The sequence below is a fragment of the Labrus bergylta genome, chromosome 6 (genome assembly GCF_963930695.1).
Source record: "Labrus bergylta chromosome 6, fLabBer1.1, whole genome shotgun sequence".
In the NCBI taxonomy this organism is placed as follows: domain Eukaryota; kingdom Metazoa; phylum Chordata; class Actinopteri; order Labriformes; family Labridae; genus Labrus; species Labrus bergylta.
In genome coordinates, this window is record NC_089200.1 from 13906323 (window position 1) to 13977540 (window position 71218).

Sequence of the window (71218 nt, forward strand, 5' to 3'; positions counted from 1 at the left end):
GCTTCACTCCTCCCTACTGTAAAAGCTTGGCTAAGGCATCAGGCATGGCTGTAACACAGACAGCCCACTGCCACTCCCTGGCAAAATATTGTACCTCCAACATGATGCTAAAACTGTGGAAAATACTCTGCGTCCAACCATCAATCACCACCAATTTTAATCAGTTTTTATTACTAAACCCTAGTGCATCTTAGAGCAATGCCTTTTCCTTGAATGTACTTCTATTTGTTCTTGTCTTCAAAAATCAAAGTTCTCTGTCTATAATTAGTCAGGGAATGTTGCAAAAATCTGGGAATAAATTCCTTACTGAGACATTTCTTCACCAATGTGTTCATAACACTGTCTTATAACGTATATAAAAAGATTTCAATCCAACTCCTGGAGGAAAATTCGGGAGAGCGGGAGAAATTCGGGAGAAAGTAGGGGTGCCTAGAACCTTACTGGGCAATGATTGAAAGTGTTTACCTCTACCTTAGGTAGCTTGTGAGGGGTCAAAAACCACTCCCTGGTGGAAAAACGACCACGCCCACTTACATGTAAATTTAGAAATAGCTTTGTTGATTTCAATATCTGGAATACTAGTTAAAAAGATTGCTAATATATAAACAGGAAAGTGGCTGAATGCTAAAATTAGCAGTAACTAACTGATAATTAAATGTGTTTTTTTTAACTCATAATCCAGCCCAATGTATCTCAGATTTACAATGTGCATTATCTGTGTACTTTCCTATAAGTCGGGAAGCTTTAAAATGAAAACAGTTGCTCAGATTTGCAACATTAAAATGACTTAAACCTTGAGCAAAATAGTTATACAAGCTCAAAACAATTGGGGTTTCCACCCTGAACGTGACGCCACAGCAACATTGGCCGCCATGGGGATATGGTCTGTTGTGGCTAGTGGTGTTGAAATTAATTGTTTAATCGATTTTATTAGGACATAAAAATGCTGATGAAAGTGAGAAAAAAGCAGTGCCAAATGTGGGTGTTTTGTGAGAGTTTGTACAACCTACACGATACGGTGGTGAGTAAACAAGTTGGCTACAGAGGGATTTGTGACAGAAAACTTTGTAAATTGAATCTCGGTCCTGCGCTTGCTGACTTGGAGTGGCTTGGCTCTCCATATCTTTCACCGACTGCAGAATGGATTAGCATCATAATGTAGCATGTCCTGGACATGCAAAAATGGGTGAATAACTTTACTATAGCTAACGGAAGCTCACCACACATTAGTTAACTAGACTACTCTTTCCTAGAACTAAATGAGAGCTCACTCCCTACCAACCTGCTAGTCTACTCTTTCCTAGTGGAAGGAGCTATGTAAAATTACTCCTCTAACACCCTTTGGAGGACAGATGAACAAGTTATAATCACAGCCCCAGGATTATCTGCCTAACATTCATTTCTAGAATAATTAGATTCAAGGATAACCCCTGGTATAGGACTCTAGATTACCCCCCAGAGAGGGAATAACTGAACTCCCCTCACTAGGATGTTAGGTGTGTATGAAGTGTGTAATATAAATCAGTAAAACAAGTGTGCCGTGGTGTGACTGCTCAAAACCTACCTTCCGAGGTACACGGGGTCCTTAAGGGGAACTTTCAGTCTTTGTGGTATGAATGAGTTCAGTCAGAAAATGATTTCAAAAAGTTTCCGAAAATGTATTAAAAAATTTCAAATGATATTCCAAATGCAAATACCAAAGAGTAAAAGGAAAAATATAAAAAAAATGGAAAAGGAAAACAGAACTCAAAGACCAAAATCTAAACCTGTGAGTGTAGACACCTGAGGTTTTAAAAGATCTTGGCTCAGAGACTATGTCCCAAAATGGGATTTCAAAAGTCGGAGTGGCGTGGATTCGTTTTGCAAGGCAAAAAGGAACCTTGATCAGATTTTCTACAGGGTTTTTATAGCAAAAAAGTCTCTCTTTTTTTTTCAAGATCCTGTAACACCTCAACAATGCACGTTTGCAGAAATGTGATGCATCCACAGGTCATGCCAAGTTCAGGACATACAGTAGGTAATACCAAGTTCATATGTGGTTTCAGCTCGAAGACCGTGAACCGAGCAGATACTCAGAAGCGTTATACGCCTACGAGCTCCTATGTGGTTTTGCTTCAATATATGGCACACTCATCTTGACCTCACAGGAGCATAGACACTATGAGTGTGTGTAAGTTTAACAGAAAATGTTGAAAGCAGAAAAAGGTTATGACTTTATGACCTATGTATTAAATGATGAAAGAATTAAATGATACTAAAAGGAAAAAAACAAAAACAAATTCAACAATTGCATAACTCTTTCTGATCTTTCAACAATAATTACAGAGGGTCTTCCTGCTGAAGGTGTTTTTAAACTGATATCTCGCTTTCTTAAGTCCAAGATGACTAAAACAAGGGGACTGTGGCGGTGATTCATAGTTAAAGTAGCGGCTGTTGACAGTTGACAACAGACAACAGTTGAATCACTACAGCACCATAAAAAATCAGGGCTATGTGTAGCTCCGCTAAAGCTGCGTTCATTAAATTATAAACGCATTCTATTTCCGGCAAGTTCTTCACAGTAAAAGTTCCAGGTCTTTCTGTAGTTCTAGTGCTTTTAATGTGAAACATTCATGTCAGAAAACAAGGTGTTTTTAGCAGTAGCAACTTAACACAACTCGTCTGAAATACAAAGACAGACTGCTTGTCTTTGTTTATGAAAAAGTAGCCATGTGAAGTAATATAGAAGAATTGAGGATGCATCGTGATGCATCGTGATATTGAAACAAATCATTGACTGGATAGATGTAATCAAATCAAATTGAAGTATGAGACTAGTGAAGATGCACAGCACTAATTGTGGCCATGATCCCTTAACCCTTATCCTGGATGACTTCACTTCCTGTGTCATGGCGTGTTCATCGCTATCAGTCGATAAAATGGTAACATTTATATATGGTGGGAAAATGTGTGATTCAGTACTCATACATTTAATTCTGACCAGTCTGTCTATAACTGTCTTTGACCTCTGAGTTACAGTTCAGAAAAACAGGTCACCCAGAGGTTATGGTGCAATTAATTCAAAGCCAGTGTAGGCCTATAGTTCTGCATGTGACACAAGTTTATGTGAACTGCGCTTAATGCTGCTTGACAGCGGCCTGAGTTTGCCTTTAATGTGGCAACTCAGGCGCTCTTTCATAGTGCTTGAGTTACTTTCTTCAATCGTCTCTCATTTTAGGCTCTGCTGTAGAGGCATACTGGGTGTAAAAAGATCTTTATTGAATTAGCTCCTGACTGTAAAGTTAACTGCCATCAAGCTTTTTCTCAGGTCCTAGGCCAACAGGCTTCCCTTGATGCGTAAGGATCCCAGAACGCTGCCCTGTCCGCTGTGCAGTGCCTTTGTGTGCAGTCATACAAATATAAATGAGGCATTCTTTCTGGTTAATCATAAAATTAAACATAATAAACTAGATTAAACAATGTTGTATCTGCAAGGTCCTGCAAGATGAAATCAGTGCATGCCAAATGAAACCTGAGGCAAAATGAGTTTATGAGCCAAATGCAGACTTCAAAACAATTGGAATATGATGTATTCACCAATGCAAACACTTACTCTGCTAAAGAACGCAAATATTATGAAATATGCAAATCACACACATACTGTAGAGTCTGTATTTTGCTCTGCACTGACTTGCTCATTATAGACCTGTGTGGCCTTTGCGCAGGTCTACCTAGCTTGACGTCAGAAATCGGCCACTAATAGGAGGCATATGGAAGTTGGGAGCGAAGGTTATTTTGATAACCCCATTGCCACACTGGCTTGGTTTTTCTGATTTGGGTTGGACCTCACGTGGTTGCCATGCCACTTGTCAAATGTTTCATCTGGTTTGAAATTGCCCTGGTGTGCAAGTGACTATCACAGCTCCAAGTGGCAGCTACACTCCTAAATGCAGGTTTCAGAGAAAGGCAAAGCCATAATGGCACCTCATTTCCAGTCACCCAGAACATTCTGGTACTTTTCCAACAGCGACTCTGGCACTAGTATAGGTTATGGTGACATTCAGAAAAATATCTCGCCATTGATATCATCAACAAATTGACTGATAACTTTTAAGAGAACACACTCTTAAAAACTGAAGATAGAAGGGGGATTATTTAAAGCATAGTGAAATCATGCCACCATTTTTTATAAAGCTACCATTTTCTGCTGATGTCATGCTCAAGTTGGGGGATTCAAATGCTGTTTCAGTTGAAATTCAAAGGGATATTGATCCAGTTTGTTAACGTTAAATAGCAGATTCTGTAGTGTTATCCATCAATTGCTAACATTTTGTTAGCTTGGAAGAGAATTCCTAGCTAACATTATGATCACTCACTCTACGTTTGCTTGTTAGAAATTTACTGTGAAACACTACCAAATAGTAAAATATCTGAATATAATTGGTCACTTCTTATCCATCAGTAATATTATCTAGAAAGTGGATAAATGATGTTAGATGATGTCCAATTGTAGCTAGGCTATTGAGTTATTAAATGTGTTGTTTTAACTGTTTTTAATAGAGTTCCTTATTATGCTGGAAGAAAATGTAAATGTTCCTAATATCTAACAATTCTTTTACTCAAGGCAGCGCAGGAAACACAGCTGCTTTTAGAGATAGACAGATTTAGCTCATGACACAATTATCACAATTATCTTCCAGCATCAAAGAGGGAAAAAAATTGGACAATGTTTTACTTTCTATAAATGAAACATCCCCAAGGTAACACTTTACCAATGCAGGTAGAAGTAAAAAGTAGTTACAACACAACAGGAAATCTGGAATAACTGATTTGATATTATCCACATTTTAGTTTCAGTCTAGCTAAAATAGCACTTTAAACCCAATAAAGACACAATAAATCAAATATTGAGGTAGTTAATCTACAGAAAAATTGCTTTAGATATTAATCCCTGGAGAATCTCAGTCTTCATTAAGTCATCACGTGTGACAATTTCGAGTTTATTTTATCATGTAGACAAGAAAATCTAAACTAGGGACTATTTTACTATAGTAACTTACGTTACTATAGCTGTAATGAAATGTTGTTCGTATCTTTACTGGAAGGTACAATTTGAATGACAATAAAGAAAGTCTAAGTCTAATTTTGATTGAAGGATTAAGAGTAAGATTACTAAACTAGAATAAACATTTGAGGGGTTATTATTGGTTCAGATATTGTAGGTCAGTTTAACTGCATAAACACACTACTTATTTTGAACAGAACCAGCCAAAACAGATCTTATTCATATCCCATCACATTGGCTTCTACGCCTTCTGCTTGGTTTTCATTTAACCTATTAACACACTGGTAATTTTATGGTTACGACTCTTGGAGACTCATTATAAGTAACTCTTGGGTAGAAACGTCAGTTAGATGCCCTCAAACACTTCGTTGTTTTCAACGGGAGTAAAACAGTGACCTCACGTGACGCGTCTGTGGCTCTGGATTTGTAGTTCAGCTAAGGTTGGATTACATCACTTCTTTCGAAACACATTTGTCCTCAGACATTACGACAAAAGTGACTGAATGTATATTTGGTCTCGCATTTGAAAAAGTGGTTTCAGTACAAGGTCAAGTATCACACCTCTTTGTCTTGGCTGGTTCCATTTTGCTTTTAATGGCATTGCTTTGTTTGTTATGTTTGTATCAATGGTGCCTTTAGAAGTCATTACACTTAATTGTGCACCACAAATTTAGTCCTCCAGCAATAGGTGTGGCAACACCAAACAGCTTGTGTCTTCCCTTTAGACACCTCTACCAGTCCTCACAATGGTTCAGATGATCACCAATAATAAAATGCTGTGTGCGACTTGCTCAGTGGCACAGATACCACAAAGGGGGTGTGCGGCAGCAGAACATGACATTTCGTAATGCGCAGATGAAAAGGCTGTTACCACTTGCAAAACCATGAATGAAGTATTTTACATCCTTGTGAGTCACAGTAAGTTATAAAAGCAATTACTCATAAATTAGATATTGTGGGAATACAGTTCTCAAATAAAAAATAATAGGGGAAACAGTGTGCCGCAGTGTTTTTGAGCAGTGGCATTTGTCTAGCACTTCATTTGAAGCCAAGCAATTTGTTTGGATCTAAGATCATATATCTGCAATGAAATATCCATGTTTCCATGTGGTTTTGTCACAGCATGTGTCGCCCAAACCCCAAACACGCGTCTTTCCACATGGTTTGAAAAACACAAGAGACACACCAGTGTTAGAGTGGCTTAAAGAAACATTTCTGCCTCAAACTATGCCCGGTAATGCTGTGAACACTGGAATAAATAATTCAAACCAGTCTGGATTTGATTCACTTTTATATCTTGTACAAGTAATGGCAATATTGGTTGTGACATTAATTACAAAAGGAAGGTTTTAAATTGTAAATTCTAATTATCATGATTCTTACTTTGTTTTTATTATGCAATGAAGAGAAACATTCTGTCATACTGATATCGTTGGCCCAGTGTTTGATAATGTTAGCAATTTGTGCACAAACCCAGTCAAATAAAAGCCAGACTGCCATTGCTTGCGGTCCAGAAAACAAAATATCAAGACAAAAATAGCTTTTGACTTAAGAGCATCTTTCATATGTTCCTTTCTTTGTGCATTCACATTGGAATATTTTGCGACTGAGTTAAAATGACGTGTCCCAAACAATTATTGGAGTATTTTTGAAACTGAAGTTAAGAAGATAAATGTACTAGACGCTAAAATTTGGCAGTGTCATGCCATTAAAAGTAAGAAACATTTCAAAATGTATGGTCAATGAAGTTGACTCCTTAAGATGTCTTCATGCATGCTTGGAATTTACCCATGGTTATGCACACAATGCTTTGGAGTCATGGACGTGATTATGTCTCCATGAGAAGTTAAATGTTTTTTTTTTGTTTTTTTTTAATTGAATCATCTAAACATCTGCTCAAAAATCCTGGATATATTTTGGTTATGGAATTACAATAAAATGTAAGAACAGTAGTGCATGTTTTGGAACAGGCAATAAAACTCTATTGTTCATATGAATATATTCCACTTGTGGCTTCTTCTTCTTTTGTATTTGACTTCATGCATGAACACCACGGAACAGTACTTCTGAGGAAAATGTATTTGTCAAGCTTTTACACCTGCAATATTGGTTTTATGACACATGGTATCCTTAAGAACATTCATTCCATGTGGTATTCATGTTAGGTAACAGGGATTCGTCGAAAATTGGGTACCAAGATGTCCAGGCAGCCTTGGGTTTTTGTTGCTAATGTCATCACATTTGTGCTGCGAGGAGCCACTTTTAAACAGCCTTTTCAAAGTGGGACTGTTACACCTCACCTCACACCTGTTGAAAAGGTAAGGAGACGGAATGGTGGGAAAACTTTGCAACTCAATAACATGATTTTAACATGTGCGAATAAGTATATTAAAGTAACCTGAATGTTGGCACCACACAGCAACATGTTTTTAAGTATTACCCCAGTCAAACCAACCAAACTGAGTAGGGTAATATTTAGTATTCAGAGAGAACAATAACCAGACTGTATCGCCTGCTTTCCACACAAATATGGGTGGGGATGGATGGCTACATTGTATATGAAATCTGCGAGTTGGTTCCTCTCACACTGCCACAACAACACTTGAACATGTGTACATTAATATGACTATTTTAGCAACAACAACAAAAAATAGCGCCACAAATGGTGCCACTTTGTCCAGAGGGGAGCCAACATCAACACACACTGAAAGTTACTCACAGGACCTATACTTTACATTTTGTAAATGATAACGGGGCTATATGACAAATACAAATGATTACATGACCAATACATTGTCCAAGTCTATCTCAAATAACTTGACAATTAATTTGATTGATATGTGTTCTGCTCGGTGGGTAAAATATCATAATGTCTTTGAGTTGTAATTTTATGTCACTGCTCTCCGATTTGGATAAGATGTGTGAAGTGACCAATATGGATGTTTATCTCACAGAAACATTGAATTTTACATTCTGTAGAAAACAATGAAAAACCATCGATTGGTTGGGTGTGAATCTACAGGATGACTGTTCAATGTCACAATCATACTTAAGAGAACCCTCAAGTTTTTTTCCCGCTTCAAAGTCCAATTATATTAACAAATCTTGTGTCTTTATGAAACAAAATACAATATTGTATGCATTTCTTGACACATCAATTCCACTATACAAAAACCCCTCAAAATGTTTAATAAAATATTGACCCTGTCATGTGCGTATACATGGTTCTTAAGTGTCTATTCCTCATCATTGAAGGGGGCTTGTTATAGGCTCATATGAAAGCATTCAGAACACTTGTGTAAAAAGCATTAAAATTCCCCATGCAATAAAACGTTTATTTATAGGACCGAAACAGCCTTGTAGTTTGTCTTACACAAACCCCAGAGAAGGAACAGAGACACTCAATCCTCACACAGACACTCACTACCACAGCTACTGCAGCACACGGCTGCTGCACTGGTTTGTAAGGTTTCTTGATGCAAACCAGTCAAAATGCCCATTTTTATTCCCCAGCCACATGAAAGCGAAAAGATTTATTGAAAATGAAGCCGATAAGAATTTGCGTCAAAGTCCGGGGGCGAGAACGCGGGTTACAAAAGGACACAGCAAAAAATGGTGCCCTCCATAACCCGTATGATGTCATTGGGAAAAGCGTGTAACGTTGTAAAATTGTACCGAAAAAAAAACTTGTGACAGAACACATGCTGCATTAAGGAAGAATGTGTCACTCACTTGTTAAAATTCAAAATAAAGGACTTAGCAATGAGAGAAAAATGTTGTGACAAAAGCAGAGAGGGCGTCATAGACAAAAGGTCAGCGGAGTTCAGCAGCTTCACAGAATTAATGAAGACATAAAGTATAGTTCTGGTCTCCTTACAATTACAGGTATCAGGCTCAAAGAGGCAACTCAGAAGGACTCTATTTCCCTTCTGGTTGTGTTAAGTATGGGACACAAAAGCATCGCCCCTGATTACTGGCATTGCATCACCCCATCACCTCAAAAAGCTTCACAAGAGCACACAGTCCTTTTTTCACACAATCTTGAAGACAGCATTAGGATCGGCTACTTGTACTTTAAAGTATCAAACATTTTGCTAGCGTTTGCGTCCAACATTCCCAGCTTGCAGCTAACATACAGTACAAGCTTAAGTTGTTTCCTGTGTAAGGGACAAGGATACAATGTTGTGGCTTATAAACTGTGTCTCAATTTGGAGGTAGCATCCTTCGAAGGACCCAGCCATCATAGCCTGCTTAGACTGCTCAGGCCGACTGGAATGAGACATTCTGGTCTTAAGAGGACATTTGCAGACATACCTTACCTTGTCGTTTATAAGCACCTAACAACATCAATAGCTGCACAGGAATTAACTGATGTAATATACTGAGATCATAATCGCCAAACACTTCATTGTTAAATTTGTAATGCCAGTTAAATCCAATTTGAAAGCTGCAGGTGACCATACTGTAGCCGTTTACTGTCCATTTTCACAGAATGGAGGCTTTGGGGTTAAGAAAATGTTACAAGTACAGTACTCAAAAATTGTGATTGCTTGAATTGTTTTTGAAAACCTAAATCCATGTGTGAATGTGAACGTCCGCACATTGGACAACAACACAGACAACATGACAGCTAATTTACTGACTATGTGGCTTGTTTTGAGTCATTTTAATCAGATACAGCCTGAACACTCCAGAATTTCTCCATAATGAAGGCTGTCCACATTGTGTACCCATGCTTGTGCCAGTGCATGAACTGTACGGTGCTGAAGCACGATTCTTCCAAGCCAGCCAGGGCCAAGGAAGTGTACCGTGCTTGAGCATGGCTCAAAGCATGCAGTCAAACAAACGAGACTTTAGGGGTGAAGTGTGCTTAAGCAAGGTTACGGATTGCCTAGTGTAAGTGTGCACTTAGTGAAGGACTAGAGAAAATAAGAATTACTTATTTGCTTATTTGGATGAGAAACAGCAGTTTGTTTTCGTTTAATGATGGTGCTCAAGGGCGACATCTACTGGATCAAAAAGTCACACCTTCTTCCTTTATGATCTCCTAGATAAATAAATAGCAAAAAAAAAATAACCAGTGTAGTTTTAAAGCTCTGGAAAAAGTTCATCACTGACTGTCAAAGTGATCACATTACTCTGAAGCTTCTCCTGTGTTTAAAGACAGAGGACTGCTTACACTCTGCAGGCAAACGTGTAAAAAAAAACGCACTATTGTGTTAAATAGGGCAACATGTGGGGGGAGTGGGGGATTCATCATGCTCAGTAAACCTCTCTATGAATTAATCAAATCAGCTCTAATCTTCCCTTTGAGGTAAAGTGTTTTATCACAGACCTACATTGTGGGTAATCACATAAACACACTTTTGGAAAATTTCATTTTTATTACACAATCATTCATAATAAAAGTCATATCAATGCAATATTTTCACATCAGTAAATGTGTGGTTTGCTTCATACTGTTGCTGGCTGACACAACACATACATGGTTCAGGTGTTTGGTACCTGTGGCTGTAGTGTTTTGCTTCTCATGTCTGGGAGAAATTCTGCCCAGTAGTTCTTTTATTTCATGTCGGGCATAAAACTGAACAGAGGAAGAGCTGGGTAGTCGGTATGAGCAGTGATAATCACTAAAGCTTCGCAGAAGAAGGTGGAAAAACCTGCAAACCCAATTAAAGAATTACAAGAGAGCGGGCGGTTTTATTCAGGGATTATTTCTTTTAAGCGCTGTGCTGAGACAACAAGTGCAAAAAACAACACTATTGAAGGATAACACGTGAGTACTCAAAGGTGAGAGAGAGACATTAAAACATGTTGCGGATTGATTAGAGAGTGAATAATGCTTCTGGATATAACTGGGAACACCTCTTACAATACAGGTGCTAATGGACGGGATTCATTGTTTGTTTTGAAAGTTGTGTATGTGTATGTGTGTGTGTTTGAGATGAAAGGCTGCTGAGTGATGCTGTCTTGTTATTACAATCAAAATCAGGTATTGCCAACTCATGTTGTTGGGGTTTCATTCCTCAACATTCTTGCGGAAAATACGACTAAATTGTTGTTGCACACTTCATGCACCGATTCATTGTTTTATGATGAACATAAAATATATGAAGGCATTTGCTTTATGTGGCAATCGTTTAAATATAGTAAATAACTTTGAATATCAGCCCGGCCATGATGTGCAACCAAAGACGGAGAGAGAAGTGAGTGCACTGTTTGTTAAGTCTGACATGCATCAATGTGACGTCCAGACTAGAAGCCTATATGTCTGACTTCTACTGCTGCTGCTGCTATCATCATCTCTGCAAAACCATTCGGTATAGGCCACACACTTTCTGGATTCGACCTTTAAGTCAGAAGAAATCTAACAGTAAGATCAAAAATCTATTCGTTAGTGATTTCCTTTATTCATAATGCATAAGCCTGTCTTTTCTCCCCAACCTTATTGGGACTTCAACAAACTCCTGATGTGATGAATGACCTATTCTTTTAAGGTATAGAGTATTGATCAAGTAAACATGTGATGATAAGGGGTATTCTCTTTTTCGGCACAGCAAATACTGCCACTCTGTGTTCCAAAACAGACGGTGCTGCCTGTGAGATTGTATCTCCGTCCTGCACGGCCCACACTGCTGCAGAGTTTTTCCACACTGCAAAAAACGTCAGACTTTTCTGACTCTTTAACTTATCTTCTTGTGAACTGGTTGACAGCAACTTCTCTGCTTCATTATTTCAGTTCAATTCATTTTGTGTGTAAACTGTGATTTACTTTGATTTGCCAATCCTAGAACCAATCCTATAGTCTCAAGTCAAAGCTTAACCACCACAAATAATCATACCTGTAGTCACATTGCACTGGAATTATAATTCATTTTAATTCAATATGAATGTTAGTTTTCAATTTAATATTCAATCCTGCTTGTGTCACCATAAGAGAGCAGTAATTTCAGGTTTAACATTGCAATAGAGGATTTCATCATCTTGGATTTTTTTTTTGTGGTGAAGGGATTTTTTTTTCATTTTTTTTCTCTTTATTCTTTTTTATGGGAAGATTTCTTATACCTCTTTAGGAAAGGGCTTGGTCTTACACTTTCTGCTGCTATAAAACAGCTGTTCATTGTCTTTAAAGGGGGTCTTTAGGCTTTTGCAATTTAGCATCTTGATTTCTTTTCAGATTTCCTGCAGCACTAAAATAAAGATTTTGAACAGAAACATGTTTTCTGGATTGACATTTAAGTAACTTAATAAAGGGATCAACTGTTTATTTGAGTAGAGCTTGGACACTATACACTAAAGTACCTCCATATTGTGTGGGCAGGTGGCACGCACACATCCATGCAGACCTCAGTGTAGCACTCACCATGAGAGGCTCCCTCAGAGTGTACTCAGCATATGTCTGGTTTCTTCGTGTGCCTCGTGTGGTGCGACAGGCTGAATAACCCACGCTATCCAGTATTTTCAACATTCACTAAACACCACCACAAATTACAAGTGACATTGCGATGTATGGGATTCTAGTGCACATAAATACTTAGTTTGTCTTGAGGCTCCCTTTTTGTTGTTTGAACTTCTACAGTGCGATGATGCCAGATCTCATCGCTGCGCATGACGTTTTCCAATAACCTCTATGCGCACAAATGCGTAAATCTGAGACACAGATGTGTGTACCCATACAAGACATCGTCTCATAGTCCAGTGAATCACTCTAATGTTGAGGGATTCACTTGTCTTTAAAATAAATGGGCGATTTTGCTGCTATGTGCTGAAGACATCTGTTATTTTGGTGCGTATTTCTTGTGCAGTCTTGTTTGAAATGTGATGTTGAGCATCCCACGCTTCGATATTTTGGCAACTGAAATCCTTCATTTATTTACTTTTTCCTCTTCTGTATAGAAAAATATGTCATCCCCACTCTACCAGTAGCACATGACTTGTTAAGATGTTCCGCAGGGCAGGCGGCTGGCATCTTTGAGGTCAATACTCTGCCAAAGTCGCTCTTCAGCTTCTGACGCGCAGCCTTTGAAACCACCTTCGATTTCAGCTGATGCACTTCAGCCCAAGTTCTGAAAGTTAAGAAACGGAGCATTTTGATAGCTCATACCCTATCTCATTTCCTCCGAAGCCCCAATGACCGGTGCGTGTATCATTTAATTAATCCCTGGCGTGACGTGCTCAGGGGCAGGTAGAGAAAACAGGGAGTTGGCGAGGAAGGAAGGACCATTACGCAGGTTTTCATGACATCACCATGGGCTGGCTATAAAGCGGTGAGGAGTAATCCACAGAGTTAGAGAAGCACTTGAGAAGCTTTGGAGTAAAGGACGGACGGGAGCCTCTTGTGTTTAACAGCTGATTGGCTGCTGCTTCTGTCTCTCTTTCTGAACTTCAGCGCGGAGGAATCCCTTAGAGAATACGAGACTTGTCAAAATGAACTTGTCATACTTGGTAGCCTGTGGACTTTTGGTCACCCTGCTTTCAGTGAGGATGGGGGCAAAACCTTTAACACAGACGCAGCAGAAGGTAGGAATGACATACTTATCACCTAACTTATGGCAGCTTATTTTCTTCATAATACTAACAGTTGGGAGCTAAATACTGCAGAAAAAGTGAACAGCTGTTCTATGGTGTAGACGATCAGGATTGTTGTTTTACGCATCATATTTCATAATTTCAGTCCTGCTGAGTAGTTAAGCGACGGCATTTTCCACGCAGTTTGGATCCTGAACACTGAAATTTTTGTTTTTATTATATACTTTTAGACTTAAAAAAAGGACAGCATGTTTAATATTCAATCATGTGTTACCCTTATAAATATTACAACTATATAATTTTTGCTCCACATCGTTCAGTTTCAGCATTGATCTCAGTCGAAGGCATTTCAAAGAAACCAAAATCTAATGTTTGAACCATTCAAATAATCAGGAAACGACTTTAAAACTGGTGATCGTTAAGTTTTATTTAGAATCAGTATTTTTTTTTCTTTTCATGGTATTAATCTGCAAGAAACCAAAAGGCTCTGTGCGTAAAATGACAATTACGCACTTAGTTCGCCTGCAGAATAAACGGGATGAAATTGTTTCTTCGATTATAATGATGTATAAAGAGTTTAGGTTATGAGGGTAGAAGTCTTGAATGTCTTTGGCTGTAAGTTGATGTCACAGTTGGCGTTCAGACTTCAGGAGCTGGCTCCAGACACCTGCTTTAATGATTGTTGCCTGAAGACAACAAAGGAGGTCGTCAAGTACGAGGTTTCTTTTTATCGAATAACTGCAACGACTTCAACTGGATTTATTAAGGGATATTCAACAAAAAGGAGATGATTTTGAATTTCTTCCTCAGCAAACGGTGTTTGTGAAAGGTTAAAAAAGCGGCAGGTTTCCCCCAGCTTAAAATCGATAGGCTACTTATGGAAATCATGTTCTGCTCATCGAGTCAGTATAATCATCTACTTTTGATTTATAGAAAACATATCTCTATGCTTTAGGTTATTGTATTCAAAGAGTACAACGTTTATTTATTTTCCCTATCTGTGTTCCAGTCTCTTAAAAGTTTGCTGGGCGAGGAGCTGGCGGAGTTTCTGGAGTCGGAGGAGAGGGAGAGGCGACTAGACGCGGTGCGTTCTCGGATACGGTTACTGGGAGATTTACGCATGGACACCCGGGCCAGAGGGATGTGGGCTCGTCTCCTTAACGACCAACCCGCACCAAGGAGACACAAATCTGGAAACAAGAAAGGTGGCTCCACGTCGCGGAGCGGCTGCTTCGGACACAAGATGGACAGGATAGGGACCATCAGCGGCATGGGATGCTAGGGCTGGAGAAGCGCTGTGACGGTGAGTTTCCGTCAGTCACAGTCTCACTCTATAGCCTACTTAGACATATTGACTTTAACCTGCTAACAGACACACACACAAAACAGAAACAGAAGGACAGAAGAATAAGAATGGCTGTGTGGGGACTGAATAACTGCTGGTAGGGGGAGGGGGAGAAAATAAAGAAGCAAGAGAGCAAAGAGAGGGTCTGGTTTCTGAAAAGAAATGAAAAGAGAGTAGAAAGAAAGAATGGATATTATAGGAAAGAGGAACACATTTTATTTACAAGCCTTATTTTGTCAATGGACATGATAACAAAGAAGAAGAGAGAGGATGAAGGCAGGCAAGTGAAGAAGAAAGTGAATACTGGAGACGTTTTCAATTTTGACAAGGTCCCTAATGAGTCTTGTGTGATGTTGGCATAATGACAAAGGAGGGGGGCAATAAGACAGCAGGACAGGACAAACTGAAAAAAAAAAAATCCAAGTCACATTTGTATTGATGTTAAAACAAAACTGTCGTAGGAAGTGTTCGTTTTGGATCAAGAGTAAGGCCAGTTTACCATATTTGTTTGAAAGTGTCTGTGGCAGCTAATATACAATATAACAAGTGGAGAGAAATGAAAGTGCATGTCTGCATCCTGGTGGAGGATCAATTCACAGTGTGGTTCAAAGATCAACTTAACTCACTGAACTCGATCAACCCGAGTGACTCTTAATTCTGAGAAAAGTTGATATTTAGGATGATTTTAATGACAATGAAAGACATAATGTCCTCCACTTGTGATATCATCAAAGCTCGACCTGTAGTCCAGCAGTGTTCCCTCCTCAGACAGGAACCCCTGTAAGACAGCAGGAAAGCCCACTTACTCTGATGTTTTGGAAACTATCCAGCGGGTATTTAGGAAGTCTCCTCTCGTACTCATGCACATAATCATGAATGATTCCATCTGCTTCATCTAGACACAAGTAGCATAAGTCAGTTTTGAGCCAAAAAAAGAAAAAGAGGGAGCGATGTTGAGGGAGGAGGGGATGCAGACAGGCAAAAACACGCACATTATAAACACACAGCACCCTGCGGTGGCCAGGATCTTTCTGGGAAAGCCATTCTCTCTAACCGAGTGATTTCAACAAAAACAACAAAGGGGCTGCGGTGGTGAATGAAGTAATGAGGAAGCAAGGTGACGCACAATTAGTCCTGAGGCTTGAGGCCTTTTTGTGGTTGTGGCAAACTGTGAAGTCCTGATGGGTGAGTGTGAGTGGATGTGTTTTTCATCAGCTTACACCCGTCTTTCCTCCCATGGGCCGGCAGTGTATAATAAATGTGGAGGATGTGTTAGACGTGTGTAGTTTGAGGTGAAATGGTTAAGTGAGGAGTCAGAGCAACACTTTAGCTTAGCATTAAACCAAAGATGACACATACGGCGATTCACGGACTGATGAAGTACTTGAGGGCTACACTAAAGAAAAACAGTCAACAATGCTAAATTGATAAAGAAATCTAATCCTATGTCTTTTCTTTCTCTAGATCTCTGGACGACGGTTTTGGAAAACCAAGTTTCCGTTTGTTCTCACCCGAGCAAAAAAAAAAAGAAAAAGAAGAAAAACTCACCAAGAGACAGATTTTTGGTACGAGTCACCATGACCAGCATAAACAAAGACTCACATGACAATGCTACAGAACCTTCATATCAATATATATAATAATATGCAGGCATATATGCATATAGACATATGTGTATAACATGCGAGTGGTCAACAGACACACATCACAGATGCATTTGACAAGATGGCGGACAAAGGTGTAAAAACTACAAACCGCAAAGCTGTATATTGTTGCTGCTGCTGTACATTCATGTACTTCATCTTGCCCTGCATAAATGTATTTATGTTTAAAAAAAAAACTATTTATATGTTTATAAAAAGAGATATTTATAAATATGAGTTTTATTTATGTAACATTTGGAAAATGGATGCAAACTGCAGGTCAATTCTGTTTGTAACTTTTTTTCTTTTGTCTTAAATAGTTGTAAATGTTTTCAAAAATGATAAAGAAAAAAAAAAAGAACATTCCATGTGCACTTACAAACCTCTCAGAGTTTTATGTTTCCTCACTTATGTGACATTTTCTGCATAGCGTGCAGATGAAAAACACATCTCTCTGCTCTTGGCTTTGTCATGTTGTCAGGCTGCTGGAAATTTAAGGCTGCTGTTTGTGATTTAACCAGCAGTTAAGGTTTTGAAAAGGTTTGGTTAACAGCGAGTATGGCCACATCACCTATACCAAGAAATGACATCATCAAGGAAGTGTTCCTATATTTTACATCCAGACTTTGTTGTTTTCAGATTACAGCTAAATTGGATAGTTCAGATAATATTTCTGCACTCGACCTGCATCTGGCAGCGCTGGGAAAATGTAAATAACATCAAATCCTTCTTTGTTGCCCTTGAAGTGTACAGTTCAAATATTTAATCTTCTCTAAGCAACATGAGATAATATGGACAAAGTTAAATGTAAAATCTAATAATAGCGCTCCCTCAGACAAATACCAAGACATTTTAAAAGAAAACGACGGCCTAATATGATGATCTAGAGAGTAACTAAAAAGAAACTGTAAGAGAAGGTTTGATTTTGTAATCACCAGCTCCTGTTTAAAAATAAGGAAGTCAGTTGATGGTGATATAAAAACACATCTTCATTGATATGGCACGCTTATAGAAACAGAGCATTCAAAGCAAAAGTCATGAAAAGAGACCTGAAAAGTGTACAAACAAGGACACACAAAAATAAATTAGGGTGGAGCTTTTAAAGCTTTTAGAAGAAACTAGAAACCCTGTGATACAAATGAAAAAAATACAGAAGCAGGTCTTCAAATGTGTGCTTATGATGAAAACATCAGGTTGTCGTAACAGTCTCAGGGTCAATCAATTAGAAGGAGGTTTAGAGTCAGAAATGTTGTGGAGTAAGATGTGAAAGCTCTGGAAAAAGGGTCAAACTTTTATGAATGTGTTACATAGAGATGTATAAATGAATACAACAGGTCAGGGTAACAAGGCCTGCATGCTCTTGTAAATCGTCTGTGGTAGATGCTGTGTCGACCAACAACAAAGATGAATTGCACTATTAAACTTCCACACTAGAGGGCAGCAAAGAGGCGTAAAAACACCTGTTACATACATAACGGACCCCATCATTTACAAATCTAGAAGAATATCACATCTGGATATGTTTAGTGACTTAATGGAATATCAATAGTACAATATTATTCCAGGGGTAAGATTGTATATTCAATGGTTTACTCGTAAAGATGTAATTTATCATGAATAACAGATCTCACTCCCATTGAGGGTGTCAGTGATAAGTTTGCAAACTACTACGTAATACAATGAGATACACTAATAAATGTATAAAATCAGACTCATGAGAAAGTATCAACTGAGATGGACCAGACTACTGATTTAGTTCAAAACAGGCTGATCACACATTGTGGTGCTACAGAGCAAGTGCTGCATTTACACTGAAAAACACACAAAGGCAAAATAGACCTCACATAGTTGGTGTGAAAATGAAAGTAACACTGGGAATAAAAGCCTGGGAGGCGTAAAAAAAACAAAAAAAAACATGATGAAATCTGTCAGACATAAAGAAAAAGCTTTTCACATGCTGAAGAAGAGTACTGAACAGGATGAGTGCTAAAAGCACCAGACAGAACCTCATCACCAGCACCTGTGTGCAGAGCTCACACCTCCATGCTGTCAGCTTTTTGCAACTGATATACAGTATGTGGTAGGACAGACAATTATTAAAGCTGCATCATAGGCCGGAGTGAGAAGATAAAGAAGGTATCTGTTCTTTTTTAACATGTAGGACAACCTGTCACGGGATACATATACAAGCAATGGTTTGAAGAAATGTACCTGTGATGTTCCCGTATCAGAACTGACTGCCTTTGTGATTGAACCCACAGCCGTGCTGAGGTTTTTAATCATAGATCTTGAGTACTTTCTTGCTATATCCTTGAACATTTTAGCTTCATTTAATAATTTTTTATAACATATTTAACAATGAGCAAGGTCTTTCACCTGCTCTTTTGTAAAGTGTCTTGATCTAACACTTGTTATGAATTGGCGCAATACAAATAATGATTGATTATTTGATTGACATGTAACTCTGGTTATCTTGCTGTTATTGCCTCTTTTTCATGCTGTAATTTATCTATCTATCTTTTTAGTTTTGTCATTTAGAGTGTTGATGTCAAAGAACTACATGCATTCCCATATAAAACATAAACTGGGGGGGCGCAGTGATTATTGTGTGCACCCCATGTATGGAGGCTGTAGCCCAAGCCGGCAGCCCAGGTTCAAATCCGACTTGTGGCTCCTTTCCCGCATGTCATTCCCGATTTCCTAATCTATCCACTGTCAAATCTCTCCAATAAAGGCACAAAAACCCCCAAAATAAATCTTTAAAACATAAAGTAAATGGTAGCTCTACTCTTGATGTTGTATTTGTAATTATTTAGTTTTATTAAAACCCTGTGCCACCTAGCTTCCTGATGACATGTTGGCCTGTTGGAGAGTTTGTAGAATCACTGTAGTCCATAAGTCCTTACAGCAGACGTGAGTTCTTGGTATTTATCTCCATTAGGAATGACGCAAACACTGCTGGCACATTGACGTTTTGTATGAAACATTACCCAAGATTTACCACAGTATGCTTTTACCAATACTCAACAGCACAGACTAAATCTTATTCTGCTTCATTTTGGGAGGTTGCCCAGAAAGAAATTTCCCTGTGATGTAGGGAATCTCTTGTGACCTTAAATCCATGGATGCATATATCCCTCTCCCTGTGCTCTCTAAATGTTTGATTCAATCGATTTAAACCATCCTGTTGAAACAGCACTAATGACAGGCGGACAAATGACAGAGGCAAAGAGCTTTGTTCATTCTGTGCATTCAGTATATTTTGTTTGACAGACAGTAACGGTGAGAAAAGTTAATAGAAGTATGAAATGATTCAGTAGAGACTCTTAAAGCAGGGATTGAGTTTTAGATCGATAAAAAAAACGCACAAAACTGATGTTGACTCCCTTATCACACTCACTATAAATCCTGAATTTTACCCTCAGAATCACCTTTCACTCTACTGAAACCTGCAAAAATCTTTTTAGAGGATTTAAAATAAATGTTTTGAGCATTTTAAGCAGGACTCCACATCAAATTGACCATGTGAATGTGTGTTTATTGTCTCGAGTACATAATACCAAAGAATTAACAAAAGATGATATAGCAAATACAGGGAGACATGGGGACTGATGTGCAAAAGTACATTTCTGGTCAAATAACTGTGTGTTTAGCAACTAGCTAATTGGAGGTTTAGCATTTTCTTTTGTTATAGCTTAACTAAAAATATGCAGAAGGTGATTCATATTAACAGAGAAACCTACCCAAACATACGTATATAAAAAAGGATGCCTGTGGTCAATCCTTCCCTAAAAGGGACATGACTCAAATGACTCAAATAAAAAGGGGTCAGACAACAGATCTATAAATAAGCAGAGTTAGCTGAGGCATTCAACTAATCCAACTACTGGATCTTGCTTTCATCTGAAAATCTAAATAAGGCAAGGCAAGTTCATTTATAAAGCACAATTCATACATAGAGAAATTCAAGGTTCTTCACAAAGTTAAAAACATACATCCTGTTAAAAATGACTCAAGTGTAACATTTATTCTTCTTAAAGGTTTCTGAGTAAAAGAATGAAAAGAAAAAAAAGGACTATGCTGTCCATATGTTGCAACAAGACCGAAACAAACCCTCTGCCTTAGAATAAATGACTTTATAACATACATGGACACACAGATGCGCTGTTTTTTAGTAGGCAAGGCAGGCAGGCAACTGTTTGGAGCCCCAGGCCAGTAGGGGGCCCCTAAGGGCTGACAAACTTTACACCACAGCAGTGACTCAAAATGTGCACATTTCGCAATGACAGTAGAGTATCTCCTTAAAGGGGGCCCCATTTAACAACACTCCCTCTCCTTTGACAAACCAACATTTGTCAGTGAAAGTCACTGAAGGAAAATGAAGAGGAGTTATCCGTCTGTGAGTGAAAAAAAGAAAGAGGAAGAGGAGGAAGGTCAGGTCACTGGCAGATATAATGCCGATGAACACAGGTTTGATGGGCCCCAATGAATTTTTGCCTATAGGGCCCCAACAGACTATAGAATCGCCACTGAGGACACAGAGGGAAGAACTGGTTAAAAGGCATGTTATGAGATGAGATGAGATGAGATGAGATTCAACTTTATTGTCATTACACATATACAAGTATAGAGTAACGAAATGAGGTTTGGCATCTCACCAGAAGTGCAAATAAGCAGAAAGTGCAAGAGTCTGTGCTATGTACAGTAATTACAAAGTTATGAACCTGCAATACCATGTAAAGGCATTCTCCTGAGATGGAATGTTTTTTCATTCATTGTAAACCTTTTTATTCCCCCCGCGAGTTCGCTTCATTCATTCTGGCCGGTGTTTACATTTCACCGCAAGCCAACGTGCAGGAGGCACAGATACTGTGTGCGTGGAGCGGACATACCCGGACTCCTTAATTATTGTCCTCAGCGACTTGTCCTCACGCCGTCCCCCGCGCTGCACCGGGCCACTCTGGCCACGTCATGGTCCATTTGATTCCTTCATACAAGCAGAAATTAAAGCTCTGTAAACCTGTGGTGAGGACATCAAAGCAGTGGAGCAGTGAAGCTGTGGGAGAACTAAAGGCGAGCGTAGACGGTACTGACTGGGATGTTTTCAGGTCTGCCACAAACAGTCTGGATGCGTACACAAGAGGCTGTGACGTCATACATTGGCTTCTGCCAGGACTTGTGTGTAACATCACGCACTACGGTGAGTTACGACAACGACAAGCCCTGGTTCACAGCTAAAGTCAGACGGTTAAAGCAGAAAAAGGAGGAGGCATTCAGGAGCGTGGACAGGGAGAGTTTTAAAAAGGCTAAATACACCTTCAACAGGGCGCCGAGAGATGCCAAGCGTCTTTACTCTGAGAAACTACAACAACAGTTCTCAGATAGAGATGTTGGCTCAGTCTGGAAAGGACTCCGTCAGCTCACCAGCTACAAGCCTTAAAACTCCCCACTCTGCAAGTGACCTGCGTCTGGCCAACAACCTGAACGAGTTCTACTGTCGCTTTGAAAGACAATGGGACAGCCCGGAAACCAATGACTCCACAGCTCACCTCCCCCACCACAGCAGGGATTCAGGACACCTCAACGACTGTCCGCCCAAACAGCCCTCTCTCCCCACTCCCCAGCGACACCTCTTTCAGTCACTGAAAGAGATGTTAATAAGATCTTTAAGAGACAGAACCCCCCCGCAAAGCAGCTGGACCAGACTCTGTCTCTCTCTCCACCCTGAAGCACTGTGCTGATCAGCTGTCTCCAGCCTTTACAGACATTTTTAACAGCTCATTGAAGACATGCCATGTGCCAGCCTGCTTCAAGTCCTCCACCATCATCCCTGTCCCCGAAAAGCCAAGGACCATAGGACTTAATGACTTCAGACCCTTTGCCCTGACCTCTGTGGTGATGAAGTCTTTTGAGCGCCTTGTGCTCTCCCACCTCAAAGACATCACAGACCCTCTCCTGGACCCCCTGCAGTTCGCCTACAGAGCCAACAGGTCTGTGGATGATGCTGTCAACCTGGCCCTTCGCCTCATCCTCAAGCATCTGGACTCAGCTGGTACCTACGCCAGGATCCTGTTTGTGGATTTCAGCTCTGCTTTCAATACAGTAATCCCAGCTCTGCTCCAGGACAAGCTCTCCCAGCTGAACGTGCCTGAGTCCACCTGCAGGTGGATCACAGACTTCCTGTCTGACAGGAGACAGCAGGTGAAGGTGGGGAAGAATGTCTCGGACAGCAGCACTGGCTCCCCTCAAGGCTGCATTCTTTCTCCTCTGCTCTTCTCCCTGTACGCCAACAGCTGTGCAGTCATCAGTCTGTCAAGAGACGACACCACCCTCATTGGACTCATCTCTGGTGGGGATGAGTCTGCCTACAGGTGGGAGGCTGACCATCTGGTGACCTGTTGCGGCGAAAACAATCTAGAGCTTAACGCTGTGAAGACAGTGGTGATGGTTGAGGACTTTAGGAAAAAATGCAGCCGCCTCCAGCCCCATCACCATCGATGACTCCACGGTGTCTACTGTGGAGTCTTTCCGCTTCCTGGGGACCATCATCACCCAGGACCTCAAGTGGGAGCTGAACATCACCTCCCTCATCAAGAAAGGACATGCAGAGGATGTACTTCCTGCGGCAGCTGAAGAAGTTCAACCTGCCAAAGACCATGATGGTTCACTTCTACGCTGCCATCATTGAGTCCATCCTCTCCTCCTTCATCACAGTCTGGTACGCTGCAGCCACAGCAAAGGACAAGTGCAGGCTGCAGCGCATCATCCGCTCTGCTGAGAAGGTTATTGGCTGCTACCTGCCATCTCTCCACGACCTGTACACCTCCAGGACTCTGAGGCGTGCAGGTAAGATTGTGGCTGACCCCTCTCACCCCACACATGGACTGTTTGAGACTCTCCCCTCTGGCAAGAGGCTGCGGTCCATCATGACCAAAACCTCTCGCCACAAGAACAGTTTCTTACCCTCTGCTGTCAGCCTGATAAACAATGTCCCTGCCCTCCCCCCTTCTCCCACATAACCCAGACTCTCATCAGCCCCACAGTCAGTAAAACATCAAAGTAATGTGAATGCTGAACTGTTCTTTATGCGTTACATGAACGCCCACTGGACTTAAAAAGATTTTCTTCCTTACATGCACTCTGTGAGTAGTTACACACACTAAGATGTTTTCTCATAGTCCACTGCACAGCTCCTATACATTGCACCTTTTGTGTTTTTTATTTTTTATATTTTAATTGTTTTATTATATTTTATATATTGTAATAGCTTCTTATACTGTATTATTTAAGTTGTTGCTAGTTCTGCTTTATTTCCTTGTTAATTGTTTAGCACCAATACACCAAGTCAAATTCCTTGTGTGTAAATGTTCTTTGCAATAAACCCCCGATTCTGATTCTGAATGCAACTGTGCTCTGGAGAAGTGGCTCTACATGTGAAATGACCAGGTAAGCATAGGCCTGTGCTTACTGCTCTAAATGGTTCATAATATTCATGACACAGTAGGTCTGGTAACAAAAGCTGTGTTTTGAGTAATTGGTAGTAAATGATCTAATAAGGGGAATATTGGTGAAAGTCAGGTCAGCAGCACTATTTGTAGTGATAGATGTTGAAGTCGCAGTGTGAGTGGCACGTCTTCAGTACTTAGCACTGGAGCTCTCAAGCACTGGAGCACATGTAACTGAAGGTGCAGCTGTTGGTGTACGTGGAGAAGAGCAGGGTGGCAGGACGTAGTCTTGAGGGGGGCCAGTGCTGATGGCCGTGCAGTCAGAAACATGTCTATGCAGCTTCACATGTTGCCTCGTGTCAGTCAAGAAGTCTAAGCTCCACCTGCCGACAGAGTCAGACATGTTTTGTTTTTCTTGCTTTTCAAGAAGGCCCAGCAGAGACTGGATTTCCTGAGAATACTCAGAAAAAACATCTTGGCTGTAAATGTGTTGGTGTCCTTCTATCGTTGCTCCACAGAGTCTGTGCTGAGCTACGGCATATCGCTGTGGTTCGCTAGTTGCTCTGTAACAGACAGGAAAGTGCTCCAAAGGGTCATTAACAGCTGCCAAAAAAGCACTGGATGCCCTCTTCTCTCCCTTGAGGACATTTACAGATCGCACTGCTTCAGGAGAGCCCACAACATTCTCAGGGATTTGTCCCACCCAGGGCACCATCTTTTTGAACTGTTGCCCTCCGGGAGACGTTTTACAGCTATCAAATCAAAAACAAACAGACTTGAAAACAGTTTCTACCCAGCGTCGTTATGGCACTGGATGCTGCTCCAATGTGACTGCTTTTTGAGTGACTCTCTCACCTGTGCAATATCTCCCGAATGTGTAATACAAAAAGCAGTCACATTAGCTGGGAGGGCCAAAGCATTGATGATTGTATTGAAGGCACACGTTTATTGTGTTGTACTTGTTCGCTCAGTCGGTGAAATACAGGGGGATGCAGGAGAGGGTCCTTGATGCGTGCAGCACAAGGACCGGCTTTTAAAAATGTTTAGCAACAAAAGAGGTACTGCAAAGCTGAGGGGTCTGAAGTCATTAGGGTCCTGTGGTCCATGTACTTTTGGGGACAGGAATGGTCATGAAGCAGGCTGGCACATGACATGTCTCCAGTGAGCTGTGACAAGGAGGAGGAAGAAGAACGGGAACAAGAAAAACAATCAACATTATGTTGCATGCTCCATTATCTCTGAGCGATCTAAGATAATGGAACTCAAAGGTGCAGAACAAAGATAAAGCCTATATACATGTAAGATAACAGCCCATTTTTGTGTTTTTTCTCCATAGAAGCTTGCTATTTTGTAAAAAAAAAAAAAAAAAAAAGTTTAAATGACTGAGCACTTCAAAGATGTTTAACCCTTTAACAGTAAACTGATAAGAACAGCCTTGTGTTTCAAAATCAGCCCTCCATTATTTAAATGACATTGGGTGATTGATGCTTCACTTGCACTATGAAATACATAAAATGCAATGCTGCCTCTGTGTGGTGTTGTGCTTTCATTACTCAACATTGGCTGTTGGGTCCCCTGAGCATCGACTGTAAAGAGTCTTTACTGATGAGGACTGTATGCAAGGATGTTTGGTAATCCAAAGCATCACATCAGCATGCAATAGATCTGGTGGTGAGACGTGTTTGAATTTGAACATCTTTAAATTGTATTACAAGCAAATGGTGTAACACAATCTATCAAGTGCTGCAACAAATTCGAAAACTTCACATTTTCTAGGCTACTAAATTATCCTACAGGAAACGCTTTAGCTAAGGTTATTTTCATCAATACAGGAGATCAAAAGCCATTGAAAATAGTAAAAATCCTTATTTTTGTTGGCTAGCCTACATATTCTTATTATTTTTTTAACCTACCTTATTTCGTTTGGAACACCATTTATGAAACAAAATTTCGTCTTTCTCTGCGGTTTGTAATAAAGTGCAAAAGTAATTGGTAACTTCAAAGATGGATTCAGCGGCACAAGGCGGAAGCAGTCAAGTAAAGCCCAAGACAGTAAACACACTGAGCTGCGAGCTCAGCCTTCATGTTGTAGATGGGTGACGGCAAATGGTCCACACCACGTGGTTGTTATAAACAGCTGCATGGGACATAAAGACGCTTTGTACCGAGTGGAAATACAACACATCAAATAAATTAAATTAAATTAAATGTGTCATAGCTTTTAACGTGCTACCATGTGGAAATACATTTTAATAAATATATTATAGTTATGTATCAGCAAGTTAAAAAAAATATTCCACAGGCCTTTTGAATATTGTGTGTATTTATTAAAATATATTTATATGTAACACATATATTTAAAAGCTGACATAAACACATTTGTCTTGCACAGTGATATATATATCTATACATATATAAACAGTATTTTTCATCATTTGTCTATGTAGGCGAGGCGTGGGCACGGGGGTAAATGTCCCTACCTGTAATTGGTGGAAAGGGTCATGTGGGCGAGGAGACGTGAACGCGCAGAGCAGAAGAGTAACGAGCGCGGCTTCGACTTCTCTGTCTTTCTTTTCCAATGTCCCACCGAGCAGGCTGAGCCACGTGTATCCACCAGCAAATTGAATCACTTGTCTTCAAACGTCCAGTTCGTCGTGTTTCATTGAAACACAGAAAGCAGCACCATGGTGAAGTTAGCAAAGGTAGGATTAAATTACGTGTGTTTTTATTTTATTTTATTATTATTATAAGGTGTGCGCGCGAAAGGTGCGTTTTTTTTTTAAGCACGAGGCCTTTTGCTGAAGAAGTTGCTGCGTTTGTTTCGTGAAAACGGAACCGACGCTGCTGCTTAATGTCTTGCACAGGTTACGCAGCTCACTTTTTACAAGTACAACCTGCAATTTAACAGCGTAGTTTCACGATATAGCGTGGATGAAACGGAGCTCTTACGAGAGATTTAAATTTAAAGGGGGTTTCTTGTTGAAATGCGGTCGGCCATGTTTGTAGGTTGATTTTGGTTTTTTTTCGGCCTGCTAACTCTGATCGACTGCTCAAGATGGCATTCATGCGCGTCCTCGATTATATCATGGATTTTAGAGCTACAGGGATGAGTGGATTAAATGGCATGTGACATAAGCGTACCTACCATCGCCTGCATTTTAAGATTAAATGTTGAGGAAACCTGAAATGCGTTTTGAATGCACCCGAAAGTGTAGTTAGTAAATAGTTAGCATATACGCGGTGATTATTTCCCCATAGGTTACCCTTCGTACTTAGTCTTTTTTACACATTAATAGTTTAGTGTGTCCGTAATTTAACCTTTTTTTTAAAATCTGATAATAATTATCTTTTTCACGCCTCTATTTTTGGCTGCCCCGCATGTGTTTTAATCGTCGTGTGCAAACGACTTAGCCAACATGCTAGCAGCCCTGCCTCCTGAGCTCCACGTGGGTTGCGCGCCTGCTATGAGTGACACACGAGGTGGACACGCAGAACCTCAGAACTTACTATCAAACACACATGCATCTATAACTAGTTAGGAGTCGTGAATAACCCCTTAATGGATTGGATTTATGATTAAATGATCAGTTCTGGTGTTTTTTTTAAATCAAATACCTCATGGAGCAGACCCCCCACCTCTTAACAACAAACACGATTAAGAAGTATGTCTTGAGAATTGTACCTCTGGGTTTTAATTTGCAGATAAACCTTTTTGTGTAATGAAATTGATTTTCTGGCCCTTTTATTTGTTCTACAGGCAGCAAAATCGCCAGCAACTCAGAAGAAAAAAGCCCCTCCACCCCCGAAAGAAGTGGAGGAGGAATCAAGTGAAGAGGAAAGCAGTGAGGAAGAAGAGGTACAGTTTATTTGAGTGTTTCATAATCATGAAATATAGTTTTAACCAAGAAAAGTGTGTTTATTCATGTATGTAATTTTTTTTTTTTTTTTTTTTTACAGACCCCTCCCCCTAAAGTGGTGAAGAAAGGCAAAGCTGCCCCAGTCGTCAAAAATGGTGCTGCTGCCAAAAAAGCAGAAAGTGAGGATGATGACGATTCTGGTGAGAAATTATTTCTGCGTCCCTAATTTGTAGTTGTTAACGTTAATAAATGGAAAACATTTTAAGAATTGACACATGGTTACTGGAAACATAGATCCCTGACAGCAAAAAAAAAAGTATCAAAGCTTTATTTTCGTTAAGTCCCTTTTCTCCATTTAATTAAACACGATATACTGAACAGTAAGATGTAACCATTTCAACATTTTTGCATCTGCAGTGAAAATGTTTGTTCAGGTCCATGTTAATATTTAATTGTCCAGTTAGGTGTCCACATGTATGCATTTCTGTCTGTCTTGTACCAATCACATTACTTATCATGTGGTCAACGTTACCTCCTCATGCTACGTTACACATGGTATAATTATTAAGAATGATGGTCTTGGAAAAGGGCATAAGTGCATCTTTTGCGGGAAGCTGTCTTTGCCAAGTTACCTAAGTCCACAGTTTGGATGGAAATACATGTTGACACATTTCGATTAATCCTTATTGTGGAGCAATATGTTGTCTTATGTTTTTTTTTTAATTGTTTGTTTTGTCAATCTACAGAGGAGGAGTCTGAGGAAGAGGCCCCCCCACCAAAAAAGACCCCCGCTAAAGCTAAACCCGCAGCCAAGGCTGAGGAGTCAGATGATGATGATGGTAAGATCACTTCACTAACAACAGAAAATGGGGATAATTGTGAAAGTAATGTTTTAATACCTGTCATTTGAAACACCCTCCATTTCTTGGCATACACGAGGTTGTTTAGTACTCATGTGTGTAATGTACGGAGGAAGACTAAATGCAGTGCTATGTCTTCGGTGCCGGTGTGTTTATCGTCTGCCGGTTCTATCCTCAATCGCTGTAACATTTAGGCTTTCAGTGACTGTTGTCTATTGCAGATTGATCCTTTAATTGATTAACATTTGCTCTTTGTTTATGAATCTGTTGTGCTTGGTCTAGATGAGTCTGAAGAAGAGGCCCCACCCCCCAAGAAAGGAGCCAAGCCTGCAGCAAAGGCCCCAGTGAAGGCTGCACCTGCAGAGGAGTCCTCTGAAGATGAGGAATCTGAAGAAGAGGCTCCACCTCCTAAAAAGGGTGCTCCAGCTAAACCAGCTGCAAAGGCAGCTAAAGAGGAATCTGATGATGAGGATGATGATGGTGAGACTAACCCTTCAATTACTATCATTAGAAAATGTTGTTAAACATTTTGGTGCTACCACTGGTTCGAAATGGTCAATAAAGAGATGCTGAGCAGTTAGCTACTTTTGTATATGATGATCAACAAGGGACTTAATACTGATTTTGTGTGATGTCACCTTTCAAATGATCTGATATAGATGAGTGGCAGCTCTCTGGTTTGAATGGGGTCACAACTCTTCATAACTATTTTCAATATGGTTTTTCTAAACAGAATCAGAGGAGGAGATGGACACAACACCTGCTCCAGCAAAGGCAAAGAAAGCAGGCATGGTGAAGGCCAAGGAGGAGTCTGAAGAGGAGGAGGATGATGATGATGACGACGATGATGAGGAGGAGGATGAAGACGGTGAGTTAAAAGAACTTTGATATGCAAATCAATCTTGAATTTAGTTATTTTCCAATAAATCATGCACTACAGTGTCAAAGTCTATTACATGTTGTTTTGGTAAAGGCACACTAAAGTGAGTTTGCTGTTTTTAAAAGAATAGGAGACTATAATTGAGAATTAAATTATGTAAATTTGAGAATTGCTTGAGGTGGGAAACAATGCTATATTGATGAGGATCAGATGAAGGCTAATGGAAACCGGTGTGTGTATAATAGTCAATTATTGATGTTAATGCTTCACCTGTATTGTTGCATACCTGCCCTCACACTGCTGCATGACTGGTTCCATCATTAGACTCCCTAAACAATGCTCCTGTTTTTATAGAAGCCCCAGTGACTGCTACAAAAAGGAAGGCAGAGAGCAAGAAGGACACACCTCCTGCAAAGAAGGCAAAGTCAGAGGGTGAAGGTAAGAATTGATACACAGAATCCCCCTATTTATATTTTAATCTTTATGATGACAAACAAGGGACTTAATACTGATGTGTGATGTCACCTTTATATTTCTCTGAATGTGTCTGAAAAAACTTGACCCAATGTTCCTGCCATGAATGCCTCTCAATGGAAATGTTTTGTCCCATTTACCAGGATTCTGTCTATTCATTGGAAACTTGAACTCCAACAAAGACTTTGATGAAATCAAAGAAGCCCTGAGGAAGTTCTTCACCAAGAACGACCTCGACGTTGCCGATGTCCGGTTAGGTGGATCCAAGTAAGTATTTCAATAGAAAATACTAAGCCCTCCTTCTTGCACTCCTTTGTTTAGTAAGGGGCAGTATTAAATCGGTTATCTTTAAATGCTATTGGCTTATTGTCAGTAAGTTTCAATTAACACATTATCTAGTAAATTGAGCACGTGTGATAGTGGACTTGATTGTATTTACAATGAATTGCTTCAAAAAACAAAATAGATCTGTAAATGCAACCTTAGATATTGGCTTTAAGCATGTTGGGGCTTTTCTGTCTAAAAGCAGGGATTTTTAATTGTTCTTACTTGCCCTGCCTCAACAGGAAGTTTGGCTATGTGGACTTTGCAACTGAGGAGGACATGCAGAAGGCTCTGGAGCTGAATGGCAAGAAGATCATGGGTCAGGAGGTCAAGTTAGACAGGGCCCGAAGCAAAGAAAACTCACAGGAGGGCAAGAAAGGTAAACATTGCTTCCATTAGGCTGCCTTGGTATGTTTCAATGATTCTTGTCAGTAAGGTTCAACTACTGAAAACAGACCCTCCATTTCTTGGCATACACGAGGTTGTTAAGTACTCATGTGTGTAATGTACGGAGGAAGAGAAAATGCAGTGCTATGTCTTCGGTGCCGGTGTGTTTATTGTCTGCCGGTTCTATCCTCAATCGCTGTAACAATCTCATGTACGTGTTAAGGACAGAAAACTATCAATGGAACTTTGATTCTCTATTGATAGAACATAGCCCTGATACCTTTTACTAAAATTGCTTCTTTTTTCCCCCCCCGACAGAGAGGGATGCACGCACACTGTTTGTAAAAAACCTTCCCTTCTCCGCCACTGTTGATGACCTGAAGGAAGTCTTTGAAGATGCAGTTGATGTCAGACTACCTCCAGGCCAGAATGGTTCAAACAGAGGGTAAGAAGTCAACATGACAATGTTTGGGAGGTTTTACAAGGAACAAAAAAGGTTCCTGTCCTGGATAGTCTTGGATGGTGCAAGAAACTGACCTAACCAGTAGATTCTTTAGAGCATCCTTTGCTTTTAGTTCATTATACTATTATGTAGGTTGTACATGCAGCAGTTGTGGTTGTCTGTTATATAATTGTAGTATGTTTTTTTTTCCTTTGACAGCATTGCCTACATTGAATTCAAAAGTGAGGCTGAAGCAGAGAAGATGCTGGAGGAGGCTCAGGGAGCCGAAGTACAAGGGAGGTCCATCATGGTTGACTATGTTGGAGATAAGAGCCAGAAAGGCGCCAAGGTTGGAGGTAAGCTCTATGAACATGATGCAAAGCAACTGAATGAGACACCACCAGTGGAGGATGCTGTGAAATACTATTACTGTTGGATGGTCATTATGGCATAACTTCGGTATTGATTTATTTTTGTAAGGATGACTGAAGTGGCCCTGTAGAAATAATTTTGAGAAGGGCAGTGATTGAGATGAGAGTGTATTATCCAGAACTAAACACTTAGAAGTGTTGTCTTTGCTGCTTGATCGCTGACATGAATTTGTTATTCATTGATGCATTTGGGTGTAGTCAACACTGATACTTGAAAGATGATGTTATTCAGATTTACATTTCTTGTGAAAGTCATCAAGATGCTTAAGTACATATGTGACTACTTCTCCATCTTTGTATTCTCCTCTCATGTCTCCTTTAATTCCTCTCTGTGCAGCGTCTGCAGCAGCGTGTAAAACTCTGGTAGTGAATAATCTGGCCTTCAGTGCCACAGAGGAAGTCCTTCAATCCACATTTGAAAAGGCTGTCTCTATAAGGATCCCACAGAGAGATGGCAGACCTAAAGGGTAAATATCTGTTTGAAATGTATTGCTGGAGTTTGAAGGATGTAAAACTATCAATAGAATGGCTTAAAAAAAAAAAGCTTCACCTTCTCATGAGCTCCTCTTAATCTTACCCATGATTCTGCATGGATTCGCACGAGAAGCAGAGCAAGTTCACAGTTAGAACGGGCTATCCCTGCACGCATATGGGGCCTGCCTATGTCTGCTGTGCAACAAGTATACAACCTGTAATTCAGAAATGACAAAATAGTTGGGAAGGACATTTTTTGGTGGGGAAGGTATATTTGGTTTTGTATTTGAGTTAAAAGTTTTACCACTAAATGCTGGTTGAACTGTACTCCCCAGATGTCTTCCCAGTCAATATTGTTTTCTTCTTCTCTAATTGTGATATTTTTTTCTTTTTAGTTTTGCTTTTGTAGAGTTTGAGAGCACAGATGATGCTAAAGACGCCCTGGAAAATCTCAACAACACAGACATCGAAGGCCGATCGATCCGACTGGAGTACAGTCAGAACAGTGGCGGCAGAGATGGAGGCAGAGGAAACTCAGGTCAGTAAAAACAGTATTGCACTTCAGTTTGTTAATATTGACAGAAAAGATGAAAGCATGACCTGAAACTCTGATGAAAATATCATCCTGATCTGGCCTCTGTCAACATTCAGCTTGATGTAGTGATTATGTTGCCCAGATAAAAGCGAAGTTGGGGGATGAAATAAACATGCACAGTTGTGTTTATTAGTGCTTCTCTTTGCTACCAGGTCCAACAAAAACCCTCTTCGTCAAGGGTCTCTCTGAGGAAACGACCGACCAGACCCTTAGAGATGCATTTGAAGGTGCTGCAGCAGCCAGGATAGTCACAGACAGAGACACAGGCTCATCTAAAGGGTAAGTTTGAGTGGATGTTCTCTGTGACTGTGTTCTTCTCGTGAGCACCGCTCTGTCCAGCAGTGACAGTGTACGGATTCGCATGAGAAGTAGAGGAAACTCACAGTTAAACCGGCAGCTACCTTAGTGGTACTTGCCCATGTCTGATGTGAAACAGATTAAGAAATGATCCAAAATTGACAGTATGTATAGCAACAGCTTGTGTAATCTTTTGATTTAAACAAAACTGTAAGGCTTATTATAGTCATCTTAACCTATTTCCTGCCATCCCTACAGCTTTGGCTTTGTTGACTTTGACAACGAGGATGACTGCAAGGCAGCCAAGGAGGCCATGGACGACGGTGAGATCGATGGCTACAAGGTCACCCTGGACTACGCCAAGCCCAAGGGTGAAGGCGGCTTCCGGGGAGGCCGTGGTGGCGGAGGATTTGGTGGTGGATTTGGAGGACGTGGTGGCGGCGGCAGAGGAGGTCGCGGAGGTTTTGGCGGCGGCTTTGGAGGTGGTCGTGGTGGAGGCGGAAGAGGAAGGGGAGGTCCTCGTGGAGGAGGACGTGGACGTGGTGGCTTTGGAGGTAAAGGAAACACATTTTCTTAAAGGCATATAAAGTGTTCTCTCTCCAACTTATAAACAGTAACTTGTCTCAATGACATTGGCAGCAGAAATATAGCATGTTGTTGCCCTTTCATAGAAAGCAAAGTGTTGTTGTTTTTTGTCATCCTTTGATTGATCTCGATGTAGACTGACTTTTGACTCTGCTAATTTCAGGTGGAAGAGGTGGTGGCGGCGGAGGATTTGGCAAACCCCAGGGAAAGAAGATCAAGTTTGATGACTAAATACTTAGTCTGTTTTACTTTTTGAATGGACTCTGGTTTCATCACTTTTCAGAGCTTTTGGACATTCCAGAAAGCGTCATTGATATATATTTAACTGTAAACGGGCATTTTAGCCCTTTATGTAGACCCTTCAAACCTCCCTCACCCTCCTGTGCCAGACTGGTACTTCTGATCTTCTCAAGCTCAAGTGCTATATGTTAGCACTGAATGTCCCTGTTGCAAACCTGCACCTCTCGCCCTCTTTAGCTTACTTGCTTTTCCGAAGGAGTTAAATGGAATGGGTCTGGCAAACAAGTTTGCTGTGAAAAACCGGCTCGTCTTTGTCAGATGCATTGTGTAAATTTAAACAGTTTGTATGATTTTTCCATTTTACCTTTTGTAAAGAAAATACACTTGTATCCATATGTTTTTGTTTTTATTTTGTTTGTCGCTTAGTTTGCTTTAGGTGCCAAGTTTTACTGTAATGTGCAAAGCATATTTTGATAGAAGATTTGAGTCAGTGCTCTGGAGTTGGGTGTTTAAAAAAAATGGCAAAGATGTTCTGTCATGTTTGTTTGATGGGGCACAGTCAGTGTCTGAGTCACAGAGGATGAATTACCTCTTGTCTATGTAACATAAAATATTTGTAGTGCATTGACTAATTTTTTCCCATCTGAGAATCCCAAGATTTTCAAGTGAACAAATAAAATCTTGTAGGTGATGATTTTTAAATGTCTGTCCTCATTGCACATGACAGTATGAATGATTGATATCAGCAGGTTGCCCTATCATGAAATATTCCTGAATACGCACCAGTGTAACTTTTGAACACTTTACAAATACCTTAGTTTGCCGAGATGCTTCATTATGTAATGCATCTGATGCAATATGTATATCCATGTTCTACTAAGTTTAAGGAAGTGTTGCATGTTTTTGCCCGTAAGGAGACTGGTTGCTTGTTCAATTGTATTGCAATGTTTAAACAATGTCTTTGAATGTTCAACCTGCAGAAAATGAATACAAACCATTTTGTTCATACACATTAATAATGTGAGTAGGTTTGAGCATGGTTATTTGTAAACTAACTGATTGAAATGTACCAGGCCTTTTTGAGGTTGGTGAGGACAAACTGCCCTTATCCACCAGGTGGCAGTGTTAGTCAGGTAGCCTCTTGGGCTTTCTAGTGAGTGCTGTCTGTATCTTAAACTGCAGTCAGAGGTTTTGTACATTGCTCTGAAAATTGTCTCCAAAGCTGTCAAGGACCTGAATCAGTTGAGAAAAGAATGCTTTTCTGTAATTCCAAGGCAAAAGCACACATCTGAATAGTCTGCTGTCAGCTCTTACAACTGGTTAAAAAAAAAGGCTTTACATTTGATGCAATTGCAGTTCAGCTTGCATCCATAAGAACATGCGCTAAACTGTTGCACTACCCCTGATCCTCCTGTATGCTGTCTGTCACTGGCGAGGGGACTTGTTGAACAGTGATCCTGAGTGACTGTGTGTGCAGGTCTGTTGTCAGTGACACCACCAGACAGGACACAGCAGTCTGCTGTCATCCTGAACAGGGAGCTTTGTTCCTGGAGGTGCCAGGGTGGGAGGCACTGATGATGGCACGACTGAATACCTCCATTTAGAGATTTGTTGCCCCCTGCCTTGAATGGTGACAGAGGTCATGCTAGCTTTTCTCTGAGGCGTTATGTCAGCCATCTAGAATGACCTGTGGGCTTCTCTGTATAACTCGAATCACCTTGGAGTGCTTATTTGCATTTCTTCATGACAATGTAGATGCTAGATGACGTTAATACAGTTTTGCATTTTACCACAAACAATGAAAATCCAAGTTTAGATTTCTTCACCAAGCTCACAACAGACTCAATACAGCATTGTGAGAAGAGAGGACAGACTGATTCTTTATCTCTGTTTAGTGGCTGCACTAAATAGGGCCCTCTTTAAATGTGAGTATACTGCTCAGAGTCCTCTTCACAATGGATCTTTGTCAAGTCCACGGTGTCCTATGGCACAGATGTACTGTGAAGTCGCATTGCCTTCTCCTTTGCCTGTTTTCCAGAGCGACAGCCGGAGTCAGGGATTACACCCTCCACACATCTCTCATCTATCTGTGTAGGAATAGAAAACGGGAATGCATTGTTTTCACTTGCCTGGATGTTTGTGTTTGGGAGATCACTGCTTGGATGCCTCAGTGCTGGAGAACAATGCATGTGTAAATCTTTACAGCCTTATTTGCAATGCTTTGAACCCTTCAAGTGTCATAAATCAAATGCAACTGATATCAAGAGATATTTAAGACTTCTATACTACTACTACAAAGTCAAAAGACATAACTTCAACTTTTTTTAAAAAAAATGAGGTGTCATTTTTGGAACATTACAGATGTTCTTTATCAAAGGGACAAAGATTTTGAGTCATCTTTTTTTTTTTTTTTGTCTGAGAAAGTAGTAGGTTGTCTTTGCCTTAACTTCCAAAAGCCCTTGATTAACTCAAGGCAGAGTCCTGTGACTTCACTTAAGGCTTAACTTCCAAATAAGAGTCAAAGGTTGACTGAGCTCAAGATTTTGATGTAGATAAATGACCTGATTAAAAAGACAAAGAATTGCCACATTTCCAATATTCTGCCTGCAACTCAATTGGCTGGACAACAAAAAGACTGAAAAGTCATTGTTCTCAGTTCTAAACTCTGGCAACTTAAGGTCTTTTGACGTTGTAGTATAGAGCTGTACTTTCAGCTATTACTCCATCTCTAGTAGCAATATCTCTGGACATTGTTTGCAATATATGTGGTGGAATAAAGTGGTGTTTACAGTGATTTACATGAGTTACATTTACACATGGCAAACAATATATGGACATTAAGGAAGTGTTAGATTTGCGGGTAGTATCAGGGATTTTGTAACCTTTGACAAGTTTCTGGTGAACCATTTTCTCAAAAAAAAACACATTAAAGAATGAACACAAAGTATTTGTTTTATCCTCTAGGGAGCCTTATCTGGACATCTTAGAAACATTTGTTGAGACAGTATGCATGATGTTTAATCTTTATCGGGCACTGCATGCCGATAGAGTAGACTTATCAGCAGCCTCTAAGTGGAGGGATGTTCTTTTTTTTAATTTTAAACCCAAACAACAACATTCCCACCATCAGCCTGTTATGGTCCTCCAGAGGTCTTTGAAGAAAAATAGAGGGCTGGTGTGAAAGGTAGTAGCCCCTTTCAAGCCAACCCATTGGCTGTGCTGACATCAAAAGATTCCTCCAATTACAGTCAACAAATATATGCAACTCCTTGTCTGAAGGCAGGTTGAGAAAATGAGACTGTGCTCACGTTTAGTCAGAAATCAGCACCTGAGTGAGAGATCTACAGTTGTAGACTTCACGGCCAATTTCAACTGGTGGTGTCTCAGTCATTCAGCAACAACCTTTAATCTCTGTTTAAGGTACTTCTTTATTGGGGGGGGGGGGGGGGGGGTGGTCAGTTGTCAACTTTTTTGTCGGTTTTTAAGCTTCCGTTCTACTTGCAAGTGTTCCAGTCACAGCTTTGAGGAAGTAGGTGCAACGTGTTATCTTTTATTTTAAGTGAGTCTCAAACACTGACCACCAAAACTTAGTGCATCATCATGTACTTTTTAAGAAATTGCTGAGAGTACCCTTAGCTCTCAATAATGTACACACAAGGAGTTCATGCTTCATTTAATGCTAGGACACTTCAAAATTATTATTTGAATCCGAGCCATGTTTCTAATGTAACATATCTTGTGTTTATTTATTTAATTGAATTATTATTCATGGGTTAATTTCATTGTTGCCTCACTTTTTTAATCATTCAGTTGTAAGGATGTTAGAGATAAACTTGAAGCATTGCGTCTGTGTTGGCAAGTGTGCCCCTTTTAAAACACGGTGCAGAGAGATAAGGTTTCTTTACAGCTCTTCACAAGAGATTTTGAAGAATAACAGGAAGAAAAATAAAGTTTTGTCCCTTAATGGTCTCTTTGTCTTTGTGGGCTAATGTTAAGCTCTGAACAATATCTTCACTGTCAACTGGCAGTATCATCTCAGCAGTTCTCCTGGTTGAAAAGACACAGTATTTTGACAGTGACACTTTAACATAAACAGTGTGGAACAGTTGCTCTTTGAATACAGAATAGCCTGTTAAAATATGGATGGCACTAAATAACAAAATATGATTGAAGAAAGTTTTGTCATTTTGCATGTAACATGAAAAACATTCTGTAAACATTTTATACAGCAGTCCTTTATATGTGGAATGTATGAATTACGACAGCGACAGTTCTTTGACATGTTATCTTAGCGATGTAGAGAAAACAGAACAACCGGCTCTTGGGTTCAATCGCTTGGCATTGGGAAAAAACTCATCCTTAATATTTTCTACGAGTGCACCGTTATCACTGTCTTTGCTGTTTGAGCACATGTTTTCTTTACTATTTGGTTGTGTAACTGATACACACATGTCAACACTGGATACTATTGTTGGCTGACTTAAGTGGATTTTCACATATAGATGTTCAACGTTGATAAGGACAAACACAAAAACAGCCATTGTAGGGCAGATTTTCAAGGACAAATGCATTGTCAAGATGTTTATTTACATTTTTTACACATATACACATCATTTTACACATATACACATCATACAGACATAACCATCACCCACAACATTCAGCTTTATAATAATCATTTATATCCTTATCTGAAGCTTTAACTTAAATATAAGAAGCCCCCATTTTATTTGGGGTCACTTAAATTAACATGCCAGATACTCGTACCAGCAATAGTTTTAGTTCACAGTGTCATTGTAAACTCTCTACCTCATTCATGTCAAGTATATCAGCACATTTAAATCGACACACAGCATAAAAGTATCAGTTTTCTTTTAAAGTAGTAAAGGAGTAGCAGATGCTGTCAGTCACATTCGCAAAAAAAAAAAAAAAAATGAGTGCAAGGACTTTTCAGATTTACAAAGTGATTAAACTTTCATTGTGGGAACATGTACTGGATATGAAGATACGGGTATCATGTAAAATACAAAAAAAAGTTATAAATGACAGTTTGAAACAGAATCATTGAGGTAGAGACAGCGGTTTCTTTCTCGAAGTCATTCGAAGCAACTGCAGCATGACATACTTGTCCATGTGAGGGCAATATGTAACACTTTGTACAAAAGCCATTATGCTATTTTCACAACACATTGTTCAGCATGTGCAGTGGCCGTAGAGGACCCATTAAAAGAAACTGCCCTTATATTTTCTTGATCAAACTAAACATGATTTCCCAATTAGCACATTTATAGTAAATTAGACAGTACAGATTTTCTTGCCCCTTCGCCTAGAAACATTTTTTTTTCTGTTCAATGTAAAACTTCCACCAAATCAAACCAAATTGGAAGAACAATTTATCAATGTTGGCCATGGAGGTTGAAAGTATTGGAGCTTGCATTTAAAAAGAGTGAAAACCAAATGGGACTTTTGACCCAGGGCCAAAAATGGAAAAGTATGCAAAGTATCTGCATGTTGAAAGAGTGAGTCCTTCAAATGCCAATATAAATACCCGTTTCTAAGACAACCATGACAAACTTTTTATAATTTTACTTTTGTGAAAATTCATCACTACTGCACAGAAACAGTAAATACACATTGTCCATGGTTCCTCTCCACATAAAGAAGAGTTTTTCCCATCAAGCTATAGGATCTCCACTTTCTGCGAGCAGACCAGGTCACTGTTGACCAGATTCCACATGTGCATGAGGTCCGATGGGAGCAGCTTGTGCACCACAATCATGCTCTTAAAGAAACAAGGTTCTCGATTCAATTTGCTTTGCTTATTTTTCACCAAGCCAAACGTCTTAAAAGCGTTATGTTTTACTGGAGTGACTTGAAGCACCTCTAAACACATGCCCAGGAAAACATCATCAATGGGATAGAGCTCCAGGGTATCTGCCACCCAGTGAAGCCTCCTCGCCAACTTCCCGTCCATCAGAAAACCCCCTCCCCCTGCATACGGAGGGTAGTATTGCTTACTATAAAGAGCCTGGGGGATGTAGTATTTGTTTTCTCTTCTACGTATTGGCACAGCCCTGAAGATCACATCCCCAACAAACAGGTCCTTTGAAGGGCTGCTCTCCAGAAACTCCAAGATGTTCTCTACGCTGACAAAGACGTCGTCGTCACCCTTGAAAATATAGCGTACACCGGGGCAGTAGGTGTTGAACCATTTTAGAAAGTGAGTCTCCTTGAGTGTGAGGTTGAAGAAGCTATCAAGGAAGTCCCATTGGAGGATATCCCCATAGATGTAGTCCTCGAACTCAACTAACTTCTGATGGTTTGCTCTCTCCACCTCATTGGAGGATTTACCAATGAGGAAGAGTATCTTTATTCTCTTCCCATCAACCGTCTGCTCTTTGCCCCAGGTTTTTCGGATCACCTCTCTGCGATCATGCTGGGTCGCCACAGACTTTATCACCATAAGCAAATATATGTCCCCTTTGCACTTCTCTGGGTGGTTGAGGAGCATAGGAAAGTAGCGGCAGTGTCGATAAAGCAGGAATTGCTTGAAATTTGGCTCCAGGCTTTTGAACCAGTTGTGACTTGAGATGTTGAGGTTGGCGCTACAGTTGGTGCTGGTTACATCCCAAGAGTTGAGGCGTGTGTCCTCAGTGATGTTGGGCTCTTGTGTGGTGACCCTAGATTTGGTCCCTGACTTTTCTTTGCTAACCTTCCAGAAGGAATGCTCCGCTTCATTGGACGTATCCATGCGAACCTGCCTCGCAAGTTCAAAGGGAGCTCCCATGTTGATGTTTCCTCTCTGGACAACAGTCAGCGCCAATGCGGCCAGGAAAAACATGACGCTCACCCTCTTGTACACCCTCCAGCGATCTCTGTTGTTCATTCTGGGTGAAGACAAAGATCACAATTGCCAGCCAGGGTTAATAAGGCCAAAATCATCAAACTTAAATACAGTTTGTCCAGCATAAAACTACATTGTTTTGTATCAATATTATGTTCAAATGGTATTTGCATTCATAAAGTTATACTGGAAAGCCCTATGAGTTGTTGAGGGTCTCAAGTCAAGGAGCTTAAAAATGACCAGCTGGAGATTAAACATGGGATTCAAACATTAGTAGTGGTGAAAAGTTGGACCACCCAAAAAAGTTCAAAGGAAAGAACCAAGTGAATCCCTTGAGTGCAAGTCTCTATATATGGATTAGGTTTGTTATAGGCTTGTAACTGCAGACAGTTTTTCAAAGGTAGATATTAAAAACTAACAAATATATGAACTATTCCATAGAGGTTCAAGCACATTTGGCAGTAAATGAAAGGACACCTTGTCACCACCAAAGCTTCCCACATGCTTGCATAGTCTCCTTTGGTATCTTTACTGTTTTATGTAAAGATTATTTGTGCAAAAAATAATTCCATGCAAAAAAAGTTTTTGCATAGATGCTGCAAAGTGTGTTAGACCTAAAGGCTCCATTAAAAACAAAAACAAATGAATATCTAAAATGCAGATGTTTGCTCAATGTGTTGTGGGGGCTTTCGTAACTATTTCTCTTTATATTCCGTCCGTTGTTTTTACCTGATCACAGTAAGAACAAGAAGGACTTGTCTCTTTTTATTGCAGGTATTTAATGTGGAATGCTCTTGACATTGAACGGTGATTATTCCCCATAAAAAAATTCTGTGAGCACACTTACCCAACACTGTGTTTACACATTTTCATTTTAAGAAATTTACTTTCCAAATCAGCCAGTTCTTCTGATAATTAAACATACTTGAGTTTTCTGATCATGCTCTGAAACAAGGGCATAGTGGATCGCTCCAATGACAACGTATTGCAACCTAAATCATCATTTTTTAATTTATTTGTTTTACCTCACTGAGCTTACTTTCACAAGATTCACAACACCGCGTTGAGTTATTCCTAAATGAAGTCTCTCGCGTCCTTTGATATTTAATTTAGCCTTCTCTTTAAACTTTTTGTCAGACAAGCTTTAAGTGGGGTAATAACCTGTATGTTTCACTTAACATCAGGAAGCATTAAACTAATTTCCTTCAGTTGAAATGTTGATGAAATGGGCGTTAAGGTACACGTTTCTGACTTGTGCGCCCTTAACGCTACGATGCCCGTGAAAGAAACCACACCAAGAGAACCAATTTAAACATCCGTTAAGAATTGAGTCTACAAAGATAAAATGGTAGGCTATAAAAAAAAAGAGATGCATCTTACATTTTCTCTTAAGCTCGAAACTCCTCGTGTTGCTTGGAGACAGTAAAACCAATAATAATAAAAAATATTTTTAAAAAAAGTCGATTTCCAGCCCAGAAAATGGTGACGATGGGTTTGTGTTTTCTGTTGTTGTGCAAAAATAATTAATTAATCCTTTCCATCGAAGACGCCTTGTTTCAGTTTGGCCACTGTTGTGAAAAAGACGAGACTTTGAACGTTTCTTGTCCTTAACGGTGCAGCTTTGTGATGTGAAGTCTGCGCTGCTGGTTACTCCCTCTCTCTCCCGCTGAGCTCCGCTTTTAAGCTCGGCTGCTGTTACGTCGAGCACGTACACGCACGAGGCGAACATGAATGAACAGTGTGGGAGCGAGCCCGCCCAGGGTAGAAGTTACTCCACAGGTGTAACATCTATTCACAGGTTAAGACAAAGTCAATATTGGATTTCTTTTTTTTTCTTTCCTTCAACATCTCATAAGTCTGTGGGATGAAACAGACTCAGAACTATCCTAACTCATACATCCGTATAGTAGTCTGTAGGCTATTACACAACAAGAAGCTTTAAGCATTAAGTCAGGTCTAAATGTCTCTGGTGACATTTTAAAAGATTGTGAATATTTAACTCAGCTAGGTGAGGCAGAAGGCTCTCCGGAAGAGTTTATTTGTAATTTTCTCATAGCCTATATCTGCACCACTGCATTTATTTCTCCTTCAGCTGTTTGGGGCCAGTTAAGGAATTAGAAGAGCGAATACTGTTTGAAAAGCGGCCACATCATTATAGGCTACTGGTTTGGCAACTTAAATGTACCTACTTCTTACTATGTTCCAGAGATAGTTACTTTCCATCACTGTGGCTCCAAAGTTGTTCACATGGGCAGAACAAAAGCAGTCAAACAACATCTCACAAAACTGATTACATAAGAGAGAGAAAAACAATCCACTCTTGGTGCGATGTCCCGGAGCTGAAGGGGGACTTTTTGAAAAGAAAGTGAGAAACATAAATGTTCAGTCTTATGTTACATAACTGTTAAGGTCAAGACATAACACAAAGAATCACAACATAAAGAGAATAAGACCCTCCAGGTAGAAGTCTAACTTGTGCGAACACAATTAACACAATGTTGCACTACCCCTCTATATACTCACACACATTAACTATTTTCTTTATGACTTAATGACTACATAACAATGAAAGCTGACTTTATTTTCTTCATAAAATTCAAAGTTGCTGATGTAACTTTACAAAGTCTTCGGCCAAAGAACAAAGCATTGTGTTGATCCCGTCCGTTATTAAGAACGATACATTGCATTACAGTTAATGTTTATCTTTGATTTTCACAGAAATAAATGTACTGCCACTTCTGCTACCTAATGTGTTATCATTTTTTTTTATGATTTTGGCCTGTTTTAGCTCTTTTTTTTTTTAAATAAAAAATAAAACCCAAAACTAATACCCTGAACACAGAAGGCACACACATGGAGGAGACCAAAACGGAGCAAAACAGAAGTAAATGACAACATTCATCTGATAGATTGGATTCTGCAGACTAGAATCAGTATTCAATGAGATGACAATACATTTACCATAAAAGCTTTATCATCAAGACAAGACGATGTTTGCCAGGAAAATGTTCTGCACTTATACAACTTACGAAATGCAGCCCTCATTAAATATATATTAAATAGCAAATCACTGAACATCAAAAGTTCTAGTGCGAAAAGAAACAAGATGTAAAAAAATAGTTTGTTGTCTATAAGATACAATGGGAAATCAACGAGGTGGAAACAAACATCTTTTGGGTTACAGTAATATAAACCTTTGTCTTGTAGTGCTGGCCTCTGGAAACAGAGCAGCCTGAATGATCTGATTAACCATTAGAAATATTATTAGGACATACAGTGGATTTCCTGGTACGCTGCTTCTTCTTCGTCACGTTTGATATCCTGGTGTTAATGATCCATCCCAGAGCAAACTTCATGGATTTACATCAGCTCTAAATCATTTCCCTGTCAATGTTTGATTTAGGATTTGAAACAACCTGCCAATAATAGTGCTGCTTATCATGCCATTGATTGTTTGGATTTGTGATCCAGGAAGTTTAATGTCTTTAATAATTAAAAAAGTCTTTATGACAGGGAAAACTCATTCAAAAATCATGTGTACAGTTATTGGAAATCAAAAGAAAGTCAGAGTTTTGTGTTCTCTCAACTTAAACTATCTGAGAAATCAACAAGATTCTCAAAAGGTAACGACCAAAAAATGGCACATGGACATACAGGTAATTGTACTGCTTACCTTGTCTGTGATCTTCTGGTTCTTTATGGTCTGGGGAAAGAACAACAAAACGTCTCTCGATGCTTCAAAACAGGATTTATTTAATCTGAAACACAGCTGTGATCCAAAAATGCCACCTTCCTCTCCTTCTCTCCCCATTTCCTGGATACAACCAGTCATCCTTGTCAGGGCCATGTGCATCCTGTTGCCTGCTGGCCGTGTTTTTTCCCGTTTCGAATTTTTTTTTTCCTCTCTGTGGATTCAGGCTCTCCAATCGCTTGATATGAGTGAAGTGGTGACAGACACCACAGTCGCTCAGATTTCCCTTGGCTGGGAATTTGTCACTGATGGCTACAAACTCAACTGAGAGCAATGACTCATTAGTGGTTGGAGTCAGAATATGATCTTACTATTTGATCATTTTTTAATGAACCATTATAGATACTCCTTAAGCTCCCGAAAGTAAAACACACCATGCTGTCAAACTGAAATGTCCATAAAACACTTTATAAAAAAGGCATTTTTTTCTCAAAACTAAAGTCCAAACATCAACACAAAGATATTAAAGTGTTAATCATAACAAAAGCCCACAGAATTGTTTCCCTATCAGTGGAAACCTTTCAGTCTTATGATAAATCAGCACCGGTTTGTTAAGATAAGGTATCTGACTTGCGTAACATTTGTCGCTAAAAAGTAAATGTACATCATTTGGGACACTTGTGCCTCCCAACATCGCTCCATCAGTGTTTCTTTTCTACCCTTGTTTTGTTTCTACACTTTCTGTTTAAGTTAATTGAAGAATGTGGGAGTCAAGGTGAGCCAAAGGAAGTCTGTGCTTATCCCTCGCTGGGTTTAACACACCTGAGAGACTTGGGAGAGGATTACCTTTGGTTTGTGCGACTCTTGACATCTGTCTGACTTGAATGAACGTGCCCTTCCTCTGAAGAAGAAGAAGAAGAAGAAGTGAGAGGCCCTGGCTGCTAACTCCTCTGTCACCATGAAAGAATTTACTGCTCCGGGAGAAAAAAAGATGCTTGAGGGCATTTTTAACTTCCCCCTCCATCTTTCCCACTTAACCGTCAACTGAGGATGTTTCTTTATGATAGAACAAAGTCGAAGTGATCAGGCTGTGTTATGAATGCCCCTGTCAGCTGTGGCTATAAGTAAACACCTGTCCCCTCTCTTACCATTCAAAGGCCTCATGTGAGTTTAGTAAACACAAACCTACACCCAGCTACAAAGGACGACCTTAAACACTCCCCACGGCTCAAAAATGTTGTTTCTTCATGCTTTGCTACGTTTTCCTACTTCAGTTTCTAATAGGGATTAGGTAGTGTTGACACACCTTCCTGTTTTGCTTCAAATACATGACTGATGTAGACCTTATGTGTGCCACAGGCAAGGTCACAAAAATGATATTAATGATTAACACAAAGTTATTTTTGGAAACCTGTTGAATAATTGGAAATTTTGAACAATTGGTGTAAACCTATGGATTCCAAGGTCAAGGATGAACTATTAAGCCTCGCCCCAAAAGAGTACATCACACGAGTAGCTTGAACCACGCATAAGCAATTGGTTTGATGACTTAAGTTTTGGAAATCCAGTTAGGCATTTTTCGCCATCTTGTTGTTTTGGGCGGCGCGTGGCTCACCTGATTGATGAACAGTCTCGATGTTTCAGTGTCAAGAGGCTTAAGGCCCGCCTAAGATCCAGCTCGTAGCGTCGTTAGGTTGACTAAAAGTTAGGTTGAGACAGCTTTTGTAAGCATGGTGACTTTCATTGACAGGGTTCCAAAGCCCCCTGCAGTAACCAATGGGTGACATCACTCAGGCCTGGTCCATTATTATTTACAGTCTATGGCTCATCCATAACTTCTCATATATATAGTGGGAAAAATTATATAAAAAAAAAATTATATAATAAAAATTATATATATATATATATATATATATATATATATATATATATATATATATATATAATTTTTTTGTTACCTTATTGTGATCCTCTAGGCTTTAATTTCCTGGGCTGGAGACAACAGGAAGTGGAGAAGGAACACACAGCATAGGGAAACATACAGCCGTAACAATAGAGAGGAAGATGATGAACCTTTGGAACTTCACTGTTGGTGAGAACCACTTTTATTGTGTTTTTTTTCACAAGTATTTTAAAGTGCCAAGAACAATATACAGTTTTACCATCTTTTCTTTTTTTAAATTTTATGTCTGAGCAAATATAATCAGCTAATTAAGACTCGACAATGCTGTCAATAGCTACAGAACACACATAAAGAGCCTGGTGAAATGTGATAATTAGCTTTCGGTTTCAGGGCAAGCATAAAGCTGTTTATCACAATTCCAGAGAAATAGGATAGGTTTTATTTTGAGTGTGCAGTAAAGCCACAAGGAATGCAGCTATTACAACTAGATATTAAAATGACGCAGATGATTCATCTTTTAATCTCTTCCTGTTCAAGATTCAGCAGCCTTTAGAGCAACATTTACTGTGTCCAACAAAACAGGCCATGGTTGGATTCGTTCAAGTGCACACAGAAAAAGTCAAGGTGCATTCACGCTAAAGGTTAATAGATCGTTTTTAAAGGACATTCCTGAAAGGTCAAAAATGTAAAAGGTGAATTCCAAATAAGCTTTAGACTTCAGTCTGTTTGATTAGTTGCCTCTTTAACCTTATGAAAATATCCAAAGCTTCACCAAGAATGCCCTCTGTCAATATGTAATATCTTTTTTTAATGAGTGCTTTCTTTTATTTTCTTTAGCTTGGTGCACTTTAAAAGAAGAGAAACTTCCAAACATGGCCTGAATGGAAAGACACACAGCTTCAAGTGTTTACAGCTGAAGTGTAGTCGTTGGGGTCAAATTTATCTGTCCGTTCTTAAGGACTGGTCAAGAGGAAACAGGAGGTTCAGGAGACAGAGCCACTGAAATGCTGTCTCTTCTTGGTTGGCGTCACCTTTTATCAGAGGAGCACATGGCTGTCTGCTGATAAAAGCATCTGAAAGGGGGTGCAAGCTATTCCGATGACAGTAGAGGATGCTCCTGTTGTTGGAGGTTTGAGCGTCTACAGGAAAATCGAATCCCTTAGTATATTTGATATAATAGCAATTTCTCACTAGATTAAATGTAGATCGAGAGAGAGAGAGGGGAATGTGGGGTTCTCAACATGGGTCCAAAGTGAGGTCAAACAAATCGCCAGGTTAACTTTATTAACTAACTCAATTTTTTATTACAGTACAGAGAAGGTGAAGGTTCATACATGAACCTGATGTGAGGGTTGAAGAGCAGCCTTTTGGTTGAGCTTCGTTCCAATGATAATAGCTGCATGCAAATACGAACCTACCTCTGTTTACACTTTCAAATGTAACATCATTAACTTTGGGAATGCTCTGGAAGAATGACAGTCATTCAAAGGAACTCGGCCATAGAGCTGTGTTTTGAAGAGTCGCTTCTGCAGATCTCAGTTGAGAAATAGTGAGTTATTTTACGTTACCATGACAAAAGTGGGTGAGGAAAAAATGTAAGCTATTCAGGTTGGGGGGAAAAAAAGGAGTTATTTTTAAAAACAATGAAAAGTTATGCAGGTTTACATTGTGCTGCTGGATAATCATGGCTGGTGTTATCTGCTGCAGAGCCTTGTTCCTATAGTTCATCTATGCTACAATGAATCTGCATTCATCTAAGACTTTCATATTTTTCACAGAGGTAATGAAACAGTCTGAAATTACTATTGACACATATATATGACCTTAAAAAAAGCAAAGAAGACCATTAGCGACAAGATTGTCTTATTCTAATTTGAGGAGATCAACAGCACTTTGCCTTTGGAAATAAATAAATGAACATGCTAAAGAGTCATTGTAAGTTGCACGTTAAACATTCTTAACAAAGATAGCTTCAGTAAGCGCTTATAGTCCCAGTTTGTGCACAAGGGTCGCTAAAATGAACCAAGTGCAGAATTTCCTGACATTAGCTTTAATCTAGGAATATGCAAACTTTTGGCAAATACAATGCTTTTGTGACAGCGATCCTCTTTATGACAGGGCTTCAGGAAGAGAAAACAAGCAGAATTCAATCAATGGCCTTCATGTCAACTTTCAATAAAATTAAAATTCTGTTTTGGAGCTTGTAGGGCTCTCGGGGTCCCTTTGTCTGCTTAATAGTCACACCTCTTAGACCAATGGTTCTCAACGGGTCTAGCCTCAGGACCCACCACCAACTCCCTCGTGAGAAATCCCAACCCGAATTTCAGCCTTTTTTTTAACCAATCAGAATTGTTCAATGAAAAATTGTGCGTCAGACTGTATAAAAGGTGACAGAACAAAGACACAAAACGAAAACAAACATGTTTCGAAGCGCTTAATAGACTTTTTGACATAATATTTGCACACATTCACGACCCGCTGAAAATGGCTCCGCGACCCACTTTTGGGTCCAGACCCACCAGTTGAGAAACGCCGTCTTAGGCAAAACAATATATTCACAACTTGTCTTGATATTGTTTTAAAAAAGGTAAAATGGTGCCGCAAGGTCCCATACAATAATGAAACAAGTGGCAGTCCCCTCAGTGTGATGAAGGCACAGTAACTGTTTGATATTTTCCTCATCCCCTCGCCTGTATCTACATTTTTTGTTTTGATAGCAAGCAGCAGCTTCCTCTGTGTTGCCGTTACAGCTGGACAGAGCAAGCATGGCTCGAGCTCAGGGTTACGCGGCCACCTGGCTGCAAGTGCGTCAGTGTGTCATGTGGGGGGTGTTTCCTCACATTGTGCTGCTCTCTGGCAGACTGAAATGCTCAATGTGTCACCTCACAAAATTAGAAGAATTATTAGAGCGTTAGAAAGACATACTCAGCTTAAACTAGCGGTTTCATTTCTGAAGCATATTTATATCAGAGGGGAGTTGACTTGATCATCTGACCTGAGGGTTGTTAAAGAAATCTTTCACTGTGCGTGAAGACATGTTGACTTGTCATTGAAGGGCGGGCTCAGGTTTTATTCAACAATTTAGGGTGACCGTGTTCTCTTTAGAATAGAATTCAGTACCCTTTATTTATTGTCTACACCCGCACTAGCTCACCAGCACAAACCTTCTGTGTACTGCTCACAAAGAAAAGGGAAAGGTGCATGTGGATTGATGCCAACTAAACTAATTTGAATTTAAACAAACAAAAAAAACATTGGCAGCTTCCAAAGAAGCATTCTTATCTTGTTGAACAGTGTGAAACATTTCCATTCAGGCCATGAAAACCTGATTATGATGACGCACAAATAAGTTCAAAGGCATGCAGCACTGTCACTGTAACATTTTTGATATAGAGTTTTCATTTACACCAAACATTCATCTATTCCTGATGAATCAAAACAGCCATCAAGGTAAAAGACACACTGCTGGAGTAAACAGACTTTTGGTGTGCAGCTTTAATGAACCTGAATTTTCATTAGGAAAAATAAGGACTTCAGCATGTAAGAGTGGAGGACTTGTAGCCTTGTCAGCTGTCAGGTGAGTTGGCAGTAGCTTTCACTTTACATGAGACCAGACATTTTCCTGCCGTGTGACATCCCGATGAGGCGAACACAAAGAATGTTTTCTTTGCACTGTGCAGCAGAAAGGCGAGCCCACAACATTGTGTGAGCAAAGTGTGACGACCAATGGCTTACAGTAATTACAGAGGAGGTGATTTGTGATCAAGACTAAGCTGAGGACTTCAGCAGCCAATATGCTCAGCACGTCATCATATGAAGAAATCCAATGACGAGGTCTGTACCAAACACAGGTGACATGTCACAAGTTTATTCAAAACCACTTCAAAGTATCAAAATCAATTACAACAAAAACACATTACAGCCTAACTGTAGCATGTTGACATAAATATAGTGAACACCACCACACCTAGAAAACAGTGCAAATGTACAATGCAATCATGCTGGATTTAAGACACACAAATTCAAGTTATCTGGATGGTAAATGTATAGAAACAACAATAAGCAGTTCTGAATATCTTTCAAAAACATGCAGCAGCCTGACAACTCAAGCCAAGGCCTGAGTCTTTTTCTAAACAATTCTGGAGTTAGAACAAGAGCAGCTACTCTAATATGACATCACGTTTTATTTTGAAAGTGACGCTTATACAATTATTTATTCATGTGGATGGATATTTTCCACCCAGGTCAAAAATCTATCTGCAGTGCGTATTGAAATTCATACCATTATAGATTTGTGATATCAAGAAGAGAATCAGAAAAATATCTGTACAATCAATTCAAAGAAAAAGACAGACCTAGCTAAGCGTTGTATTACTTACGTTAATTGTTCAAATTAAAGAAAGATTATTAAACCTTAGTGGGCTTAGGTCTGGACTTTAAGGATTCATCACGTCTGTGAGTCTCCATTTCACCCCAGTGATGCTGAGGTAATGTAGAGGAATGTGCTTATGCCAGAAAACCACAAAGTAAGATGGAGAATTGAGAAGTATCTTGTTTTCACTTTGAAATTAGAATATACACATCTTGTAAAACATAAACTTTGCCTTGTCTGGAGGATGCTGCACATATGAAGGTGTGCCAGCCATCACCTGGGGGTTGTGATTATTGTCTGACTTTAGATCATGTTGCAGAAGAAGTCTGTGCTGAAGCAGAAAGGGAGGAGGGGGAGGAAAAAAAATGCAGGACGACAATCCTTCACATTGTTCAGTCCCCTCCTCCACCTCCTTCTCCTCCCTCTCCTCGACCATCTCTGTTGCTCTGACCCTGTTTGCAACCTGGGGGGATGATGTTACAGGAAGCCTGATGCTCCGGGGGAGATAGTGCTGTACCATGGTGACAGCTCCCTCTTCACCGCCTCTTCAACTGGCTGCCTAAAGGCGGGGAGACAAGAGGGAGGGAGGCCGGGGCGATAAAGGAGGTTTAAAAAAAGCAGATTTTAAAGTTTTTAAAGCAATTATGAGATTTTTCTGATGTGTTTTAATGCAAAACAAATATATGTGATAATTTTATTATTGATAATAAAAGAGATAATTGGAATCAGATGAAATTATTTTTAAATTGAATATTTTCAGATGTTGTTTTGCCTGTTGAAAGATTTGAATTTTTTGAGATATGCAAAAACTGTTGACCTGTACATTACTTCTCTGAGAAGACAGCTATCACACATCATCAAGTTTCAACATCAAAACTCGGATAATGACATGCTTTCCAAGTCATTGTGATGCCACAGTAATGCTCGTGCATTCCTGTGTTCAAGTGAGATTGAAGGTGAGAACCGAGAAACTTTCTCCCCTTCAGCAGAGGAATGTAAAAACAAGAGTTCCAGAGTTTTAATAATGCGCATGAATCATTTTTTATCTCGAAGGTGAAGTCATAATAAGCAAAACCCATTCTATTAGTGTTAAGTCACTTTAGATTCAGCATTTCTTTCACAGTAAATTGAAACTTCTCAGGTAGTTTTGTGTGGCAGGGCCCCCCAACAACGGAATATTCCTCACATTTTATAAACTACTACATTTGAGCATGTCTAATCTTGTTTTCATATTTTTGGGGTTATTCTTTCCTTCCTGGTTTGTGAAAAAGAAAAATAATCTGATTTCCTCATCACACTTATCATTCAGGGCCACAGTGTGACAGTCCTAACAACTCCAACTCCTCCGCTTCCTCAGGCAGCACAGCAACCTAACAGGCATCTCTCATCGCTTCCATTCCACCTTGTCAACATGACTTGAGCAGGATAACGCAGATTTTTTTTCCCATCCCCTCAACATGGAGAGGCAGCATCAGCAGCAGCTCCTTTTCCATGTTTGTATTGTCAGACACAAAAAGGGCTGCTCTATCTCCCCACAGCCAAAGAAGCGTCTCTCTCAAGAGGATCCTGTCTCAGCACGCGGTTTGTAGTCTCTCTCTGCAGCAAGCACTCAGGCGTCAAATACAAGAAATAAAACAGCTTGATGGTCAGCAGAAGATGCCTTCCAGAGAAATAAATTAAGGGACAGCGGATCGATTGAGTTAGCGAGACAAAAAAAAAAAAATTATAATAAAAACTTAAAATTCTCACAGTAAAAGAAAATGAATACTTTTATTTATTTTGCATGCAAATCACTCTTTAAGCAAATCTACAATAACTTGATGTCCTTACGAGACAATAGATTTTAAGATAAGATAGGTAAGACACTGGCCAGACCTCGATTCATAACAAACAGAAACACAGGAGGAAGTGGTAGCTTGGACTGACCATTAGCTTCTGTTATACGATTTATGGTAAAGGAAGCTGGTGTAAGAGCCGGAGGTAATCAACCATCAAATGCAATTTAGATGAATGAGAGCATGAAGAGATTTTATCTTCCAACTAAGAGCACTGGAGACGCTGATCCGGCCATCTTCTCTGCACAGACTCAAATTAAATACTTAGATGTGAAAGAGACAGCAGATAAATAAGTGGTCAGGGTTTGGGATGGGCTGATTGATATTGTGTCTTTTAGGAAACAATAAGTAACAATTTGTATTACAGTATATGTTTCTTTGGATCTGGTGTAGCCTTAAACGGTCGAGCTTTGATATCACACGGTCCAAAATCTAATCTTTAAACGCTATGGATAACTGTGTGTGAATGAATGTAAGATTTAATGTGAGGTAGAAGTTTTAACATGGTTATGTAAGAGCCTTCAAACAAAGAAATGGCAGATTTTGTTACAGAATTCTTGTTAAAACTCAATCATCCGTGTGTAACTCAAGATGTGAGCTCCAGGGAAACTGGAGGGGGATTTGTCTTCTTACAGCAAACACCAGCTTTGTTATTGTAAGACAGCCTTTTCTCACAACTGCGTTTAAAAGTTCGGGTAAAACCAATTTGTAAGGAGCAGGTACTGATGGAAACTTGGCAACATTTGGGGGAAACAGTAGAGGGCTGGATGATGATCAGAGTGGGGATGGGCTTATAAGATCAGGGTTTCAGGGCATAAGGCCAAACACAAAGAAAACCATGAAAGAGTTATGATAAGTTACGCTGCCAATTAAATTACCAACTCTGCCTTTAATGTCCGTGATGAGCTACATATGGGCGATTTCATTGTTTTGAGATAAAAAAAATGTCACAATGTAAGCATTATCCTGTCAATGCAAGATTTGTTACATATAATCCATACCTTTAAAAACAATTGAGTGTTTCTAAGCCCATTTCTTTTTCTGACAAGAACTGGACCCCAAATCCCTGCTGGTTGGTTTGAAAAAGCGCTGTAGAAACAAACAAAGTAACCAGGCAGAGCAAATATTTGCCCTCATTGGCTGTCGCTGATGACCGTATACTAACTTCCACTCTGTCGTCCCCCTCCTCCTCCTCCTCCTCCTCCTCCTCCTCCTCCTCCTACAGAGCTGGCAGACCCAGGCCGGCTGCTCTGCTGTGGCTCCGCCTGGGAGAACTGGGGTGCCAGAGTCAGACTCCGAGCCCGGTTAGCACTGTTCTGGCTGGCTGCTGAGTCAGGTGTTAGGGGACTCTTGGGCTGGCTTTCAAATGCAAGGCTAAAGTCCCCACTGATAAATGAAAAGAATAAAAAATTAGTCTTTGATCCATATAAATCACAAATAATACATTGGTGCCAGCCTTTTGAGAGAAGGCAATAACTGTCCGTTATTGACTACTATTATGACTCACCTGCCTGAAGGATAATTCAGAACAGATCTCATTTCACTGAAGGCTTTTATAGCACAAGAATCATTGATGCTATGTAATAGATCAACCTTGTATGAGCCCCTTGCACTGGACACAACATTTATGTCATTTGTCTCAGTCGATCGCCTCCATTTCTGACGGAAGCGTGCGAAAAAAATCGATTTGATGAATACTTTAAAGATACCAGGTAGGGAGAGCTGTCAATCATGCCATCGATACTCTCAAAGTTCTTCTGATTTTCAGTTACTCTTTAACTCTTTTAAGGTTTAGATACTCTGACAAATCTAAAAACAAAGCTAAGATGTTTGAAATGACAGCCCCTGTCCTCTACTTTAAGGGTCAGTGGTTTAGTCTCCATCAGCTTATCCTTATCACCCCTGCAGTTTTGAATTTCAGCTAACAAATCATTGTCACATTATTAAAAGGCTTAAAAAAAGACACTGAGGTAAAACTTTGTCCCAAGAATGTTTTCATGATAACTGCATTATGCACATTCATGTAATACTAGCACATTTTCACACATCTCTGGTGCATCTTTTGATACACATCAGATACTATTTTGCAACTTGTTTACGCGGACAGTAAGCCGTGGAGACATGCCTCACTGTGGAGCTGAGAGGGAAATCTGTATTCACGTCCCTGCGAGTCTGAGAAACAGGATCACAATGAATAAATGAGTCCTCAACCTCCAGTCAGAAACAGAACAAGGTCCAAACTCTGCTTACGAACGTCCCTATCAGCCAGGAGCCAAGTGAGCCGAATACTATGAAGCAATCCTATACCATAATAGACGGACGGATTTCAGTCGACTTATTCTTGTTTCTACCCACAGGAGTCACATTGGCTACAACATTCCTGATATCATCAGGTATAACTGAATGTTATAAACCATTACAACCGTTCTCATTCACCCAAAAATTAAACGACAGGAATACAAATAAAAAATAGAAAATATTATAAATCTCATTAATGCTAAGATTCTATTCATCTGAATGTTTTATTGCTGTTTTTTATCCTTCTAATGCCCCTTGTTTATTTTTTCCCTTTTTTGTGGGATGAGAAAGTATCTGGTTAAACGCATTTCCTTAGATTGACTGTGCACTGTTCTTTAGTGTATAATACAAAAAACCTGAATTGAATTGAAATGAATGAGTGTGTCCTGAAATCTCCCTTTCACTTTGAAAGTCTCCAAACTGGCTTGAGATTTGGAAGTCTGTATTGTTGAGAGGTGTTTTATGCTCCTGTGGGGAGTCAGGAGGGATAACTCAGGCGGTTTCCTGGGACTCATTACCCTTGGCGGGGATTTGGGAGTCAAGTTCCTCTGGGATTAAAAGGAGAGGAGAAGCAGGGGAGCTCTGATTGAATGGGTCTCTTTGTGGGTGCTGCTCGTTTAAACGCATGTCACAGTCTCACCGACCAGCTTGGCTGTGCTGAGTCACCCGTTGGTGTGCAGCAACGCTCCTGCCAAGTCTCTCCACAAAAAAAAAAAAAAAAAAACACAAACACACTGACATTCACCTCAGCTGACTTGCACTGTTTATGTTTTGTCCACCCTAACAGCCTTACTCTGGTTCAACACCTTTTATGAGATGTACCGTAGATTCTTCATAACAACTCACCAACTTAACCTGCAGGTTGAGGAGTCAACCGTGAAATACATCACCTTCAATGTAATATCGTTGAGTTAAAAACCTCATTCATGCATAATTATCAGTAAACTTTGTTGCAACTAAAAAAAAAAAATGCAGCAACATCAAGAAACTCTCTGTATTTTAGCCTTTAAATTACATTTATGAAATAACGCAGATTCTCCTTTATTGGGTTTGTGTGTGTGCGTACGGTCAGCATATGTGTGTCAGCTTACCTGGCAGTGTGTCCGTTGTGTTCCTCCTGGGAGTGTCCTTTTCTGGCTCGCCCTTCATATGGCCCTTCCAACTCTGACTCCTGGGACAACCGGCCGCATTCAGAGTCTGAGTGTGTGTTTATAAACGGGATAAAGAGGAGGACGTTCAGCACAGCTCTTAGGGAATAGTAACATGTTATCTGGTTCTTAAAATTGAAACTAAATGACAATCAGCAGGTGGAAGGGGAAAGCAGTCCCACAAATATGCAGCCACTCAGTGTGCACAAAGTGTGAGTAACCCCTAAACCTCTCATGAACAGCTGCTGTATTTGTTTTATTAAGGTCAAATGTGTATTCATTGACTGCACATTATCCTACTTCTAATCATCAACACTGTATTCATTTATGTATTGCCTCCACCCACCGATGCTGTGGCGTAAGGAGTCAGCGGTGCTGGGGCGACTGCCAGAGCGTGAAGGAGGTCGGGAGTTGTGTCGGGATGGTGGGAGGCTTCCTCCCTCGCTGGATCGATAATCCCTACGCATGAAACACACAGTACAGCTCAGGTTTGGGAAGATCTTGAAACAGAATACTCTACATAGGTAGACAAAATATTTTTTCTTATCACACCTCAGAATCTTGATCTCGATCACCGTGCTTTTACAAAACTCTTGTTTGTTATCTTAAATGTGCTGTATAAATAATGATCTGTGGTAGGTTATGAAACCAGTTATTCAATTGAGTTTTGAAGCTCCCTTTTGTCTGGAACCATGTCACGTTAGAAACATGAATCCAACGTAGCTGTCACTACTATAAAATAATACTCTGTTTTATCCTTACAGTCTAGCTTACCAGTTTGTGTTTTTAGTCATGTGCCTTTCGTTACTAACGGGTTCCAGTCTCTGCGTGCTGACTCATTGACAGATATAATATAGTCATGCTTACCAATGACCTACTGAACTGGTTTTAATGGGCTTGAGGGTGAAGCACATTGTCAAAATGTACTACGAACCACCTGTCCTGTTGTAAACTGATCTGCCTTTTAAAGAAAAGATTGTGAAAAGTAAGTGTAGTATTCCCTGGAAGTTTTACAGTATGCAACTAAATCACCTTAAGCAGGAAACGAGACTGATCCTGCACACTTGCTAATCCAACAACATACTGTAGAGTGTCAGCTTCAACATGAACCCTAATGTGGACTTTACACTCTGTGGGTATCTTTACTTACACTGCACCGACATTGCGATGAGAACTGGGGGTGACTGGCCGTTGCAGGGGTTCATCAATGCTCGTTCGCTGCAGAGGGCTCGTCTTCCTCTTTGATTTTGCCATGTTGGTCATAATCTACAGAAGCATACACAGACACACAATCTCACACACAAGAAAATGGATACATTTTTATACTTCCTTTGTCAATTTGTCGACTTTCTTCCAGCTCTTGTTCACAGCTGTTCTTGTCCAGCTTGTGGTGATGGAAATTGTTTAATGATTTAGTAGATAATGAACTTTTTGATATACTAATTATTATATCTTATATCATGCTTTCATGCTGCTTCAGATGCATTCTGTTTCTTCAGGAGCCATCTTGCATTGACATTATCAGTTCCTCTTGTTGCAGGAATCATTTCCTTTACTTTCACAGCCACCAAACCCTCCACAAGAACACTAAAAAAATCTAACAGCTTTATTTTGAGAAGTGAATGTGTCCGCCTAGCAAACAGTGACATTTATGTCATTGTACAGTGCATGGTGAGAGTGTGTGTTGTGCTCTTACTCCAAGGTACTCTGTTGTCAGCAGACTCTCCCCACACAGTTCCCTGGGCTGCGGTTGGAGAACTTCCTCTGTATCGGGGTCTGCCTCCATTAAGTCCTCCTGTCACATGACAAAGTCTACGTGAGTAAAGTGGCTCAGTTATTCCGATTTTTACAACACAATCAAATAATGAAAACCACACCTCTGATATCATACCCTGTGCTTTGCTCCTGCCACTTTAATGAGAACAATAATCACAACCACACACAAGCCTCTGAGGTTTGTAGAAATCTGTTCTTATGTTGGATACAGTGGTTCATTAATGACTTGACACAATTCAGGAAAATGTTCACAATCCCATTGATGTAAGGTTAACAACTGTAACATGTTAAACAGTGTTGGCACCACGACACACGGTTACCAACAAAAGACCAGTGTAGTCTACATAGTGTTACATATATCACTTCACCATTATACCCAAGGTAAATGGATAGCAGCTCCTAAAAACACCTCATCCGAGATCAGAGGCAATGGAATAAGGGCACTCGCACTCCTCTAGTCGTTCCCCGCTTTAACTTACTACCATATACATACCTTATCTTGATAACCCACTTTCCCACAGTATCCAATCTGCCAGGCCCATCACCCTCCTAACCTCACATGCACATGCACAAACAAACAGGTGGGAGACACCCAATATCTGTGTCATGCTGAGATTGCCATCTACAAGTTTGGGAAAGGTGTCAAATATGAGGTGTCCTTTTCTGGCTGCCCTTCCCCTCACCTTTATTTATCATAACCATTCCTGCTTTCTTTTGTTCACCTATTTCTGTTAATGCATGGTAAGAGCTGTGATTGAGATGATTTAGATGAATGCCTTGATCAAGGTGGAGGGCATGAACCGTTTGAGCGGGGGACTTACATCGTTGTCGTCCTCCTCTTCTTCATCGTCTGACTCTGGTCCCTCTTCTTCAGCTGGACGAAACACAGGAGCATTAAATATGACAGACAATTTACAAAAAAAACAAAAGCAGATGGTGTCACTTATTGTTTCACTTTGTGATATCAAATTCTAAAGATATACAGTATAAATGTACACAACACATCATAATTAAATGAAAGTACTTTGTTTATTTAATTAGTATTTAAGTCATATGTTTAGTACTTCACTACAGTGAACTACGGTTAGTAACACCTGCTGCCCATAATCCAAATGTAGCCCAGTTTCACTTTAAGTTTTTTGAATCTTACATGTACGCTCATGAAAAAGCAATTTATTTAGTGGCTTTATCTAATTATAAGTGGTGCTGAGGAAGTGGAGTGTGCAGGATTATCTCTTTTCAAAACAACTGTTTTATGTCCTACGCACCTACTTCATGAGATAGTTTGATGTGCGAACAGCTGCTTGAATCATCTTACATAAAGAGTTAGTTCAGTCTGTTTTCATACAAATCCATAAGTTAGAGAGTTGTGAGAGTGACTTCGGCTTCACTGACCTGAGTTCAGCTGTTTAATGATGAACTCAATCTGTCTGTTGAGGTCCGGGTTCTCCTCCTTGCTGTAGCAGCGGAGGATCTCCTCTACACTCTACAAACATGGGAGAAAAACACATCCTGTCATGTCTTTTAATCGACATCATCTTAATCACGAGTTTTTCGTAGTGCTCTTCTGCCGCTCTAAATGTCACTCAGCGGTGATTCTGGAGTCTGTTGCGCCCCTCCAACCAAAGTGGTTTTTCCCAGAAATAATGCATGAGATGCTAAGCAGGGCAACGAGAGTCAAACTGTTAGATGGGGCCCCCTTAGGGAGATTTCATACTGTCACTGCAAAATTTGCACATTTTGAGCAACTGCTGCATTTAAAATGTTTTTTTTGGCCTTAAGCAGTAAGCCTGCAGGGCCTCTGATTCCACTGCATCATAACTTGAATCAGTGGGAAGCAAAGACACTGACTCAGCAGTCCCTGGGTACGGTGACTGTGTCATATGACAGTTAACACCTGCTGTTTCCCCTTCAGACACTGCCTGCGTGGTGACATGAAGAGACAAATGTGAAGCGACAACACAAACTGCGTCTGTTTCCTGTGAGCAGGTGAAGACATTGCAGCTATCTTACCATCTCTTTGGCTTCCTGTCTCACAGAGGGAATACACAGGATACTGTACAGGGCTCCATTCACGTACGGACGAATCTGAGGAAAGCAAAGTGACACAGACACAAACAGCCTCTATATTTACACCATCTTAGGCCAAAGTTTGTTACACAGCTTGCATGAGCGTGCAGCAGCAAGAAAAAAATGGTTACAAAGAGGGAAGACTGCACTTCAGGCAGATATTTGAAAGATACTCGGTGTGTTATTTTATGTAATGCCATAAAAATCCAAGCATGTTGAGATGACTTCTTAAAAACAAGAGTTAACTACCCTCCAACATTGTTGACAACCTTTCATGACTGAAGTCATGACTCATTTTATTGAGACTGCCCATGTTCTGGAGGGCATGGTACACTTTACACCAAGCCTAGATGTGTCTGATATGATCACATTGGTTCTGAAATTTTGGTTTAACAGATCAACAGGTGGCAAAGATTCAAGTTGATTCAAGTTTTTGGTTTTTATGTTTTATCCTTTTCAAATCACACTACAGATGTTTTGTGCTTTATTTTCACATTAATGTTTATTCTGTATCTCCAACTGTTTTTAGGAATCAGTGAGCAAGTCCCTGAACTGCATGTCTATATACGATATGTATGCTGCATCAATTCTTTTCAACCTCTGATTGTGTTCTGTGTGGAAGTGTTGACAGATGTATCACCTCATGGTTCTCGTGTCCAAGGAGGTCAGTTAGAACCTTTAGCACATGCTTGGCGTTCTCTGCACACTTCCTTTTTCCTGCACAAAGACACACACAGTCAATCTTTTCCTGGTTGTTCTCTGAGATAACAAGATCCTGAATAAATCAAATGCAGTGCAGAACTTTACTGCTGAGAAAAAAAGAGCCCCCCACCCAGGCAAATGAGGAGAAGACACTCCTTAAGAAGTAGGGAGTGACTATGTGCATGGTGTGTATGCGGTTAAGTGAGAGTGACATGAACAAAGACACACTCTACTTATGATGTAAGAGGCTATAAGTAAAAAAAGGAGTGCATCCATAAGCCCCATGCTCAGGAGAAGCTGTTAAAGCTCAAATACGTAGTGAAGGTAAAGCCAGACAATACTTGCCTCCGCTCTGCCCATAATGAAATTATCAAATGGGAACACAGTTACACAGAGACTTTCTGGGGGCTTAAAGATGTAAAATTGATTTATGCTGACATCAGCACTAAAACTGAGCTCAGCTTTTTACCATAATTTTGGGTTGCACCTCCATGACACAGGATTACACGGCAAGCAAGATATACAGTTTTGATATATTTGAGGACCATCTTCATGAGTTAAGGTTTAAATGTGTGTCAGAACTTATCCTCAGTATAGGCTTTTAAGGTTCTATCTTTTACTAAAATACTATCAGTCTCTTTCCTTTATCTACTTGACCCTTGACTTTACCTTTAGTTCGCAGACACAGGTTCATGAGCAGAGCAGCAGCGTACTCCAGCGTGTAATCGCTCAGGCAGTCTGAATCCTGCAGCTCATCCACCAGCCAGCCAATCAGATCGTCTGCGATCATGGGGGTTTGCTGACTCCTCCTAACAAAAGGATGTATTCAAAAACCAACTTAACAACACTTTTGTGCCAACAGGACAGGGATCCTGTTTCATGTGGAAATATTTCAATAAAAAAAAAACAATAGGGCAACCCCAACGGTTTATCTGAAGATGGAATTGAATCAGGAATCCAGCTGGTTGGATAAAAGAAATGAGACCATTTAATGCATGATTCAAATTGATTCAATAACCTGTACCCTGTGTATGTTGAAGTAGTTTTGTGAGGCTCTTTATACCAATCCGTCGTGACATAGTTTGCGCTATGCCCTGCAGGTTATGTGTTACCCTTTAAAGAAAATTGGACTTCCAAGGTTTCATAGAACAACTTGTCATTTCAGAATGTACCTGAGGCTGAGTCTCTGCAGAGCCACTAGCACATTCTCTCTCGTCAGAGATTCTTTTTCCTCTGTCCTTAGTGCCTCCGTCAGAAGTTTCAGTAGAATGGGGGTTTGGGAAAGGTAAACACGACCTGTGAACATTAAGAGAAACATGGGGTTAATATCAAAAGGCAATACATAAGCCTCATCCTGTAGAAGAATTCTCTTGTATGTATGAAGTTACTTTAACAGTGATTCAGCAAATTGTCATCCTTTTAAGGATAACACAATGAAGACATTCTGAAAAGATGTCCAAACTATTCATTTGTTTTGAGAATGATTGTAATCACTCTCTTAAAAAGTAATGTAAACAAAACCAGTTAGTTAGTTAGTTAGTTAGTGCATTATAAAAAGTCATTCCTGCCAGCACCAATGATACTAGTCTTTACAAAATGTCCAAAATGTTACTGTCACTGTGATGCAGATGATCATTAGAGGTCAACCTGGATGTGGTGATGATAAAGTTCCTCCATGAATCGACGTCTCCAGTTGCACTCAGTAAAACAATGACTCCTATTATAAAGAATAATCAATATGAGAGTTGAGTACTTACCCTCTGCTAGAGAAGCGAATGCATTGATGAGGCGAGCCATGTACTGGCGGACGATCTCGGACTTGGATCTCATTAAATGAAGCACACTTTTCTATGAAAACATAATATCCAGTGTAGTTTAAAAACATTCAATTGCCTCCGATGTAGTAGTTATTTTTTCCAAAATGACCATAACTTGAAGGCAGACTTATAAGTGATCCAATAAAAACAAAAAACTCCTCTGTGGTCTCAGTAACTGCTGTGAATCCAACAGTAAAAAGAAGCTTAGTCAGCTCAGACTCCTTTACTTGATGTTCCTGTTAGCAGTAACATTATGCCTCTTTTGTTGTCAAACTGAACATTCATGTTTTGAATTTAAATCGGCATGCTAATACTATTATAGTGGCGTTCTATGGAGGTTTTATTTAGAGTTGGCTTGGAGCACTATATTCAGTACAAAGACAAAGAGCTCAGGTGTGAGGTGAGGCTCACTTACTCCTTTCTGTAAATGGTTTATGTCCTGAATATGGCGCCCTATGGCTGGAGGCTAGGAGAAGGAAATGTGACAAGAAAATAATGGGGGGGAAAAAAAGACAAAACAGTAAAACATGTGAGAGAGACATGTGGCTCTGAAAGTATATTCTGAGGGTGAGTTGGAATATAATCTGTTTTGTATAGTCGTTCCTTTTGTAAAACAGAAAAGGGAAATTGCTAAAGAGAACACATCTGTCACTCCGGGACAGACAACATGTCATGTTACGTCTCCAATCTGGTTGTAGAGACGTGATTAAAATGATAACAACAGTTACAGTAAATCAGATAATAATGTGGGGAATCTGGTGTCTGTCTAAATCTGGTCGGGATTTATTGTTCAGTCATTGATTAGAAAACCACTGTACAGAAAGAGTAACTCTCGCTTTTGTAAACACAATTTGATGTCTGATTCTTTCAGTGCTGACCTTGAATAACTATAATACTCTTTTAAGAGTTTTACAAAAATAAAATGCTTTATTTCAGTTTAATCAACATTTTTAGGGACTCAATCTAAGGAGCTTTAATTTAAAATCCTCAAGAGACACAAAGGTTGAGGATAACTTTGTGATAATCATTTATGAAAACAATATGATAGAAGCATAGAGTGGATTTCAGAAATCCTAAATCTGGTTAGTCTGCAGGTTTGAGGCGATGGAGGGTGAGAAAAAAACCCTGGGCAGCAAAGAGCCTACTCAACAGCTCAAGCATGCCTGTAGTAATAAGCACCAAGGGATTAATTATAGGCCGTGAGGGTTAAGTGTGAGATGCTGATTTTTGCCTTTGTTCTGAGAGTTGTACTAAATACACCGAAAAAAAAAAAAAAAAATGACTGGCATTTCAGTATCAGTAGACATTTTAAGATGAATGTGTCATTGTGACTCATCCACAGAGTTAAAACACATCAGAGCTGTAGTCATGTGGTCCCACCTGCTTTGTGCTGTAGTGCTCCAGCACGTCATTACTGATATAAGCCTGGAGCACCGTGTCTCTCTGTTCACCCGGGAGCGAGCGAGTCAGTCTCTAAGATTAAATCAAAAGAAAATGACACACTAGTTAAGACTCAAACAAGTAGAGATGCAAATCAAATAAGAATCTTATTCAGCTCTACTTTAGGTTTACAAGGTGCCACACTTCTTGTGTAGAAAGTCCAAAATCAAGGCTCAATATAATAACACTGCTAACTTGTAGTCTACAGTATAAACTGTGAGCTGTTACTGCAAATGTTCTCTGTCCAAATATGTTTGTTTATAAGAAATATAATATCTGACAAAAAAAAGCAGAATAAAATATTTTGGTTTTTGCTTGGATAGCCCGTCTAGAGGAACATGGCCTATAACATGAACTGTCGTATAATTTCTTATAACACAACCAACATAACAGTGTAATAGTTTGATACAGTGAGGCTCTACATGACAGTGGTGATTAACAAAAGCTCCACTAGGGGGGGTTTCTTGGATTTCTGTTATTTTGATGCCATTTCTCCTCGATGCTCATTTCAGAAGATCCATACTATTAAAATGTTGCTTTAGATGTAAAACTTCAGCCCTAAATGGAAGCCGGACAAACTCAGTGAAACAATGAGAAAGAACCGCAACAAGTGTGGATTACAGCTATAACACAGTGCATGCAAAACAAAGAATCAGTGCATGACAAGAATCAGAGATTATGACTATATTGTACAAAGGAATATTTAAACTCACCCAGCGCAGAGCCTGGAGCAGCAGGGACCTGAGTCTGTCTGGACCTTCACACAGGTCTTTCTTCAGCTTCACGTAGTCCAGTGAGGGAAGCATCGGCACCTCCTTAGATCTCCTGGAGATGTTAAAAAATAAAAAAGGCATGTCAGCCGAGTTGTATGATGGCACTGATCAAACTGTAGCTTTAAAGTGAAGACTTACGGTGGTGCTATGGAGGCTCGTAGCATTGAGGAGGCCTAGGAAAGAATGGAAAATATCAAAAAGAGAGACAAAGATGGTTTAACACTTCTTTCATTACACTCTCACTAAAAAGTGTTGCTGACATAACACATGCTGGCGCTGCTATTCATCTTTTTTTCATCTTTGCCATCTGATCCCTGGACTTACCTGGAACTATTCTCCATCTTCAAAATAGTCAAGTTAGCCACAGTCTAAATAAGTCATTAGTGTTGTTGTTTTTTGGACATGCATACATCATGCTTGTGGTACATGCTGAATCCCCTGACATACTTTACAGCATGGTTCGGCATAACCCCCATGCAGTAAGTTACAAGCATGCTAAGCTAAGTCAGCTATGATAAAGTATTAGAGAGGGCAGGTTAATGTGAAACAGCCATTCCTTCATTTGTTTCAGTGTACTTTAACTCTAGGTCTATTTGTTGTTCTATTAGAGAGAAAGAAACCTGAAGCATCTGAAAATAGTAAAATATAATTGTGTTTCTCCTGTGGGTGTGTGGAGGAAGGGTGAAACAACTAATCACTAGTAAATAGTAGTTTTCTGCTATTGAAAAGGGAGTTTCGAGCCATGAAATCTAATCTAAAGTGTGGGTGGTTAGGCCTATAGCCAGAGCAGTCTAAGGTCAGGGGAGTGATCCGTGTCGTCTGAGCTATCAGGTGATGAGGCCACATTTTTTCCTTTGAGGTGTAGTAGCTAAAGCGGAAGTGGAGGAGAACACTGATACCTGGATTCATTCCCAAATTCCTTTCTCTCCCTAAACATTTCAGAATGCTGAAGAATGCTAAAGGGCAAGGGAACATGTTTCCTTGAGACATTTGACACGGGCGTTCCTAAACCCTCGCAGAGCAAGCCTGTGTTTCAGTCTATCAACAGGAAAAGCCCCATTGCTGTACGGGTACAAAGAGAGGTGTCAAACAAACTGATTCACCTGGCAGATTTTAGCTCAGCTAAACAAAAGGCTTGACCTGAATTCTCTGAATATGCACAGTTTACATAAGCGATGTCTTTAATCTCTTCTGCTTTTAAACGTGTCTTCTCACCATTTACTCTTTCATAACAGGGGGGACAACTTAGGGCTGCCTATTGTTTAAGTAGACAGCTCTGCTCTCTGTCTCCTATAAGTCTCCCCCCCCCCCCACCTGAAACTGCCAGGGTTAACCTTAAAAGAGAAGACTGACAGCCAATAAGGAGCGCTGAGAGTAGGAACAATGGCTGCTGCCTTTGAGAACTTACAAATTTAATGATGAGGTGCGCCCTGAAAGAGAAGCTCTTGTTTGGCTTAACAAGTGGTCTCACAAAAGAGGTCATTCTTACAACAAACGAGGCAAAACATCCCTTTAAACTGGGACGATTCCCATAGAAACCACTAGAAGATGGCAGGGAATAAAGGCGAAAGAAATGTATATCTGCAGTTAAGGAGAGGGAGGCAAACATGACAAGGAGAGGACGAAGAGGAGAAGGAAGAGACATGGGGGGGGGGGGGGGGGGGGGGGGAGGCACAAGCAAGATGAGGGGTGGGAACCTTAGCGATGACAGGAAGTAAAGATGAAAACAAATGAAACTTACATATCCATCATCATAGGGACTCATAGAGTAATATCCCTTTGTGGACAAGAGCATCACACACACAAAAACACAAACACACAGAAAGATGTTTTTTCAGTTTAAACAGAAGAAACAAGATTACAGAGAGCAGAGTTCAACAGCTAAATGGAGGCAACTGACAGCAAGCATGATTTATTGGCCTTGAGGATTTTTAGAAGCTCAACTAAAAATAATAATGAAAAGCTCATCGGTGCCCAAAGTAAACTCTGTAAGCATAAAGACGTGAGCACTCAAAACAAGGTGTCTTCCTTTGTCTGGAAAGTCACCAGGCGATTATTTAAAAAAAAAACACCCACATTTGTCTGCTGACAAAATCCTCTGGGCTTAACATGTTCCCTTCCTTCAGCTGCTGTTAGTATTATTATTTTGAATTTAAAGTGATATATTTTTGTTGCTAATATCTTAACGTCTGCGAGCACATCTCCTCTGGCCTACAACAAACCATTCAGCTTATTTCTATTCAAAAGGATATACTCAAAGTGACATTTTAAAAGTGGTTGATCGACATTTGCATTTGCGTGCCACTGGTAGTAGAAACTGGTCATGCCTTGTATTTTGAGTTATGCCATGTGAATTTAGCTTGACACTGTATGACCGAAAAACCAGGATACAGTCATCTTTTTTTCCAGGATACAAACTGCAGGATGAGTACTTAACTCAAAGTCAATGCACAGCTGATGGCAAATAAACCCTCCCTAGAATTATTGTTAAACACAGAGTCAACTTTGTGTGACGTACAGGATAATGTATCTGTGACGTAAGGAAGATGAGAGGAGTTTTTCTTTGCAAACATAAACCCTTTTCACACATACGGAAATCTCCTGAAAAACTCAGGAGATTAGGCTACACGGAGGTTCTTTAGGCTATGTGTGAACGCAAACAGCCACATTTTTCGCGCAGACTTTACCCGGAGTTTATCCACCCAGACCCCTAGTCTTTTTTCCGCAGAAAATCTGCGTGAACTGATGTCTGAACGCGGCAGCATATACTCCGGGGGAGTCAACTCAAGCCGATGGAAAGAGAATAACATTTATATACAGTGACTTCCCCAGAGTGTCTGCATTATGTTCTCTGCTCGTCAGTATGTTGTTCTCCGCTCTTTTGTGGATGTTGTCATTCCATTGGATTACACATAGCATTGATATAAAGGCAAATATTCTCATTATAACGTCGTGTAGCGGACTCTGTTGCTATGGCTGCTACTTCCGCGTTGTTTATTTACCTCACGTCTTACCTCGGGAAATCCCCCGCGCCCCCTCCGCTCTGACAGGGTAAGTCCCCCGCTGTGAGGAGCATATGTGAACGGCTAGGTCGGGAGAATCTCCGTAGAAGTCCTCCTATAAATATCTAGATATTATCCGGAGTGCATATGTGAAAACGGCTAAGACTGTGGCTCCAAAGTGACCATGGACTGATGCCCCCTTCTTGATATTTCCAGGGAGGGCCTCAAGGCCTTGTGTTATGTCACTCTTGTACCTCTGACGTGTAAAGGAGAAGCAGGGAGAAGAGAGGGATCTACATGCTCTAACTCACAGTGCCCGGTCTGGTGAAGTCAGTGCTCTGCACCACGCTCTGTCTCATCTGGCTGCTGAACAGGCGAACACACACACTCTGCAGGTACTCAGGGGAGATCTGCAAAAACACAGCAGGCCCCTTGAGCTTTAAGATACTGTGAGGACGCCATATTGTTTTTCTGTAAAGCAACCTTGTTATCTTGTGTCAAAGTGCCCAAGTATTCATATTTAACACATCACATGTGTTTCAGATCTACAGTACATTGTGTGTATAAGAAGTGGGTTTGGTATTCTAGGTATTTGCATACAACTATGAATTTGACATATGTGACTAAATCATGTGCTTAATCATTTGAGATGAGTGTGTGTGTGTGTGTCTTTGTAGTCTGAGCTTGTAGCCCATGTGTTAATGTGTGTGAGTGTGTTAGTGTATTTTGCAGAGTTACCATTTTTCCGCTGACAGTAGCCTCCAATGAGTCGACCAGCTCAGCAGTGATTCCAATCAGGTTGTGGTAGTCGGCCTGCATCTTGTTGTACTTCCGTACGTAGCTGGCGGTGCGCCGGTCTGATTCGACGAGCTGGAGCTGTAACTGTTGAATTGTGTCTGTGCCGTCACACATACACACACGGACAAGGGTACCATAAGGGACGTTCTACTTTGTAACTAATGTAACTCTTTAGTGTTGGTAAAAAATTATTGAATAGAAAAAAAAACATTACATCAATATTTTAGATGTTCTACCGTTACGGTTTCATTGACTAATTATCGTACAACACCCGTCTTGGGGAAAAAAATAGCATCACTTCTGTCCCCATGATTAAAAGTGATCTACCACTTACAAGAAATTGGCAGTTTTATGCCAACCAAAACATGACAAAATATGACATGATGATGAATGATCCTAATGATATAAAGTGATGCACTTCACAAAAGTTGTGGATTATTGTGACTTTCAACCAACTAGACATTCATGTGGAATTATATAGTCATATTTGCATAGTGTGCAGTTAATAAAAGGAATTTAAACATGGTGGATATGATTGGATGGAGGTATATGTATCATAAATGCAACACAATGCAAGATTATTGGAGACGGATATTTACCTTTAGTACTCCTTCCTCCCTCCTTCTGTGATGTCCGTCAAGGAATACACAGTATCATTGACTTCAATATTAGGAAAAGATTATAATGTCATTATTTTCTTATCTAACGCGGTCATCCAGAGCTACATACGCACAACTTTAATTTCGTGAAGAGATTTAAGTGTTGACATAAGATCAATGTATGTTTATTTTAAAGGGACGGGTAGTTTTAGCTCTATAGAAAACCTTGCTGAGATAAAACAAGGCTTTCATTCATTGTGTTTAAATGTATTTAGGTAGCCAGGACACAGTGGGACATCTGCAGTAAGATTCACATTTAAAGATTCTAACTGAAAGTTAACCTCCCCATTTTAGTTTAATACATAGTACATACAGACAAGACTCCTCTGAACAGCCCATGAGATGATCATTTTCACGTTGAACTGCTCTGATCATTGGACCAGACGGGATAGGCTTTAGTTTCATGAATGTGCAAAAGTAAAAAGGAGAGGCCATACGCTGACTTTCCTGTAAAAACAACAATTCTTGTTATTCTTTATTTGCCCTTTAACTCTGGAGCGCTGAGTTAGTGCCAGATTAGGTCCTGCCGTATTGCAACTACAAAGATAAATCAGACAGCATTTGTTTGCAGTAAATGGCATGACCAGATCTGGGCAAAAGTCAGACTGTTAATTAATTCTTAGGGAACACACAGAAAGACTTTTTATTTGAGATTTGAAAATGCAGCTCAGACTGAAAAGGGAATAAACACCAACCTGTTTTCTTAACTAGATTCTGTTGCTTTTCCCCAATAGCCGATAAATAATTTTAAGGAACATTTCTAGAGACATTTGTCTCTATTTACGAGTCAACAAAACTGTTACTTAATGTTCTGGCCTGTTGTAAGCCCCTCTTTGTAAGGGCTGCCAGGTGTTGGAATCAACACAGTGAGGCACTGGTGATTTAGTAGGATACCATCGCCAAATTTGTAAAACGTTGAATTCATTAATCTAAAAAATTTAAAATTTTAATTCCACAATAGCTATATAGCTGAGGAGAAAATGTGTGTAATCTGTAATATAAAAAGGGTTTCAAACTGTTGTTTTTGATGCTCATATGATGTCACAGAGAACTGAAAAGACATTGAAAAAAAACAATATCACACATTTGTATTCTAGTAGTTTTCATAGCAGCGTCATGTGAGCAAATCATGATGAAGGATACATATAAGTTCAGCAGCCTCGGGGTGTTGGACGGCTTTAGTGTCACCGATAAGAAATGCTCCAGCTTATCCTTCAACTGTGGTATCCATGAATCCTAAACAAACATAATGAGGGTTGTGAGAAAATATGATTATACTCCTTTTAAAGATGGTACTGGGTAAATAGTGCTACACATGTAGGAACTACATGGTAACAAGCAAGTATTCAATGATCCATAATTAGCCATGTACCTGGAAAAGATCCTTGAATGAAGGGTGGACAGTGGGGTTAGGAACGAAAGGCAAGGCATAGTAAGGCAGAAACTTTGTGGTCTGACTTAGTGCTGCTCCACGAGTCTCCAGGTACTGCTTGAAGAAGGAAATCCTCTCCTCAAACTCAGCTCGGTCCTACACACAAATTGAGTCACCGATTTAATTCAAGTTTATAGAAAATGTCAGCTGAGTCCATTGTGTTCTTTGGCAATAACATCCATATAAATATGTGCAATACTGCATTGCCCTGTTGTACATGTGTGTCATAGAAATTAGAAATGATTGTGCCTGTAATGCAAAGGGAAACACCATAGAGAGCCAACGGCGAAAAAAGCTTGCAGCACAGCTTAGTGGACATCTTGAATAATAGCACATAATGATAGCTGCAAGGCATAGAGGGTTGCAGATATACTTTTGTTTTGGGGAAAGTCTCAAAGAAGTTAAAGTTGTTCCAACACAAATTTAAGCAAGATTTTTTTTTTTTTTTTTTTTTTTTTTTATTAAATCTACTTACATGTCTGCCTGGGTGCCTCCTCAGTGGGTAGATGGTGAAGTGGATGTGAAGGTAGAACTCAAGGCTCTGGGCCTCAGGGTCTGTGTCTTTTACCTCAGAGGGAATATTTTCCGTCCACAGTTCGAAGAACACTTTGTGGTCTCCATCATCAAAAGAACTCAGGAGATCTTTCTGAAAAGGTCCAAGATAAGCAGAGTGTGTAAGGGGAAAACAACAACAATTTTATTTTTTTTCATAATCATTTTATTTTTAAAAAAATCAAACAATAATGATTGATTATTTACCTGAATGTTAAGAGTCTTGTAGTCTCTGAGAGCACTTCCCTGAGGCT

At 39.9% G+C, this 71218-nt stretch overlaps 4 protein-coding genes and 2 non-coding genes across 10 annotated transcripts in view; 4 read left to right on the plus strand and 2 right to left on the minus strand.

Moving 5' to 3' along the window:
• The first annotated feature begins 13328 nt into the window (after positions 1-13328).
• Positions 13329-17053, plus strand: nppc (natriuretic peptide C). The gene is made up of 3 exons (XM_020650851.3): positions 13329-13564; positions 14583-14876; positions 16383-17053. Exons 1-2 carry the CDS (start codon positions 13472-13474, stop codon positions 14853-14855), a joined length of 366 nt encoding a protein of 121 aa, XP_020506507.1. The 5' UTR covers positions 13329-13471; the 3' UTR covers positions 14856-14876; positions 16383-17053.
• Positions 17054-26550: 9497 nt separating this feature from the next.
• On the plus strand, positions 26551-34548 carry ncl (nucleolin). The gene is made up of 16 exons (XM_020650843.3): positions 26551-26708; positions 27764-27862; positions 27964-28063; positions 28610-28702; positions 29006-29203; positions 29457-29591; positions 29958-30041; positions 30221-30344; positions 30644-30780; positions 31107-31233; positions 31450-31586; positions 31999-32128; positions 32531-32673; positions 32883-33009; positions 33286-33581; positions 33776-34548. Exons 1-16 carry the CDS (start codon positions 26691-26693, stop codon positions 33841-33843), a joined length of 2016 nt encoding a protein of 671 aa, XP_020506499.2. The 5' UTR covers positions 26551-26690; the 3' UTR covers positions 33844-34548.
• On the plus strand, positions 28779-28915 carry LOC114921146 (small nucleolar RNA SNORA57). Its single transcript, XR_003809439.1, has one exon. It is a non-coding gene; the product is annotated as a small nucleolar RNA SNORA57 (small nucleolar RNA).
• Positions 30859-30995, plus strand: LOC114921145 (small nucleolar RNA SNORA57). The gene has a single exon (XR_003809438.1). It is a non-coding gene; the product is annotated as a small nucleolar RNA SNORA57 (small nucleolar RNA).
• Positions 34549-38420: 3872 nt separating the features above from the next.
• Positions 38421-42453, minus strand: b3gnt7 (UDP-GlcNAc:betaGal beta-1,3-N-acetylglucosaminyltransferase 7). Its single transcript, XM_020650842.3, has 2 exons — positions 42077-42453; positions 38421-40739 (listed from the first exon to the last, which is right to left on the minus strand). Exon 2 carries the CDS (start codon positions 40736-40738, stop codon positions 39533-39535), a length of 1206 nt encoding a protein of 401 aa, XP_020506498.2. The 5' UTR covers position 40739; positions 42077-42453; the 3' UTR covers positions 38421-39532.
• Positions 42454-50142: 7689 nt separating this feature from the next.
• Positions 50143-71218, minus strand: part of LOC109996623 (lisH domain-containing protein ARMC9) — a 22448-nt gene continuing 1372 nt past the window's right edge. Inside the window, exons 3-27 of one of the 5 annotated variants that reach the window (XM_020650848.3) lie at positions 71172-71218; positions 70888-71058; positions 70353-70508; positions 70124-70216; positions 68921-68945; positions 68262-68419; positions 67835-67933; positions 66263-66298; positions 64660-64694; positions 64462-64573; positions 63689-63781; positions 62724-62774; positions 62249-62339; positions 61664-61787; positions 61161-61300; positions 60430-60506; positions 59733-59807; positions 59115-59205; positions 58541-58593; positions 57640-57738; positions 57094-57209; positions 56290-56402; positions 55887-55992; positions 53663-53883; positions 50143-51221 (exon numbers count right to left, since the gene is read on the minus strand). The exon at positions 71172-71218 is cut by the window's right edge and continues 79 nt beyond it. In XM_020650848.3, the coding sequence (XP_020506504.2) occupies positions 51199-51221; positions 53663-53883; positions 55887-55992; positions 56290-56402; positions 57094-57209; positions 57640-57738; positions 58541-58593; positions 59115-59205; positions 59733-59807; positions 60430-60506; positions 61161-61300; positions 61664-61787; positions 62249-62339; positions 62724-62774; positions 63689-63781; positions 64462-64573; positions 64660-64694; positions 66263-66298; positions 67835-67933; positions 68262-68419; positions 68921-68945; positions 70124-70216; positions 70353-70508; positions 70888-71058; positions 71172-71218 (2405 nt within the window). In that variant the 3' untranslated portion in view covers positions 50143-51198. The remainder of the gene's footprint in view (positions 51222-53662; positions 53884-55886; positions 55993-56289; positions 56403-57093; positions 57210-57639; positions 57739-58540; positions 58594-59114; positions 59206-59732; positions 59808-60429; positions 60507-61160; positions 61301-61663; positions 61788-62248; positions 62340-62723; positions 62775-63688; positions 63782-64461; positions 64574-64659; positions 64695-66262; positions 66299-67834; positions 67934-68261; positions 68420-68920; positions 68946-70123; positions 70217-70352; positions 70509-70887; positions 71059-71171) is intronic. The other 4 variants (XM_029280589.2, XM_065955792.1, XM_029280590.2 and 1 more) reach the window with 4 other exon arrangements.

Bases quoted from the DNA above. Each gene is read 5' to 3' on its own strand.
- ncl (XM_020650843.3), top strand. The intron at 28,703-29,005 runs GTAAGATCACTT...TGCTTGGTCTAG, and splicing joins GGAGTCAGATGATGATGATG to ATGAGTCTGAAGAAGAGGCC. The intron at 30,781-31,106 runs GTAAACATTGCT...CCCCCCCGACAG, and splicing joins CTCACAGGAGGGCAAGAAAG to AGAGGGATGCACGCACACTG.
- b3gnt7 (XM_020650842.3), bottom strand. From the start codon at position 40,738: ATGAACAACAGAGATCGCTGGAGGGTGTACAAGAGGGTGAGCGTCATG.
- nppc (XM_020650851.3), top strand. From the start codon at position 13,472: ATGAACTTGTCATACTTGGTAGCCTGTGGACTTTTGGTCACCCTGCTT. The intron at 13,565-14,582 runs GTAGGAATGACA...TCTGTGTTCCAG, and splicing joins TAACACAGACGCAGCAGAAG to TCTCTTAAAAGTTTGCTGGG.